At 40.2% G+C, this 71,140-nt stretch overlaps 4 protein-coding genes and 1 long non-coding RNA gene across 15 annotated transcripts; 2 read left to right on the top strand and 3 right to left on the bottom strand.

The window, feature by feature from the left end:
* Positions 1–279: 279 nt before the first annotated feature.
* Positions 280–8,701, bottom strand: LOC112190301 (GPI ethanolamine phosphate transferase 2). Of its 6 annotated transcripts, XR_005807170.1 has the most exons (19): positions 8,354–8,701; positions 8,125–8,218; positions 7,921–7,965; positions 7,630–7,797; positions 7,460–7,544; positions 7,261–7,367; positions 6,935–7,015; positions 6,609–6,661; positions 6,411–6,513; positions 5,701–5,844; positions 5,414–5,510; positions 4,559–4,784; positions 4,370–4,463; positions 3,180–4,175; positions 2,532–2,624; positions 2,135–2,418; positions 1,449–1,629; positions 1,129–1,329; positions 280–1,007 (listed from the first exon to the last, which is right to left on the bottom strand). XR_005807170.1 is itself a non-coding variant. In XM_024329735.2 (18 exons), the coding sequence occupies exons 1-17, from the start codon at positions 8,476–8,478 to the stop codon at positions 1,497–1,499; spliced, it is 2,928 nt and encodes a 975-aa protein (XP_024185503.1). In that variant the 5' UTR covers positions 8,479–8,701; the 3' UTR covers positions 280–1,329; positions 1,449–1,496. The 6 variants fall into 6 exon arrangements, 5 of the variants coding, with proteins under 5 accessions (XP_024185503.1, XP_024185502.1, XP_024185504.1 ...); XM_024329735.2 differs by having other exon boundaries at positions 280–1,329; XM_024329734.2 differs by lacking the exons at positions 280–1,007; positions 1,129–1,329 and having other exon boundaries at positions 1,384–1,629; positions 8,354–8,700.
* Positions 8,702–21,358: 12,657 nt separating this feature from the next.
* On the top strand, positions 21,359–25,539 carry LOC112185120 (FACT complex subunit SPT16). 4 transcript variants are annotated; one of them, XM_024323333.2, is made up of 3 exons: positions 21,359–21,680; positions 21,773–21,849; positions 21,999–25,539. In XM_024323333.2, exon 3 carries the CDS (start codon positions 22,042–22,044, stop codon positions 25,282–25,284), a length of 3,243 nt encoding a protein of 1,080 aa, XP_024179101.1. In that variant the 5' UTR covers positions 21,359–21,680; positions 21,773–21,849; positions 21,999–22,041; the 3' UTR covers positions 25,285–25,539. The 4 variants fall into 4 exon arrangements, with proteins under 4 accessions (XP_024179101.1, XP_024179099.1, XP_024179102.1 ...); XM_024323331.2 differs by having other exon boundaries at positions 21,986–25,539; XM_024323334.2 differs by having other exon boundaries at positions 21,759–21,849.
* A 647-nt stretch (positions 25,540–26,186) lies between these two features.
* Positions 26,187–27,716, bottom strand: LOC112191021. The gene is made up of 3 exons (XR_002932748.2): positions 27,623–27,716; positions 26,622–26,676; positions 26,187–26,432 (listed from the first exon to the last, which is right to left on the bottom strand). It is a non-coding gene; the product is annotated as an uncharacterized LOC112191021 (long non-coding RNA).
* Positions 27,717–28,708: 992 nt separating this feature from the next.
* Positions 28,709–41,651, bottom strand: LOC112186635 (kinesin-like protein KIN-14B). Its single transcript, XM_024325110.2, has 23 exons — positions 41,223–41,651; positions 40,900–41,023; positions 40,709–40,795; positions 40,342–40,512; positions 40,091–40,197; positions 39,562–39,693; positions 39,272–39,450; positions 38,994–39,155; positions 38,705–38,796; positions 38,235–38,386; positions 37,780–37,953; positions 37,166–37,312; positions 34,899–35,087; positions 33,424–33,495; positions 32,751–32,806; positions 32,418–32,628; positions 31,907–32,098; positions 31,601–31,792; positions 30,896–31,246; positions 30,637–30,735; positions 30,349–30,489; positions 30,100–30,258; positions 28,709–29,436 (listed from the first exon to the last, which is right to left on the bottom strand). Exons 1-23 carry the CDS (start codon positions 41,457–41,459, stop codon positions 28,981–28,983), a joined length of 3,882 nt encoding a protein of 1,293 aa, XP_024180878.1. The 5' UTR covers positions 41,460–41,651; the 3' UTR covers positions 28,709–28,980.
* A 2,615-nt stretch (positions 41,652–44,266) lies between these two features.
* Positions 44,267–55,699, top strand: LOC112186348. Of its 3 annotated transcripts, XM_040513147.1 has the most exons (4): positions 44,267–44,750; positions 54,662–54,778; positions 55,223–55,322; positions 55,407–55,699. In XM_040513147.1, exons 1-4 carry the CDS (start codon positions 44,466–44,468, stop codon positions 55,550–55,552), a joined length of 648 nt encoding a protein of 215 aa, XP_040369081.1. In that variant the 5' UTR covers positions 44,267–44,465; the 3' UTR covers positions 55,553–55,699. The 3 variants fall into 3 exon arrangements, with proteins under 3 accessions (XP_040369081.1, XP_040369083.1, XP_040369082.1); XM_040513149.1 differs by lacking the exon at positions 55,223–55,322 and having other exon boundaries at positions 55,416–55,699; XM_040513148.1 differs by lacking the exon at positions 55,223–55,322.
* Positions 55,700–71,140: the final 15,441 nt, after the last annotated feature.

Raw genomic sequence — 71,140 nt, 5'->3', positions numbered from 1 at the left:
AAAAACAATACGCTGAAATGTTTAATTCGTATATGGCACACTGCCATGAGTGTGTGTGGGTGCATGCGTATTGTGCACATGTGTGACAGATTTGTAGTTCTAAATTTAAATGTAAACAAATTATAATGCCATAATGCATTGATATATAACAACTAACTCCATGCAGTAGTAGGCTAGCTCCATTCTGTTACATAAAATTAATAAAAACAACATATGACAAATAGATTTTATAAAAAATTACTCACAAGTGCTACTTTAACCCTAGATTTTATCCAAGATTACTTAACAAACAAAGATTATAATTTAAAATACAATCTTGTTTTGGTAAGTAGTCTTACCAAACATTAACAAATTTGACAAAGCTTGCTACTGAATTTCCTGGTCTGATCGAATGGCTTTAGCCTATAAATGGCTCGTGCCGACTTGGCTGTTGGTCCCAACTCACACCACGGAGGTTCAGAAGTCAATACATGTTGCCAGAGGAAGAACAGTAGTAACCGGATTCATTGCCTCAGATAACAAAAGTTTATCTTAAAACTTTTAAGATTATGGTGTTTCCTCGAGGTTTACTTCACTTCGTAGTAAATGGACGTGACACTGCAGCCCTTGTGTTTGCTACCCTCAATAGTGAAAACCCAGGTGTGCAGGGTCAAGAGAATGCACGCACTGCTTCAAAACGATTTACCTACGGAATTGATAGCGCAGAGTGCCGCAGACTACTTTCCTTGACACTGATCAGGTTAAGAAACTTCATCATCTTATAGATGGTACTGATCTTGATACACTTGAAAGCATTATAACTACACAATGTCAATTCTGCATTGTTCTGTAGTTTTATTGTGCTCTTTCCGCACGCTTCATGTTCAAAGATACTGAAAGGCAGATGCCACATTCAGTTGCATCTTATGATGAATAAATGTGCCATAGAGGCAGCTTTAGAACAAAATCAACTGATTACTCCGCTCGATCAACTAATAATCTGATAAAACTTCCATCTTTTTGTTTAGCTGGAAAATGAAGTGTTTAGCATCATGTAATGTTCAAGTAAAAGCAGCTCGGGCGCTGCGGGAAACTAGTAACAATAGTATCTTCAAAAATTGTAAGTTGGATTCTAAGTTTAGACATTACCATCAGAAGAGTCACAAGGCATTGTTTGACAAAGATAGGGTCAAACAGGATGATGCCTGTAATACACATTACACCAATTATATCCCTCCCCACTTCATTTTTCTAAGGTGTTAGGTATTGAGTCTCAGCAACGATTCAGTGCTCCATCCCGAAGAAAGAGAAGGAATAAGTTGCGGAAAGAAAGTTCGCAAGTTTTGAGCCCTGTGGTGTAGACATACATTACAAAAATGAAAACTGCAAAATCTTTTGTATATATAAAAATTAAAAATTAAAAATTAAATTAAAAAAAAAAAAAAAAAAACAGAAAAGGATCTGTGTACATTGGTTAACAAAAAAGAAATTAGCAGTATTTGGCAGCTGATCTTATATCATTGCTGGTGCCTAAGCTTATATTGCTTCTTTCTCCTTAACCCCAGCACCAAATATGCATATGTTACAGTTGCAGCTATGACAGAGACTCCAACATACACACATATGGTTGTAGTACAAACATAGATGTACCTGCACAAAAGATGTAAACAATAAATTCCAGACTCAGTAATTAGGAGCAGCGGACTGTCTGTAGCTATATGAAATGCATCAATTATCAGTAATTTTCATTCATTACATTTAAACTTTAGGGATTAACCATTGTTTCACCTATTATAACTTGGTAGGAATATTGTAGTTGAGTATGTATGTTTCTGTATTATATTATTCTGGACTGCAGATATATATTGGTGCTTCATATTTGTAGAATATTGATTGATTAACTCTTTTTGTACTCCATATTTTTTTAATATCTCACCCTTTTCTATGTAAATCTGTATCATAAAAATCCTTGTCCTACATAAACAGGTATCATAAAATTTTTTGTCCTGCATCTTTCCAATGGATGATTGCAGTATTTTTTTTTTTTTTAATTTGAAAAAGAAAAGGAGGAAAAAGAAAAAAAACCAATTACTTGTCTCTAAAAAGAACAAAGGAACATCGCCTACTATAAGCCTAAAGCACAGCGAGCACTTACTTTGGAGAAAAGACGCTCCAGACAAAAAGATGGTTGCTCATAAACACCAATACGATGGTGTACGCTGTCAATAGAATGGAGTTCAAGCCCAGTGGAAGCAGACAAGGAAAGCCAATCATCATTTTGAGGAGTTGTCTTAAATCTGCATCAGACGGAGATACAAAATAGCTTGTGTCCTTCAAAGAGATATACATCACCATGCTAAGTATGAATAGCATTGGGGAAGCATAGGTTATAATGAACATTAAAATTCCAGAAAGTACTGTTGAGTGACTTGAGATGCCCTAGTAACAAAAACTATGTTAGAAAGTCAATTTTCAAATCTCAACTGCAGAGCAATGTGTACACAATATAATTCTTTTTAATCTGAACCATGCAAAGGGTACAGAGGACGTACAATAAAGGCTCCGGCAACATCAATAGTAGCTAGAGAATTGCTGTTTCCTAGAGCAAAATGGCCTGCCATTCCCAAAAAGTAAAATGCAGAAACCTAAAAGAACAACGCAAGATGCATTCTTAGTAGGAAATAAATTGGGGACTAAATAAAATAAGGTAGTGGTCGATTGCCAGATATCTGAATGTTATGTTGACAAACTAGTAAGTATTCAATCCACAGTACACATTAAAATGTCCGGCAACATAACCTACTGGGCTACTGGGCTGTCTGGCAAGAGACCATCTTTGGAACAAAATAAATATTTTTCATGTAGCACACAACGCACACCTATTTTAAAATGATACTATACAGGTACATTTCAAGATCTAGACTGAAGATCATCTAATATGATAACATAGGGTCAGAGTAGAAGAGCTTCAACATCAACTATGTGCTTGTCAAAATAATGAGGATAATTATGCCACACAGTTTTTGACTATTTAATGGTTGTTTGAAACTGCTTACTTCTCACATTACGAACTGCATGGCATAATGGCAACTATTGACAATACTAGTCTCCCAAAACCCAGCTCCAATAGTTAACTTGAGTTCAACACACTCAATTTTGAAATCAATATATACTCAAAACAAGATGATATTGAAACTGACCTCAACCCACTGGTTGTGGTGCAACCCACTATAAGAAAAATACAGCATGCTGGCCAAAGTTTGCACATGTAGCAGGAGTATAGGCATTGAGTTAATTGTTTGTTGGAGCAAAAGCTGCAGAAGACACCAGCAGGATATGTATGCCCACCCAATTAGAAATAAAGATTCTCTTAACTTCATCAGCAGTGACTTATTCTGAACTTCACTAGAAGCAGATGACATGTACACATCATGACTCAAGCCAGTCTCAGATATTGAAAAAGGTACAAGCCATGGCAAGGCAATAACTGTCCCACTTGTGGAAACACCAAGAATTGCATAAGTTATCTGTACCAATGTATTTGCACTGTAACTGGATGAGGCAAACATGCCATCCTGATGTTTAAGGATATTTTGCACAACCAACAACCCAGACACAAGAAAGCTAAATCCAATGACCAGAACTATATTCCTGTTTGATCCAAATAAAACAAGAGCATATAAGCTTAACGCAATCACAAGAAGGCATGCAACTAGCTGAACTGATTTTACATTGTCATTCCCAGCCTTCTCAAGCCACTTAGATATGTCAGGAAGATTGGTCCAATTCACGCCTCCTTGGTGCCAACCTCTCAATATCCTCCCAGAAATTAGAAGCACACAGATGGAACTCATTTGAAGACCACTTGTTTTGTTTTGTCCCCTGGAAAAACTGTGTACACAACTTTGTATTGCTTTACGCAATAGTAATAAATGCAATGTGGAAGCCATAAAATGCCAAATATACTGCTCTTCCTCTACCAAAGAACTTGATGTCATACTTATAATGAGAATCAATGTAACACCCAAAATAAATGTCTCTTCTAGACACCAGGTCTGCATGATGCTCTTTAAGTCAAAAGGGCATTGCATCTCTCTAGTGTAGACTTCTTTGTAGATGTGAAACAGAAGGCTTAACAGTATCAGACAAGATAGGAACATTGCAGCTATTCCAAGAGTAAGCAGGCTTACAGGTTTCTAGAAAATAAAAAAGAATTGTTAGAGAAAAGAAGTAGGCTTACAGGTTTCTAGAAGATAAAAAAGAATTGTTAGAGAAAAAAAGTAATGATAAAGAAACTAAAATTTATATAATTGAAACAATTGAAGAACTCTCCGTGAGAAACCAGCACCATCTATGTTCTTCTTTAGAAGGGAGAAAAGAATCTACATACATCAGTTGCTCTGCGTGATAGCCACTCACTTGCAGTTCTCAGAAACTCATAGTATGCTGCAACAGTGCTGGTATAGTCTTTCCTACTATTAGACCTATTTACAGAATTACAAAGCAAGACTGGCATTAAAGGGGATCCTTATGGAATCTTGTAACATGATAAAAGTGACAGATAGTGTCATGTGTCCACCTGGAAACTTCCTTAGACATCCAGGACTTTTTGAGAAGTGCAGCATTCGTATATAAGCAACAGCACATCCTTTCTATACTCCCATAACACTTAGTTACTCTGGACTCTTGATCACCACCTGAGCCATCACAGGGATGATTTCGACATGATAAACCAGGTATTTGTGCTTGCAATAATCTAACTAATTGCCAGGAATTCAACTCCAGTGCCTTCAGCTGCTTGTCTTCTTTACTCGCAAAGACAAGATAGCATCATTAGATTTTACAGAAAGTCACAAACTGAGTAGTACATGAGAATTGAGGCAGTCAAACTTGTAAAAATTTAAGGCTAGGAAATAATCGAAATATATATACTACATTTCAATTTGGATGTTATGGATTTATATTTACAAGCTATACTGTAGAAACTGAAACTATACATTCTAAAGTGTCACAAATTAAAACTTTCAACGTAAATCCGATCTGAAAAAGAAACAAAAAAAAAATACCGCATGCCTGAAGAAATCCACAAAGACCTATTTTTAAGAAGAAAAATAGGTGAATGCATACCTCAAGGGAAAATGGTATGCTGTTACGCTATTATTGTTATTGATGCTCAAATTTGTAAATAACTATCTAAAGTTTCTCAATGTATGCACACTAGAATGCACGCATTATATAGGACACAAATATACACACACATCATTCTTTTACTGTCTTAAACAACCAACCAGGTAGACATGCACCATTCTAAAATGCATACTTTACATAATACATGCAGACATTCACATATATCTCAATCTTTTAAAACCTTGAATAACCAACCCAGGTATAACAGAATGCATAGAGAGAGAGAGAGAGAGAGAGAGAGAGGTACCACTCAAATATCCAAAGATTTCTGGAATTAGAACACCAACATTGTTCTTTGGAATTGGCACACCTAATAGAAGAGCTAAAGTTGGTGCAATGTCAACCTGGACAAACACAAAATGCAGGTGAGAGAGGAAGAATACGGCATAATATAATTTGAAATCACCATTCTGAAGACAAAACAACAAATTATTTTTGAGTGACAAAAATGCATTACTCTTATACTTGAGGTGTTTTTCTCTAGTCCAGCAAGATAAATTCTGCTCACTTCAATACAATCTAGGAAGCAATTACCTGGTCAACATTGTTATGCGTAGACGACAAATAATCAGAGACGTCATTTTTCAGGCCAATAAATAGTGCTAAGGAGTCCGTTTCTTCATATGAGGACCCTCCATGATTACCACTTTCAGTCATACCGTGGTCACTTACTACGACCTAGATAAGATAATCATAACAGATACAGGTTAATGATTAGTAATAGTTCGTGGATGACTACGGATAGAACAGTGAGAAAGAAAGAAGAAGAAAAAAAGGGAGAAAAGACAAAAGAAAAAGGCTATTAAACTCCTTATAAACCTCAGAATGTTAAAAGTGACTAATAATACAGACACACATAATATAAGGAGAGAATTAGAGAAAACTGGCATGTAAAACTGCATATTGAAAGTCTCAATTAGGGAGACAGTGAGTGTATCATGTATAATTGTCTAACAGTTTTACACATTAACATCTTCTTTACATGATACTGCCAATGCCACAAAATACCATCTGAAAGACAAAATCACTGTTCGTTGCTTAAATGCCTATTTAGAAGATAATGCTTCCTTTGAACTTATGCATTAACTTATGAATCCATAAAGCTTTAGGCCTTCAAATTATAGTCAATTCTTCTGTAATTCTTTGTGTTCCTTTTCTTTTTCACATTGGTTCTGGGCATTTACTCAAAGAGATGTAAATTCATAATCAAGAGTCCACAGGCTATAAGAACAGAAATCACGAACCAAGAGTGTTTGTCCTTGATCGTTCTTTTGATTCAGTATATTAGTCATATGAATCATCTTCACCACCTCATCCATCTCTGTAAGTTTTGGGGCCATCAAGGCACTGAAATAATCAAATAAATGCCCAAGGAATCCTCAAAAAATTAAGATCAATGGAGCAGCCAAACAAGATTTACTGCAAATAGAATAAAGGATCACCTGTTGCGCCCACCAGTATGTCCAACATGATCTAAGCCGAGATAATGAAGAATCTGAAACATGAAGCAGAAACCAAATCCATTATTCAAGGTCTGAAACTTTTACGTCATCCAGATCCATTATATGGACACTTTCATCAAAATACCAAAACTACTCTTAAAATAATTAAGCACACTTGGAACTACCCAGTAGAGGCAGTTTTTAAAAGTAAGACTATTAAAATGCTGGGTATTTAACAAATCGGCAGAGTAAGAATACAAATATACTTCACATCAATTATCTACGAGTTTAGAACTACATATTTTAATCTACTAGTTGAGGCTAACCAGAAAATTCCAGTCATCTCTGCTAAGCTCATGGCCCAGATGTCTAGAAACATTTTGATCCACTTGTACAGTATCTTTGACCTGTAGCAAAAATTATATACACAGAGTACAAGTCAGAATATAATAAACCTTCTTAACACCCTCAGACACAAAATGACCAATATGACTTCAAGCATAAGATCAATCTAAAAGGTGAATAATTGCATGAGAACTGACCAACCAAAAATGGCAGTGTCCTAAAGACATTTACTCCACAAGCTTTCAAAGGCTTCTAAATATAAGACCTACATATGCAAGCTTTTGATGCTGGCAGTCAAAAGACTTACGAAGAAACTGCTGACTCCATCATGCCTCATAAACAATCCGGGAAACAACTTGAGCCATGTTTCATCACCGAGCATCACCATTTTCCAACCAATCTTGAAAAACTGGCCTGTGAGGCAAAGAAGTGGACAAGTAAAATTACAATTCTGGACCATCTCAAAACCATTTAACAGTTGATGAATTGTGCTAGTATCAACTTGCCCAGAAGATTGTCATCCACCATAGCCTGTGTGTTGAAATTCAAAGCCACATCAAGGAATCCCCCAATTGCTCCAGAAACCATAGCCTGCAACCCAAACCAAGGGGTGATGAGAAAGCAGACTTCTACAACAATGTTTGTCTGCACATCAAAATATTGCGAGAAACACGACCTTCAAACGAGGCATTGTAACAGTTGGAGGTGCGGCTTTTGCATGGTACCCGATTGCCATTCCATTTCCAAGCAATGACTGAGTATACGGCATAGCCTCCATTAAATCCTTCCTTGGAGGCTCACCATCCTTGCCTAGAACAAACTCAGCTGGAAGACCATCAATAACCTAAACTGCCATGATCATACACAAAAATACCACATCTTATCTATCGACCAACACATATATCACCGAAAAGATGCAGAAATCTCGACGAAAACAGTTCACAAAAGAAAATGAAATGAAGCGTACCATTAGTATTAGCCTGTCAAATGCAGGTGGGATTCCAGATAGATCCTACATTGCCAATACAACAAGCTATCACACATCCATTGTATTCCTCACAAGTTCAAATCTTGGTTGCCACATCAAATCAAATTAGTAGCAAGACTGTAACTTTTCGAAACCCCACAATTTCTAAGTGAAAATGCAGAGTGAAAAAAACTAAAAATTTACCTTATAGAGTGACGTGAGATGATGAGGAGGCAGATCATTCAGGCTCTCATTTCGAATCGAATTGCAAGTGGGTGCTCGAAAACTCTCCGCACCACTATCAATAACCACACAATCACAAACCAAAATAACTAAATAGATAAAAAGAGACTCACTTTCTTTGTTTCTGATTCGGTTTCTAAATTTTTTTCTAGGTTTTTTTTTTTTTTTTTTATGAGAGAGAGCATGGTACCTGTGGCCGGGAAGGGTTGGCTTGACGGGGAAGAAGCCGAAGACGAAGAGAGAGAGGCCGACGAGTTGAATCGCAACTCCGGCGACGGTGAATAGGGTCAGCTTCGTGCAAGATAACCCAGACATTGTTAATCTCTCTCTCTGTGTTGAAAAAAGGTTGGAGCTTTTTTGAGAAGAAGAAGAAGATTGATGAAGAGTTCCCTACTATTTTGGATCCAACTGAAAATGGAGAGCAGCAAGAGAGTGGGTTAACCATGTAAGAGCCCCTCAAGAACATTGGTACCTCAGTTTAAAATCTTAAAATGAGAAATTAATCACTAACTCAAAGAAAATAGCGTTATACATGAAGCCATCGAGTGAGGGTTGTTAATAACGAGAGTGGGTTAACCATGTAAGAGCCCCTCTAATATGTTGTGCAAATAGTACGTGCCATTGAATAGCGGTTGAGCATTTTGGTTGAGCGTTATATACCTATATTCGACTCACTAAGCTGTCACATGCGCTTAGAGATTAATCTTTAAATCTAGAGCGCGTTTTAAATATCCTCATACATACTAACAACAACAAAAATCCAAAACTCACTTGAGTAAATTATTGGTAGAGCAGCCCCTTAGCTCACTCAATAAGGTCCATTACAGTTAAACTTATCAATTCCCTTCTATAATCCCCTTTTGTAAAACTTACCAGTTACCCTGTACATACATGTCCATTTGCAAGCATAATTAGCTATAATGAGCCACGCTCATGGTACCACCAGGGGTACCAACGCCCACCATATGAGTGACTGGCGTAAAGACAGTTAGCCGGGTTACCGCCTGAGCCCCGGATCAACCCCAAAGCACCGCCGACGCGCCGCCACGCGCCGTGTCAAGATGGCATCAGAAGCTACTGAAACTGGGAACTGAAGCACATCAGTCCCACATCGAAAACAAAGAGAAGATCATCCTCTTCCTCACCTATAAAAGGTTCTCTCCTCTCTCCTCATTAAGGACGCATTCAATACTTACCTACTGTTACTTTGTCAACATAAATACATTGACTAACTTAGGCATCGGAGAGTTGAAGACCGCCCGGCGCGGTCTCCCTCTGACGCCCATTGTATTTTATTTGACAGGTAACGGGAACCACTCACAACAAAGGTATCGATCCGCCCGCCGGATCAGCGTTAACTAAGGTCCAGCTACCGCTAGACTTTTAGACATTAACATTGGCGCCGTCTGTGGGAATCCTTGAACAGAAGGTCATCCCATCACAATTACCATGACTAACGGTAGCGGGGGAAATATCGGGGAGCAGGCAGACCAGTCCGCCGTTCCCCAACCCGCCCGCCCAGCGGTAAGCATCAACCGCGCACTATTCAACACCCCGGTCAACCCAGGCGGTGAAACAAATCCAAGCAGCAGCCGTCCCCCAGGTCAGGACCTCACCGCCTTGTATGAGCTGGCGCTGGCGGACCTCCACAAAGCAAACAGAGAGCGCGAGCAGGAACGCAAGGAGAAGGCGGAGGCCCAAAACCAAGTGGCCACGCTGATGACACGTTTCGACGAGCTAAGGCGAACGCTGGACGCAAACGCCAACCCTGCACGAAGTGAGCAGTCACACAGCACCAGACACAGCCGGCCTACCGCTGGTATAGGACCCATCGTGCAAATGCAGGTACCGCTAAGCCCACCTGAGCTGGCAGGAATGGGACCACCCCCTATCCCACAACTGCCGGAGCAGGAGGCGGAGTCATCGCTGCGCACCCACCACTCGAGGACTAGAACAAGGACTGAGGGTAATCTACCCATTCCCGGGCGGGGGTTCGCTCCGCGGAACGCCCGAGCGGGCCCCGCTGGCGACGCAACCACCCAAATTTTGGAGAGGATGCAGCAGTTAGAACGGAGATTAATCCTGGCGGAGGCAGGCACCCCGGCGCCAGCCCCAAACCCACTCTTCGCGTCCAGGCCAGGCCCATTCACCGCTACAATTTTGCAAGCTGTCAGACCAGCGTTTGCAAAGACCCCAAAAATGTCACATTATAGCGGTAAGACCGATCCCTTCGTCCACATGGACACGTTCAAGAAGGTCACCAACAACAAGGGATTTGATGACGCCACCCTGTGCCACTTGTTCAGCGAAACGCTGGATAGTGAGGCAATGAGTTGGTTTTTCGAGTGTCCGCCAGGGTCCATCGACTCATTCCACGCATTATCTCATGCTTTCCTCTCTCGATTCATCTTGTTGTCCGCCGGTCATCACAACACGAGCCAGTTGTTTGGCGTCAGGCAGGGAGGGGACGAATCATTGAAGGCATTCGTCACAAGATGGCGAGCGGCAGCATCTCAGTGCCGCGATCTCGACAAAACAATGGCTTCGGCGGCTTTCAAGCAGGGACTCCTCAAGGGACCATTCCTCTATCACCTCAACTACAATCATCCAAATGCGGCGTATGATCACCTTATGAGTGAGGCGGTCATTCATGCCCAGGCAGAGTTTATCACATATGGAGAAACCCCACCGCCACCAGCAACACCAATAAAGTCATCTCAACCCTCCTCCAGCCATCAAGAGACCGCCAGCAAAGCCCCCACTGCACCGCCAGCTGACAAGAAGAGGGAGTGGCAGCAGGGCGGGTACCAAAGCAAGAGGCAGAAAGACAACCACTACAAGGGCAACCGCCAATCCCATGGGGACAATCGCAACAAGCAGACGGAATCCTCTCAGCGGTATGCAGTGTTCACCGTCCTCACAGCCTCGTACGAGGAGATTTACAATCAGTGCAAGGATCAGATACCACCGCCACCCTCACCGAGATTCCCCAAAAAGGGTAAGCCAAGAAACACCGGCATGTGGTGCAAGTACCACGAGGACAGCGGTCACAATACCAACAGTTGCAACGCTCTCAAAACAACCATTGAGACCCTATACCGTGACGGCAAGATGGATCAGTTCAAGGTGCGCCAACCGCCACCTGTGATTGCCAACATTGAGCCACTGGGCCGCATCAACACCATCGACGGCGGGGCTCCAATCACCAACATGTCTCACAGGGCAAGAAAGCGTTACGCACGCGCCAATCACCCAAAGGAAGTCTGTAACATCCGCTACGAGAGATCCACCAAACTCCCAAAGTCTGGTTGGGAGCCCATCACCTTCTCAGAGGAGGAGGAGCGCGGAGTACATCTACCCCATGACGACCCATTCCTGATCGATGCCATTCTCGACAGATGGTCAGTAGGAAGAATCTTGGTGGATAGCGGATCTGCTGTCAATGTCATATTCAGCGGTTGTTACAACAACCTTAAGCGGAACAAGAAACTACTACAAGACCATGAGCCATTGCTTAGCTTCTCCGGCGATATCACTCAGCCGCTGGGTTCTGACTACATGCGGTTAACCATCGGCTCCAGTCCATGTATGGCGGAGGTACATACCGAATTTATAATTGTGGACTGTTTCAGTTCGTATAACGCCATCATAGGACGGCCGGCACTCAACAAGCTCAAATGCATCATCGCCGGATACATGCTTCTCATGAAGTTCCCCACACCCAACGGCACGGGCTGTGTCAGGGGAAGTCAGCAACTGGCACGAGAATGCTACTCTACCACCATTGCGCGGTCAACCCGCCGCCACGAAATCCTAACGGTAGGAAATCAGGCACCGCCACCAGATATCTTCGAGGATCCTAGGGATGAGGAGGAGAAATACGTGAGGAAGGAACCGGTCAATCCTGAAACATCGTTGAAGGTCATCAGCATCTCTGACGAGCACCCAGAGCGGACAGTCCGCATAGGAGCTCAGCTAGACCCAGAAGTGGCCGCAGAACTCACTCAATTCCTGCGGGACAACGCCGCCGTTTTCGCATGGTCATATGCGGACATGCCAGGTATCTCTCCCGAAATCATCACACACAAACTAACCATTAAGCCATCCTTCCATCCCATCAAGCAGAGGCGAAGGGCCTTCGACGAGGAGAAATACCGCGCCATAGGAGAAGAGGTCGCCAAACTCCAGGGCATTGGATTCATCCGCCAGGTAATCTATCCCCAATGGATCTCCAACCTGGTCATGGTCAAGAAGCCTAGCGGCAAGTGGCGGATGTGTGTCGACTTCAAAAATCTCAACAAGGCGTGCCCAAAGGACAGATTCCCTCTCCCACGCATTGATCAGCTGGTTGACGCAACCGCCGGGCATGAACTCCTCAGCATGATGGACGCTTTCTCCGGCTACAATCAGATCAAGATGCATCCCAGCGATCAGGAGTGTACCACCTTCACCACCGACAAGGGCCTCTACTGCTACAATGTTATGCCTTTCGGTCTGAAGAACGCCGGTGCAACTTATCAGCGGCTGATGAATGCTATGTTCGCTGAACATTTGGGCAAGATAATCGAGGTCTACGTGGACGACATGTTGGTCAAGAGTATAAAGGCCAGCGGACACGTGGCAAACCTCAAGATCATAGTTACCATCCTCCTGGCCTATGGCATGCGCCTCAACCCAGAAAAATGCTTCTTTGGCGTCACCGCCAGCAAATTTCTGGGTTATATCGTCAGTGAACGAGGCATCGAGGCTAACCCGGACAAGGTGCAGGCCATACTCGACCTGGCAGACCCTGAGTATAAGGTACACGTCCAATGCCTCCAAGGCAAGTTAACCGCCCTTTCTCGATTCATCTCCAGGCTCACTGACAGGTGTGCCCCATTTTTCAAACTCCTCAAAACAACTCACAAGAAAGTCATCAACTGGAACCCAGAATGTCAGGCGGCGTTTCAGGGCTTGAAGGATTATCTGGCGGCAGTCCCACTACTCTCTATCCCTGTGCAAGGAGAGACACTGTTCATATACCTAGCGGTATCGGTATCAGCGGTGAGTTGCGCCATTGTCCGGCGGGAGGGACAGGATGAGCTCCCAGTTTTCTACGCCGACAGGGGCATGAACGGGGCAGAAACAAGGTATCCACCCTTAGAGCAGCTAGCTCTTGCACTCATCGTTGCCGCCAGGCGCCTCCGCCAGTATTTTCAAGCGCACACAATCCACGTGCTGACCAATCAACCACTGAGACAGGTGATGCAGAACCCTGAACATTCAGGGCGCCTCAGCAAGTGGGCCATCGAGCTCAGTGAATTTGACATAGACTACAAGCCAAGAACCGCCATGAAGGGTCAGGCGGTAGCGGACTTCATCGCCGAGCTCACTGAGCGTCAGCCCAGTCCCAGCACGGAGAATGAGCCCGGGACGGAAATGGTCACCGCTAAGGAGCCAGCTCCCCTACAATCAGATTGGAACCTGCATGTGGACGGCTCCGCCAGCGCCAAGGCCAGCGGCGCCGGAGTCATCCTCACAGGCCCTGGGGGCTGAATGTGGAATACGCACTAAAATTCAACTTCAAAGCCTCCAACAATATGGCGGAATACGAAGCACTCATTGCCGGCCTACTCCTCGCCATCGATTCAGGGGCTGACAGCGTCAACATCTTCAGTGATTCCCAGTTGGTCGTTAACCAGGTCAATGACAGCTTCCAGGCCAAGGACCAACAGTTAGCGGCATACTTGGGGTACGTTAAGACACTCCTCAAGAAATTCAAATTTCATAACATCACACAAATCCCCAGGGAAAAGAACGCCAAGGCTGATTCACTGGCAAGGCTGGCAACCGCCCAGCCACATCAGAGTCCAGCGGACACAAGAGTGGAATGTCTTGACAAGCCAAGTATCACAAAAACCCTGGCGGAGATCTTCAACATTGAGGTCAATACCAGCTGGATGGACGAAGTCATTGAGTACAAGCGCAACGGCACATTGCCGGACGACAAGGTTAAGGCGCGACAACTCCAGCGGAGGGCAACCCGCTACAACATCCAGAACGGCAAGCTGTACCGCCAGGGATTCACCCATCCCAACCTCCGCTGCCTAACCCCAGAGGAGGGAAAGGTCGTTCTGGCAGCAATTCATAGCGGAGAATGCGGAAACCATTCAGGCGCCAGATCCTTAGCCAATCGCACAATGCGACAAGGCTATTTTTGGCCTACTCTCGGCGACGATGCCCGCCAGGTATCCAGATCATGCCACAAGTGCCAGCAATTTGCTGACATCCCGCATGCACCGGCGGAACCACTATCGGTCATCGTCGCTCCATGGATCCACTCAACTTGGGGCCTGGATCTGATGGGAAAATTTCAAACCGCCAAGGGCCAGTTCAAGTACATCATAGTGGCTATCGACTACGACAGCAAGTGGATAGAGGCGGAACCACTAACAGCAATAACTACCGCCAAGGTAATTCACTTCCTCTGGAAGAACATCTACTGCCGTTACGGTGTCCCACACACGATAATCACCGACAATGGCACACAATTCAACAACAAGGAGCTCATCTCTTTCACTGCCAACTTGGGTACTAAGATGAGTTTTGCATCTGTCGCCCACCCCCAGACCAACGGTCAGGTCGAAGCAGCAAACAAGATAATCAAAAAGCTGCTGAAGAAAAAACTCGACAAGGCAAAGGGTCTATGGGCGGCGAAACTCCCGGAAGTTCTATGGGCCATTAGAACAACCCCAACTTCCGCAACTGGTGAAACTCCTTTTTGCATGATGTTCGGAACGGAGGCTGTCCTGCCTATTGAGGTCTCCCAACCTACCGCCAGAGTCGAGGGCTACCGCCCAGAGACCAACACTGACGGCATCAACCTGGACAAGGACCTCCTGGAGGAAAAGCGACACAAGGCCCACCTATGCAACCTGCAAAACAAGCAGCGGGTATCGCGTTTCTACAACGCCAGAGTCAAGGCCCGGAACCTCCAACTGGGGGACTGGGTAATGAAGGAAGTCATTCCACCACCAACAAAGCTTCGCCCAACTTGGGAAGGTCCATACAAAATTGTGGAAGTCGTTAGCCCAGGCACCTTCTACTTAATGGACAAGGATGGCGTCACAACGACCCACCCTTGGAATACCGAACACCTTCGGTATTATTACAAATAGTCATGCCGCTACCCAAGAGCATCTTGACTTAGCTAAATTTTTGTTCAATATTTAGCTAAGGGAAGCTACCCAACGGGTACTACCCCTCTTTTGTAAACGCTGATCAGTCAGCTATCAATGAAACGAGGAATTATTCAAACCATTGTTACCAAGTCTAGCACTGAGGGCAACTGGCAACGCCAGGAATCGTCAGCGGACCACGTCCGCTACGTGGTGCACTTGGACCAATTTTAATTCCTTTAATGTTTCATTGCTTGGCAAAAGAAATATCTCTACGTCAAAACTCTAGCGGTACAAACACATCATGACAAACGTCAAACTCTGAAATTTCATTTCAGGGCTGGGACTCCCCACCCAAAATAGTTCATTATTACAGTGCCAAAAAAAAAAAAAAAACCTATGGAAGTCTCAGCTAGCTTCAGCGGTTGTCTCCGGCTTCTCCGGCTTCAACTGGCGGCGGCACGACCGATCGGCTCGCCTGAACGGACCCTCGAGCTGTCGGACTGGGAGTCTCCATTGTACCATCCGCCCGGGTGTGTGCCTCCAGAAATCCGGCACGTGACACCTCCGACGGGGTCTGTTGGGGAGTCTGCTGGGACCTTTCCGGCGGATGGGAGCCACTTTCCCCGCTGCCCGAATGAGTACCCGCCGCAGGGGGAGGCACGACTTCTGTCTCCGGCGGGACACCCTCGACCACCGGCACGTCGGGCTGTGACGCCTTTACAAAGTCAATGGCGCCCTTCCGCGTCAACATGTCTATATTGGCCCGGGCCCCAGACTTCGCCGCTTCGGTCAATGTCTTTTTATACTCCGCCGACATCTTGAACGCTTCAACGGCGGCGGCCGCAGAAGAACTCTGTTCATTTTTCAGGCGGTTGACCTCCCCGTCCAGCCGCTGCATCTCACCCAGTCTGGCGGCAGACTCCCGCTGCACAATAATGAGCTTCTTATCTTTAGCGGCTATCCGCTCCTGCAGCAATGCGATCTCCTGCTCCAACTGAGAGACGCGTTCATTCCTCTCCAGGTCCCGCCTTATGGCCGCATTAAGCTTGCCGCGGGCGTCCGCATAGTCACACTCCGCCTTGACCAGCCCCCGCTCGGCCTCCGCCAATCTCTCCTTGGCCTCCGCCAACTCCCTCTGGAGACCTCCGATCTCTCCCCTGAGCTCTTCCTCAATCCGGGGCTGCTTAGACGCCGCCTCGAACATATCATGTAACCCCGCAGATATTTGACCAAACGCCGAGCTGAAGGGCGATTGGTCAATTGCCGTCGGGCGCGATATGCCCGCCAGACCCCCGAACCCCAGCCGCTCGCACAGATGGAAAAGGAATGCCCGCTCCCCTTCTGTCATGAATGGCGCATACTCGGCAAAGGAGTCCAGATCACTGACGGCTGCTGCCTCTCCCTCCGCCACTGCAACCTTCGACGCAGCTTGTCGAGCCTTCTTTTGTTGGCGGACTCCGATCACCACCTCTTCTTCCTCTTCCTCGACGGGGGAGTCAGGCTGCCGGCGTTTTTTCTCCAGCGCCCGTTGTGTCCCAGCAGCGGTCCTCGTCACCCGCACCGGCGGCTCACCCCGGGACTCGGTGGCAGTCTCCGTCGGCTGCACCGTCTTCTTTTGAGGACCGCGCCGGGTGGTAGGCATCCGCTCCCGCGGCCTTGTACCAACAATCCCCCTCTCCCCGCCGCCCGCTTGGGTATCCACCTGCACTACCGGCAGGCCATCCTCACCCAGATGGGAGTGGTGCGGCATCGGCAGCTCCACTGCAACCTCGGACTGGCTCAGCACCAGCGTCTCCGGGTTCACCACCGTCTGCTGGGCCGCCAGCCCCTCGGCATACATAGCCTCCAGAAAATTTTCTATCTCGGCACGATCCATTGCTTTTTCGAAAGCGTCGCGACTAGATTTGTTACCGGGCGGGGTTTCTGAAAAGAAAAACACAAACACCCGTCAGTCCGGATCACTTACAAAAAAAAAAAAAAAAAGAGGTGTGGCGGAATTGCTCTCACCAATAGAGCGAGTTAGCCCCAGGTCGACCAGCAATTCCCAACCGGTCAGAAGACGGAAGTCAAGCAAATTGCGGTTCCGCCAGCAGCCGCGGATCCTCGCCACGCGACACTCCTCTTCGCGCGTCAAAATGTACCTTAGTCCCGCTGCACAAACACAATAATCATTAGCAAAAACCGCAGGTTTGCAAAAGTTTGAACCCGCCAGCTAGTTTTAGCGGAAACCAGTTGCCAACCTCGGATGGGCTGGAATTCCGACTTAGTCTTAAACGTCGGCCCCTCCACATTCGACCTGGTGTGGTACTCCCAGCCATCTGTGGCGACGCAGAAGGTCCCCCGCCAGTAGGACATTGAGTCCCTTAGATTCTCAATCAACTTGGGCGCTCCCTGGCGGCGGCTCAGGTTCACGCACCCTCTGCAACCTCGGCGCTTCACATACACTAGCTCGTAGAAGTGAAGCACTTCCGCCACGGTAGGCCCCTCGCACCCCGACAAGCGCCACAAGGAGTTCATCGCCAACATCAACCGCCACATGTTGGGACAGATCTGCCCAAAGGCAAGGCCAAACTCGCACACAAGAATTTGGAGATTGGGCACTAGCGGGAATGTCACTCCTTGGCGGAATATGGCCTCGTGCACGGCAGCACATCCCGCTGGGAGCATCGAGGCCTTCTCATCCGCTGTCGGGGGGCGCAGCTTCACCGAGCCCGGCAACCGGAACGTCCGCTTCATCCGGTTAACAGCGGCGGCATCCATCCGCCCACCTGCCTCGTCGACGGCGGTGCCATCTGAGAGGTACCACGCCGACTCGACATTTTGGCCCGGCGCTTCCCCTTCGCCAGCGGAGCCGCTAGCAGCACTATTGCTCGCCAAGCGCTCGTCGCGCCTAGCAACCTCACCCGCCCTAGAGCTCTCTGGACGCGAACCACGATCCATAGCTATTTCCCAGGGGATGGTCCGAAGTGGCTCAACTTCAAGCGGTTCTGGCAGTGAGGTTCCTGCATGGGCAGACGGACGCAACAAGTCAATAAAGGTCATATCCGCCACGCTGAACGACACGTCAGACCCGGAATCCTCACTGCTCGAAATATCTATGACGTTGGCCATCCCAAACCCTAAAACCCACATCAGTTAGCACAAATACAGATCTAACCTACTCTCACATCAGATATAGCCAAAGATGCCAAGAACAACTACCCACAAAAATACCAAAACAAAAACAACCGCACGCTCAACCCAGATTAGACCGTCTAGCAAAACCCAAAACCCCAACTTTCTGTCAAACACCATAACCTCCCTCAAATCTCTCCCTACACCCTCCGAGAACAACACAGAAGCAATATCATACCATTAACAGAAATACCAAAACCCAGAAACCACCATTGCAGATTCAATGAAACAGGAAGAGGATCCGAAATACCAACCTCACGTCGAAGACTTTGGAGTGCAGCTCGTCTTCACTGACAGATTTCGTCCTCTCCAGTCCGACTACTCCACGCAAACCCGGGGATCTCCTTCGCAATTCGCAGGCGAACAAGGCTCGAAGCAGGCAACTCAGATTTGAAGATTTTCCAGAAATGTCGAAACTCGCTCAGTTCCCCCTTTTTATGTCAACATCAAGTAATCCTGAGCCGTCCGCTACAAAACTACATCACGTACCAACCGTACACGTGTCCCATGTCTTCATTAACTCCCTGGATTAGCCGAGGCGTCGCCTCGGTTACGAAATCCATCATTACTCGCATTAATGACGAGAAGACGGCTAGGCTTAGGAGACAAGCCTCCAGACGCTAACCCTCTCAGAGTTAGCCACGTGTCAACCGTCATCATTCTTTAGCTTCCAAGGGAAGTCACCACCTGACAAGTAAACCCCAACCATGGCAAGTCTCCGCTGAGCGAAAACCCCGCTCAGCGGATCCATCCTCACTTGCATCTCCCAAGTGACGGAGTCTCCGCTGAGCGAAACCCCGCCAGCGGATCCTCACTTGCATCTCCCAAGTGACGGAGTCTCCGCTGAGCGAAACCCCGCCAGCGGATCCTCACTTGTCATCTCCCAAGTGACGGAGTCTCCGCTGAGCGAAACCCCGCCAGCGGATCCTCACTTGTCATCTTCCAAGTGACGGAGTCTCCGCTGAGCGAAACCCCGCCAGCGGATCCTCACTTGTCATCTTCCAAGTGACGGAGTCTCCGCTGAGCGAAACCCCGCCAGCGGATCCTCACTTGCATCTCCCAAGTGACGGAGTCTCCGCTGAGCGAAACCCCGCCAGCGGATCCTCACTTGCATCTCCCAAGTGACGGAGTCTCCGCTGAGCGAAACCCCGCCAGCGGATCCTCACTTGTCATCTCCCAAGTGACGGAGTCTCCGCTGAGCGAAACCCCGCCAGCGGATCCTCACTTGTCATCTCCCAAGTGACGGAGTCTCCGCTGAGCGAAACCCCGCCAGCGGATCCTCACTTGCATCTCCCAAGTGACGGAGTCTCCGCTGAGCGAAACCCCGCCAGCGGATCCTCACTTGCATCTCCCAAGTGACGGAGTCTCCGCTGAGCGAAACCCCGCCAGCGGATCCTCACTTGTCATCTCCCAAGTGACGGAGTCTCCGCTGAGCGAAACCCCGCCAGCGGAGCTTCTCTCCTCATTTGGTAAACGGGGCGTCCTCCGCTACACAGCGCACCGCTGGCTGACCCCATTTCTCATCTGACAAGCTGCGTACTTTATTCAGCGCCACACCGCTCAATAAAATACCACCAAGCACGTCTACTTAACGCTGCTTCCTGCTACATCTAGCGGGGGGACTTCCGCCAGCGGCGGATCCCGAGGCCACGCCTCTCTGACAACGCCGCCACGCGGGGTTACGGTCAGAATGTCCCTACGGGACACGGGGACTAGTCAACAGTCTACGACAGCCCTGATCAGGTACGTTGACCCCCGTCACCTGGGTGCTAAGATTGGGCTCGCAACCCAACACCCTCTGCTCCGTGCAGCGCTGCTCAGTGCAGCGCTGCTCCGTGCAGCTCCCCCTCAACAAACAATAACAACGACCATCCGGAGGTCCATCTTAGCCGGGGAGTGGGGGACTCCCTGGGGGGCCTAGCAGGGGCCCACCCGAAAGGGCACAAAGCGTTTGCTCAGTAAATCCATGGTTGACAACGCACTGACGCTAATTATGCTTCTGCAAAGTCTAGCGGGAGAAACGCTTCAAACCACCGATCAACTCCCCAACCAAGATTGCCCTCCTTGACTGGGGATTTGGGGGACTTGTACATACATGTCCATTTGCAAGCATAATTAGCTATAATGAGCCACGCTCATGGTACCACCAGGGGTACCAACGCCCACCATATGAGTGACTGGCGTAAAGACAGTTAGCCGGGTTACCGCCTGAGCCCCGGATCAACCCCAAAGCACCGCCGACGCGCCGCCACGCGCCGTGTCAAGATGGCATCAGAAGCTACTGAAACTGGGAACTGAAGCACATCAGTCCCACATCGAAAACAAAGAGAAGATCATCCTCTTCCTCACCTATAAAAGGTTCTCTCCTCTCTCCTCATTAAGGACGCATTCAATACTTACCTACTGTTACTTTGTCAACATAAATACATTGACTAACTTAGGCATCGGAGAGTTGAAGACCGCCCGGCGCGGTCTCCCTCTGACGCCCATTGTATTTTATTTGACAGGTAACGGGAACCACTCACAACAAAGGTATCGATCCGCCCGCCGGATCAGCGTTAACTAAGGTCCAGCTACCGCTAGACTTTTAGACATTAACATACCCCAATTGAAAAAATAATTTAATAAGGTCCAGTGGTCCATTGAGTAAAGTTCCCTCTAGTTTACCTTCAGTTTAACTTTCATGGTCCATTGAGTAAAGTTTAGGGAATTATTGAGTAAACTTACCACAGTTAACATAGAAGGGAATTACTAATCTAGAAAATTACTGATGAGGTAATTCCAAGTTAAATAGTTAATAAAGCACTGATTTAGGGTGGATAAAAAGATATAGCACTTTACTAAAAGAAAGCGACTAAAGATAGCCCACCTGGTACACCACCATGTTGCAAGTTTGGCTTTAGCGTAGACCCGCTGCACCATACCGCAGCTTCCATTTTCCCCTTCCTCTATCTGAATCGGAGGCTCAGAGAAGAAGAAGACGACCTCATTAGGGTTCATTCTCATCGGCAACCCAAATCCAGATTCACACCTTCTCCTCTGAAAATGAGAGAACAACTCTGACTGGGTTAAATTGCCAGTATGCTCTTTCTGCAGATAGCTCAATCATATCCTAATCCCTTTTCAGATAGCTCAATCCGACGTCGTTTCGATCATCTGGTCTCTGTTGCAATCTCGAATTGGGTAAGTGAATTTCTGTTCGTCTGTCTCTCTGCACTTGGATTTGGATTGGGTTTTATGGATTAAAGTTGAGATTTTTAGGGATTTAATTGCAGGCATGGAATTGGGTTTGACTTGCTTCAACTTCAAATTACAGCTGATTTGATTTTGGATCACATAACCACAGCATTTGGTAATTCCAAGCATTTCTGTGTTTCAAAGTTCCTTACTTTATTATCAGAATCAATTTGTGATGAATTTTTGTTACTCATTTCAATTATTGTTTTTGAGTTGGTTTTTTTTTTTTTTTTTTAAATATATTTGATCAGCATACTTAACTAGGTGAACTTGGAAAAACCCGGAATCTGTATTTGAGCTGTTACCAATGGCTGATAATCGGAAAGGTAATGTGAAACCGGCGAATGGGAAGGCGTCAGGAACCACTGCAGGGAGCTCCAGTACTTATGTGATTGATGTCAATAACTTCAGCAAGCGGGTAAAGCTGTTGTATTCGCATTGGAATGAACACCACAGTGGTCTATGGGGTCACTCTGATGCACTTGCTATTGCTACTCCTCCAACTTCAGATGATCTGCGGTACCTGAAATCGTCGGCGCTGAATATCTGGCTGGTCGGGTTTGAGTTCCCGGATACTATTATGGTTTTCACAAAGAAGCAGATCCATGTTTTGTGTAGCCAGAAGAAAGCATCTCTGTTGGAAATTGTGAAGAAGCCTGCAAAAGAGGCTGTTGGTGTTGAAGTTGTGATGCATGTGAAGCTCAAGAGTCAGGATGGGACGGGGCTGATGGATACCATTTTTCAAGCTGTGAAGGCCCAATCGAGCTCCAGTAGTAGTTCTAATCCTGTTGTTGGACACATAGCAAGAGAGGCTCCGGAAGGGAAGCTTTTGGAGACTTGGATGGACAAGTTGAATAGTGCTAATTTCGAGTTGACTGATGTAACAAATGGGTTCTCAGACTTATTTGCTGTCAAAGACTCCGCGGAGCTTACGAATGTGAAGAAAGCTGCATTCTTGACTTCGTCGGTGATGAGGAGTTTTGTGGTACCTAAGCTTGAAAAGGTCATTGATGAGGAAAAGAAAATTTCTCATTCTTCACTGATGGATGAAACGGAAAAGACCATAGTGGAACCTGCAAGAATTAAGGTCAAGCTGAAGGCAGACAATGTTGATATCTGTTATCCTCCAATTTTTCAGAGTGGCGGAGGATTTGACCTGAAACCAAGTGCTTCAAGCAACGATGAGAACCTTTGTTACGACTCTACCAGTGTAATTATATGTGCTGTTGGATCGCGGTACAACAGCTATTGCTCAAATGTTGCTCGGACCTTTCTGATTGACGCAAATTCTACACAGAGCAAAGCTTATGAGGTTCTGCTTAAAGCTCAAGAAGCTGCAATTAGTAAATTAAAAGCTGGCAACAAGTTAAGTGCTGCATACCAAGCTGCGATCTCAGTAGTTGAAAAGGAGGGTCCAGAGTTGGCTGCAAACTTGACTAAAACGGCAGGAACTGGAATTGGCCTTGAGTTTCGTGAGTCCGGTCTTAATCTGAATGCCAAGAATGATCGGATTTTCAAACCAGGCATGGTTTTCAATGTGTCTCTTGGTTTTCAGAACTTGCAGGCACAAACAAAAAACCCAAAGACCCAGATATTTTCACTGTTATTAGCGGATACAGTTATTGTTGGTAAAGAGAGCCCTGAAATTTTGACTAATGTAAGCTCTAAAGCTGTGAAGGATGTGGCTTACTCATTCAATGATGATGACGATGATGAAGATGAGAGTACAAATTTCAAAGCCAGCAGTAAAGGTGCTGGGAGTACCAAGAGTAAGGCCACACTCAGGTCAGACAACCATGAAATGTCAAAGGAAGAACTACGGAGGCAGCATCAAGCGGAACTTGCCCGCCAAAAGAATGAGGAAACTGCTAGGAGGCTTGCCGGTGGGGATTCTGCAGCAACAAACAATCGTGGTGCTGGGAAGACAATTGGTGATCTGATTGCATATAAGAATGTCAATGATATCTCTCCTCCAAGAGAGCTAATGATTCAGGTTGATCAGAAAAATGAAGCCATCCTCTTGCCAATTTATGGAAACATGGTCCCTTTCCATGTAGCCACCGTGAAGAGTGTTTCCAGCCATCAGGACACTACCCAGGACAGTAACCGTAATTGCTACATCCGTATAATCTTTAATGTACCTGGCACCCCATTTAGTCCTCATGATGCAAACTCCCTCAAGTTTCAAGGATCAATTTATTTGAAGGAAGTTTCATTCCGCTCTAAAGACCAAAGGCATATAAGTGAAGCAGTACAGCTTATAAAAACCCTTCGCCGCCAGGTTGCCTCAAGGGAGTCTGAAAGAGCTGAGAGGGCAACTTTAGTTACGCAGGAGAAGCTGCAACTTGCAGGAGCCAAATTCAAGCCAAAAAGATTGCCTGATCTAGAGATTCGTCCCAGTTTTGGTGGTCGTGCAAGAAAGCTCACAGGATCACTGGAAGCCCACGCAAATGGGTTAAGGTATTCTACTTCTAGGGCTGATCAACGTGTGGACGTTATGTTTAGCAATATCAAACATGCATTTTTCCAGCCAGCAGAGAGGGAAATGATTACCTTGTTGCACTTTCATCTGCACAATCACATTATGGTGGGTAACAAAAAGACCAAGGATGTACAATTTTATACGGAAGTGATGGATGTAGTCCAGACACTGGGTGGTGGAAAGAGGTCTGCCTATGATCCGGATGAGATTGAGGAAGAGCATCGTGAGAGACAACGAAAGAACAAAATTAACATGGAGTTCCAGAACTTCGTGAACCGAGTGAATGATATGTGGGGGCAACCTGAATTCAAATCTCTTGACCTCGAGTTTGATCAGCCTCTTAGAGAGCTTGGCTTCAATGGAGTACCTCATAAATCCTCGGCTTTCATTGTCCCTACTTCAAGCTGTCTGGTGGAGCTGATAGAGACACCGTTTGTGGTAATTACTCTAAGTGAGATTGAAATCGTGAACCTTGAGAGAGTTGGTCTTGGGCAAAAGAACTTTGATTTGACTATTGTATTCAAGGACTTCAAGCGGGATGTATTTAGAATTGATTCCATCCCGTCCACATCACTAGATGGCATCAAGGAGTGGTTAGACACAACTGATCTCAAGTATTATGAGAGCAGGTTGAATCTCAATTGGCGACCTATACTGAAAACCATTACTGATGACCCTGAAAAGTTCATAGAAGACGGTGGATGGGAATTTTTGAACCTGGAGGTCAGTGATTCTGATTCAGACAATTCTCAGGAGTCAGACCAAGGGTATGTGCCTTCGGATATACAGTCAGAATCAGGTTCAGAAGATGAGGATGATGAGAGCGAGTCGTTGGTGGAGTCCGAGGATGATGAGGAAGAGGAGTCTGGAGAAGACTCAGAAGAGGAAGAAGGAAAGACATGGGAAGAGTTAGAGAGGGAAGCGAGCCATGCAGACAGGGAAAAAGGAAATGACTCCGACAGTGAAGAGGAGAGGGCAAGAAGGAAGGTGAAGTCTTTTGGAAAAGCTCGGGCACCAGACAAGAGAAATCATGGTGGCAGCCTTCCTAAGAGGCCCAAATTTAGGTGAGTGATGACAAAGTATGCAGCAGTTTGAGCCACAGCATGAGCAGGCGAAGTTCTATTTGCTGATGTTAAGAAAGAGTAATAAACCATCAAAAAAAATCAACAGGGGTTTTTGTTTTACATTTGTTCTTCGACTTCTTTCTGTATGTTAGAACTTTCTTTTTGTATGATAGCAGGGAAAGAAATAATCAAATGATTTTTACAAATATCTGTTAATTGTACATTAGTTTGATTCATAAGAGTGACATCATTAGTAAGATATTGGTCTTTTATCCTTAAGTCCCCAGATTACCACAGTATTTTCTTTTTTTTTTCCTTTTGATGGAAAACCCAAAACTACTATAAGCTTGCTGTATGTGTATCAAGTCAAAGCATTTTGTACCATTTGTAGCATTTTGCATTAGTCTCGCAAATCATATACATATGGTTGTTTGAGAAAATTTTACATTCCATCTCGTGTATTGATGCTTAACAAGTGAGCATTATATGGCCTTGTGTTTTTAATTACTGTTGATTCTAAAGCTGTTATTTTTTTTTTAAAATAAATAAAATAAATATACCGTTGCCCAAAATACACTAGATAGGCAGCCCGCGCTTTGCTACGGGTATTTTTATTATCGATATGTGTTTTTAGTTTATTAGAATGCATCAAACATTGTCAGAAACAACTCTACTTAATCAACAATATTGTAGGCAATTTATCATCAACGGAGCCTACTCTGATCAATTTACTTATAACATTCTAATACCTGGATTACACTTAAAACATTGATTGGGACATTGGGTTTTGCAGCCATAGCAGTATTCCTCTTAATAAGACAAACCAGATGTCAATATCGCAACAACCTTGTTTCAGATTTGTGGTTGAAAATGTGAACTACATATTTTCCTATCAAGACTGCTAATTAGAATAAAACACGGTCATCAATAATGCAAGTACTATTAACTTCGTTGTCTGCCCAAGCTACTGTTACAGTCCAAGTGAAATGTGAAAAGTTTGGATGAGAGCTTGACATAAGCAAATTTTGTCTTCGATTAACTGTATTCGACTCATGGCAACCAAGACGACGTCATAGAGTAACGTCTCAGCTTGAAAGGAGAAACTGAATTGAAGCCTTCATTCTAAAAGCATAAGTACCCTTTCTTAGTATCCTGGAAAATCCAGATGCAGGGTGAAATCAAGAAGACAAAAATGAAATTTAAGAAAGCTGAATCACCAGGAAAAACTTAGATGAATGTTATCAAAACCTTGCAGAATTAACATAGTATAGCAGGACATAGTATGATCATCCATTTCAATAACCAAGCATAAATTAATCCACATTCTTTTAAGATCTATACCTGAATCTGAACTCTGAAGCAATTAGAAAATCTGACAGGGCACTGTTCCCAAAATCTACAGAATAATTAAAAAAATAATAATAACAAAAAGCGATAAAAAATTATGACATAACTATAGCTCTGTAAAATGCAACCGTAGGATATTTCATTTTCGAACCTACAGTTTCTAAACAACCAAAAGAAATAAAATTAAGTTCTGGAATCCATAACAAAAAGAGGCCAAACAATGAAACCAACTGAAACACTATAGAAAAGAAAATAATGACAGCAAACAGAAGGAGTGACTAATCAAAAACTCCATCATTTATAAACATAGCACATAAAAGATAAAACAATCAATCCACAAACAGAAAATAAAAGGATAGAAATCTAATCGGTCACAACAACAGGAATAATAACACTCATTTAGAATAATTCAAAAAATTTATTCACAACAATCACAAATCATAAACTGATTCAGTGATACCAATACAATAAATTAACCCTAATGTTCTATCTGCAAGTCTATGATAATATTTATAATATTAATTCAAATTTCTGACATTGTAAAAACCTTTCTAACTAAAATTAAAAACAAAAGTGACTATGATTTACAGCAAAGAATGCCAATATCGCAACAACACAATTCAATTCAGTCCAGCAACGAAGAAAACTCATCCGTGTCCAATTCATTGTAAGAACAACTATTTCACATGAGTTCAAGCAATAGTTTTTCATTGATAACCCCTAAGTAATAGATGCACACTCGCATTTGATCATTTTATATAAGCCTAAAACCCTATCTCTTTCTGTCTATATGTATGAATGTCTAGAAAAAAAAAAAAAAAAAAAAAAAAAAAAAAAAACGATATCGACGACAACCCCTAAATAATTAAGTTCCAGAAATACAACCCCACATAAAAAAAAAAATTAGCGTGCTTGTGATCTTCACTCATATCCAAAAAGCACAAACAGATAAGCTCTATATGAAAGTAAACCACAGAATAATAAAGAATGCATACCTGAATAAAAATAAGGGAATAAGATAGTGCAACAGAACAGAGAAAGGAACAGCGCCAAAACAATCAGGTGCACACTTTTTCGCATCAAATCTGCTCTTTTATATATTTATAATATCTAATTTAGTCCATATCAACAAGGTTGACTAATTGCATTGCTACAATGACCAAAGTTGTAGATTACCACTTAACTTGGTGCAAAACGCAAGGTAGTTTTTCTTTTCTTTTTTCCTATCATGTCTAGTCGAATTTATAAGAAAATATTTTAGTCGTCTCCAACATCTTAAGAGCACGTTCTTTCACACTAAAATAGTCACATACAAAACCAAATAAATCAGATTGAAAATATATGTTATTTTTACTTATAATGACTTGCGCATATATATACACAACCAACGGTCACAAAAACTTGGTTACAATTACATACAATTCATATGGCATGTATTGGTATACATCCAAAATTTACATGCTTACAATTTTCATGTACTTTTTATGTTTGTTTCATCAATTCAATTCGTGAATCGTATATTCATATATTAGATCCAATACAAATATCAATAAATTAATATTTGACACATTCATTGCTACATAGATCATTGACCGTAACATAATTGTTTTAGAAGATTGGTTGGAGATGCTCTAATACAATCATATTTCCTACCGGGACAAGGACTAAATTAAAGCAGAGACAAAAAAAATTGAAAATTTGATATATCTTACGAACCTCAGTTATAGAGGCTGTGACGAAAATTGTTTTCCAATCAATTTGGCTTACTAAGACTCGCTGAGTTCTTGTTCTCCTCTGAATCTTGCATCAGTATAATCTGGGTTTTTCCTCGGTTTTTAGTTTGTTAAGGCTGCAGCTACGATGAACACAATTACAGGTTCGAACTTGCCTATACCACTAGCCTAGATTGCTCAACTCTTGACATTTTGGTTGAACCCGCAAATCGTCTCAAAACAATTCGTAATCAAACTCGGTAAGAAAAGCACCTTCTCAACCCCATTATGATCTCCAATTCATTCAACTGAAGTTCAACTATGAAAAGGCAGGCTCAGACTCATTGAAGGATACTCCAAAGACGATGCTGACCATGGATCACTTACGGCTTCAAAATGCATAGAAAATTGCTATAAATTTCACTGGCAATTATCCCGACCATGAAGAACTTACATGAGATGGCTTAAAATGCCAGTGATGCAGGCATGCATTAACGTGTAGATGCCGTGCAGCAACACAGTTTACAACAGATTGCACACTACAGATTTTACAAATTACAACAATTGTTTCCATATGCCGAGATGAAATAACTACATGATACACAAGGCACACCGCAACCATGGAGTCCAAAAGTCTTCTTTTATGACTTGACATCTTTTAGGACTCCCCCCTTTTCAAGCTCACCAACTAAATCCCTCAGTGAGGGAACTTTCATGGCCAAAGTCCGGTACAACCGAGAATACCGAGCTCGTGTTCCATCTGCAGTCCTTGCCAAGGCAAGCAAGCTTAGAGCCTCAGGGAGTTGGGAGAATACATGTTTCATCTCCTCAAGGCCCATATTTTCTAGAACCGAAGGTCTTGGGACAACCCTCACAATCTCACCACCTTTAGGCTCTTGAATCTTGGAATCTGCTTTGATAACTAATTCTGAATTTGAGTTTGCTCCACACTTGATGATGAATGGGGTTGTTGAGCCTGTATTGAACTGCAGGACATTCCATTGGGCCACATCAGTTTCAGTACCATATCCCAAATCTGTAGATGGTTTGCGAGCATGAGACTGTTCATGAAGGTTATCATCTTCTTCAGGAATGGACTGCAAGCAATAAAGAAGTTAAGGGGGGGGGGGTGAAGCAAACAAATCAAATACATTACAATGTCAGACAAAAGTATTAATGCACCCAAAGAAACAGAAGAATTTGTATCAGTTAAAAAGAAGTTTTTTTAACTTCAATACTAACGAAGAAAGTTGCGAATGAAAATAGATCCATGATTCTACATGCATTTGCTTGAACCCGTTCTTTTCTTCAAGCTACTAGATGGGTTTATATTTTCCCCAGCCATATATAAACAAGGTGTCCATTCAGCTCATTTTCAGTTCAATTCTATTGTTCTAGTAATTACAGTTACTCAAAAACACCTTTCTTATATTGAATAAACAGGGCAAGTCCAAAAAGAGCATAAAAGATTCCAGATAGGAAAACCGCAATAGACAACCAATGAAAAACAAGGATGAGAAAGAAGTGACTGAAAAAAGCAAAAAAAAAAAGTTGACATGGCAATGTGCATATCCGATTTCTCTCTTTTTCTATAATGAGCTAATTGTTTCTACTATCTAGAATTTTCCCTGTGACGGATAATGTAGCTTCCCTTCTAGTCAAGCTTATCCATAGAGCATTTTGTAATACACAATTGCAAAAGTTTAAGAAGAAGCATATGCTAAATATGTATATATAAGGGTCTAACATTTCATAGATACCTGAATCACATGACGAGCATCGGCAATTTGCCTTTGTGCACATGGATGATCAATCTCAAGAAGGGAAGGCATCCGTTCGGCAAGTTCATCTAGAGAAGCAAGCAATAGTTGTTTTTTACTCTTGCTCAAGGTACTTACAGAGGATTGTCGCATTATATCCTGTAATGTAGATATATCATGATTTCTCCTTTCTTGATTTACAATGCCCCAAATCAATAAGGAAAACACTAAAACTACAAAGAGGCAAACCTTCACTTGCTTCACTATGCCATCAAGGGAAATGAGAGATGCTAATCGTGCATCTTCGGCAGCAGTAGAAGGATTCTGAATAGGCGGACCTCCATCTTCCAATGTCAATAAGGCTGCATCACTTCTTATTTGTTGCAAAATCTGATAAAACCATAAATTAGCATAATATCTGATAACTGGTTTGTCAAGAGACTAGAATAGAATTACAGAGGTACAGTAATAGAACTACATCCTTTTTCCTGTAAGGATGTTATTTTCTTTTCAATATGCGGAGATAAAAATGATTACCTTTCTCCTTTTGTGATCAACAGACTCAAGAGCTGATCGCAATTTTGCAACTTGTGCTGCATCTTCTGCCCCTTCTGATGCCAATGTACCAGCAATGTCCTGGAATATAAAAAGAAAAATTGAAAACAGAACCAATAATTCATTGATAGAGATTTCACAGGTGCATATTATCAAAGAAGCAATTTGGCCCTCACGCATTTTGTTGGACCAAAAGAAAAAAGTAAACTATATAACCAGACAACCCATGAATGCTACCTACCTTCAGGTGCTGCAACTGAGAACTATAAACCCGCTTCGAATACTCAGATAGAAGTTGACCAAGAGCATCTGTATTTGGAGGAATTGCAGCACCAAGTCCGGCCATCCAACCATCCATTATTGCAGTTGAAAGAAGCTCCAACTGACCGGTTGCGCCTCCTGATGCATCATCTCCCGTAACTGAGAGAAAGTCAAAATGCTCTCCAAGCCAGGATCTGAGTTGGCGCTGCAGCTCACCGGCTGGTGTATGAACAAAGAGAGCAGCAAGAGCTTTATTTCCAACTGCAAAAATTTTTGCTTCCTCATTTATTTCCCTAAGCTTTCCTGCAGTTATCTGCTGCCGTGGAGAGTCCTGTACATTTAAGCGCTTAGAGCCATATCCACATAAAGTTACAAACCATTTCTAACAAAAGAGAACTGTGAAAGCAAAGTGCAAAACAATTAAAGGAGCGCATGTAATACGGGTAATGAAAAACAGGAGAATTTAAAGACTAGAGTGTACAACAATCTTCTCCTCTAAAATAGAAAAGAAAGAGAGAAAATGTCTAGTTTTTTTTTTTTCCTTCATTCTGTGGTCTGGCTTCTGCCTGTGTTGGAAGAATTCTCTTTTGTATCTCCTGCTTTATTATCATGATTATATCCAATTCCAAAGCCAGGAGGGAGAGAGAGAGAGAGAGAGAGAGAGACCACAGTTTATAGGAGCTACCTGATCAAGTCCGCGTATCTTTGATACAACAGATGAGAACTTGGACTTCTTTTCTGGCTTTAGATTCACTTTGAAACCTTGGACCTGCACATCAACATAGCTCACAGGAGTTCTTCCAGGGCTGCTACCCCGACTGGAGCTTCTACTACGTCCAGTATTAGCCTTCTCTAGAAAATTCTCAACGGGAGAAACCTGTAAATAAAAAGATGGAAAAAGGGTAAAACACTAAATCATATACAGGGAGAAAGGGAAAAACAATAAAGCATAGCAACAAACTGGAAGTTCACGTCCGTCATATTTCATTACCTTGATGGACTGCAGCTCTGGTGATCTAGCAAGCAAAGATCTAATATACAAAATTCTAACACGGGATACAAGCATGGTGTCCATTACCCTCTGCGGTTCCATTTTACGAATAAAAGAGAAAACAGCATCTCTTATTTCAGCAAGTATTTCATGCTCCCTAGAAGCCCCAGCTTTAATTACTGCAGCCAGAACCTGTAAGAAAGATTATGTGTGCACATCAAACTTGAAAGAATAATAATGAATTACCAATATGAGAACTGGATGCACTGTGTCTGCAGAAATAATTAAAAAATAAAAAACAAAAAAGAAGAATGAGCCAACTCAACTTGGCGGTAATGTTTTTTTGGTTAATGAATCATATGTTTTTTCTTTCTTTTTGGTAAATGCAGGGTATATATGATGAAAGTGAACCATTAATAACTCATTTAAAAACAAATTCATTATGACACCACATCCATTATCATTGCACATTATCATCAATGAAACACATAAAGCCAATGACCAACCCTACCAGCATCAAAAGTTTGTTTGCACCATCTGAAATGGCAGCAAGACTGTCATGTTGTTCAGGGTCAAAATCATTCAAGGCAGAAGTAAGATATTCTCCTGCAGGGGTAGTTTTAACTTTCTCAGGACCTGATTTCACCAAAGCAACTGTACCATCAGTTTTATCTGCAGTCACAGCTAGTGATGAAGGAACATCCAGCCCTCTACTATCATTCCTGTTTTAAAGTAATGAAAAAGAACGTTTAGTACGAAACTTCTTTCTAGGAGATACAAACTGTTGAAAAGTAGAATATAAGACAAAAATGACATGAATCATAAACTGTGACTAAAGTATTACCTCACAAGGTCCTGAGACTGAACATTTAGCGGCCCCTTGGATAGTGGACTTGACAACTGAAAAAGAAAAATACATAAACATCAGAATTCTAGAACAAACTCCAAAGCAAAGCACAGAAGTTGAATTACCTAAATCTCACATCCAAAGGGAAAATAAAGTGAATATAGTTTATCTGATGAACATGGCATCAGAGATCAGGGAAAAAAACGAATGTGAACATAGTTTCTATACAACCTCACATCAGAGATAATGAAAATTATCCTAGTAGTTCATACCATCACATGATATCACACTTGTGCTATTCAAAACTTTTCATAGTTGGAATTCACCCAAACCTTTCAGTTATCCAAATGGCATAAAGAAACACATTAATACATGATATAGCTATCATGGAGTCAGAGACTCTAGTTCCCATGAATCAATGAATCAAGAAACTCTATGAATGCAACAATAAGGACATCAGATGTGATTTGACAAACAAATGGAAAAGAGGGAGGGGGGGTAGAGGGGAGAAGAGCAACAACAACAGAATGATGTAACACAGTAGCAGATACCAGTAAAAGCAGAAAAAAGTATGAGCTGCACAAAGATACATAGGTTTTTGTGTGTGTGATTTGCATCTGTATAACAAGATGCCCTCCAACAAATCTAATGAAAATGGAATAGAAGAAACCTGTGGTGGTGCAGCCAAAGATGCTTTCTCTGTTAATCTATCGAACAACTTTTCATTTTCTTCATGCAACCTCTGAAGAGAGAGCAAAGTCATCATTTCAGAACCAAACAGAACAGTAATAGCATTCTAAATGAGATTAGAAAAATAGATTAAGAGATCACATTTTGATGCACAGATGCAAAACCATGAATGAAATAGGAGACTGACCCATAGTGGAAGAGACTACATAACACAACTATCGGTTCCTAATGCTGTAGTTACTTATGAGTCAATCCAATTCAAAACAAATACTAAAAAAACAAAACCAGAGGTAAGTTCAAAGGAAACCAGAACAGAATCATGCCTTGTGTGTACTTTACAGTAGTTTTTTGCATTGTAAATAAAAGAGACAAGTTCTGTATTGGTCCTTTCATGCTACTGTAGCATGACTATCAAAGGCGTAGCTACATAGGCATCAGGAGGGTCACTCGACCCTACTCACCATCTTGACAAAGTCCCTTATGTCTTAAGTTTTTACTTTTATATATGAGAACTATGAGCTACTTGGCTCATTTTGCCCCTTCTAAAGCAATAAAATAGTTACTTTCAACTAATTTATGACACCTGATTCTAAAAAATAAATGTGTTTCTTTTGTATCTATTCCTCTCCTCCTCTTCCTCTCCTTAATTTGTTTATCTCTTCCTTATTTACAGGTTTGTTTTTTCTTTTTCCATGTTTATCATAGGAAGAAACTTCGGGGCTAATAAATTTTCTTTCTATGTCATTAGGTAATTATTTGTAGATTAGTATAGTGTTTTAAAACCACCCAGTCTTCTTCTCTCTTGACTTAATTTACTAGCTATGTAAGTTTGACCCCTCTTAACAAAAAATTTGGCTACAACACTGATGACACTAGCTTAGATCTATAGAATGTTTATTAACCGGATAGTATATGACTCCATTGAAGGGTCTATATATAATCTTATCAACTTTTAATTTGGATGGATATATTCATGTTATTGCTTCAACTCATATTACAAAAAGTACATCCCTCTATAATAACTCCAGATAACTTAAATACATGCCTTGTATTGATTCAGAGTATTTCGGACACAGATAGGATGGATAATGCATACTCTAGCCCATTTACAATTTCTTCTTCTTCTTTTTTCGATACCTAGAAGTCCCCAAAACCCGCTTCGCAGACCAGGGATCAAAAGTGGGACCTTGTTTCAAACCCTACAATCCTTAGGAGATACGAAACTCCAGCGAAATAGATAGGTAGGTACAGTGAGGGTGTTCGAAATGCAGATAACATGGGAGCAAACCATGGGCTTAACGGTTCCTACTAACCCCTCATTGTGTAGCCCATTTACAATAAAAGATGCTCACAAATATATAAGAGGCCATGTCGATGTCATGATGATCCATGATCATTGAGTAATTAGCATTATTCTACAGAGATAATATGTCAAATTATGGTAGAAGAGCATACCTCTATTAATGCATCCCGTTTTTTAAGCTCCTCTTCCAGTTTCTTAGTTACGGGCGGAGATGCTATGTCATCCCCAATTGCCTTGGAATTTGACAGAGTTGCAGACCCTAGTTCTGAGCCTAATGTTGACGGACCATCACTGGAATGAAGAGCTTCATTGAGTTTGGATTCGATACTTTTAATTTTGTCCTGAATCAAGCAGTTAAACTTAGAGAACACCATATAGTGCAATCTTGCAATATAAAAATGCTTGATTAAGAAAATATAAATTTGAAACTTTCATATAACCATAGTTCCATCGTAATTCAACTCCAGAACTCCTTTTAATAATGCAATGAAATTGAACCTCGAAACATGTTCATTCCACTTGACAATGAAAAGTGCCACCATTACTTTAATGTAAAAACCACATTCAGCAACATACATCTGTAATTATTTAAACCATAATTGGGCTGAGTTATATCTCAAACAAAGTCAAACAATAGCTATGCAAACAAAGCCTAACTGCTGACCCCTACAATTGACAGCTCCCTGACAATCAACTGTAAATACGTGGCAAAATTTAGACAAACTAAATTAAGTTGAATGAACTAATAGGAGTACAGAGGGAAATGATTGGATTCTTTTTTAATTATGTGTCCATAACTCTCAAAAGTCTAATGTTAACAAAGATCTAAATAAATCACATGCTTATAAAGTTCATATAAGGAAGAAAAGAAAAGAAAAAAGAAAAAAAAAAAAATATATATATATATAATAAAATTAAATAAATAAAAATAAATATAAAAACAGGGCTTATAAAGCAATGAAGCGGATATAAAACCAAACTCTGGAGATTTGAAGCAGACTCGACAATATCCTCAGTTGCTCATATGAAGAGCGGCGCTACAAACAGGAGCTTTTTAAACATAAACCCTGCTTAGTTCTTTTGGGCTTCTTGTTTTTTAACTGTCTTAAAGGGAAGAGATATTCGCACAACATTTTTGTTCTTGCTGCACTCCATCCCCATTATTATTCTTATAATTTCTCAACAAACATTAGTAGCTTTGTAACTCCCCAGAACTTTCACGCTTAGTTTTTCTACCTCCGTGACCAACTCTGGACCTCCACCACTGTATCACGTCTAGCCAAAACCTCCACCACCATAGCACTTCATCCCTTAAAATAGTGTCATGAACCCGAGTAAGTTCTGCTACTAGGTCGATGAAAGCTCCTAATAAAACCACTGGACAGCAAGTTTTGTTAATTGATGAGAGTGGAATTTGATTGAAGAGGAGGTGTGAGTGGCCTTTGAAGGAGTGAAATAGATGAACAATGTGGCATAGTGATACAGCTATGCAGTTGATACACAAAAGAGAGATGTAGTTCTATATAGGGAAGCTACCATACAGCCGATACCTATGTACAGCATAACGAATCACAGAACTCAATCCCCTCTTCAGCAAAAGTGACTTCCAAGTTTTCTGGATCTGAGCAACAGCGTAGGTCAAACCAACCATAGCATCTGGCATTCTGGCATTCTGGCCATTGTGTCTTTGTTATCTGTCACTGTTTAAACCGGAAACATTTGCAATTGTGAAGCTTCTAATAGCCTATGCCTGTGAAATGATACTTCCATTGACAGGTTTTGCATCTCTCATGTGTGAGATTTTTTGCAAGAGATTCACACGTGAAACAGGTTGATTGGGTGACTGAGAAGAGCTGGGCTTCACTTTGAGGGAGTTAAAAGCTACTGAGGGCCTATTATAATTAAAACAATAAAGAATGGAGTGAAGATACAAAAAGGGGATGTGAATATTGCCTCCCAAAAAAAACATCATGACCTCTTCTTTCCTTACTTTTATGTGAGAGAAAAAAAATGATTTTCTCTTCACTCCATACATATCAATAGTTTGAACTAAATTTGAATTGTACACAAAGTTCAACTTTTTTTCTGTGAGTCATCCAGATAACTCATACTCTTGCAAGCATAATAGAGATCTTTAGAAAGTCTTTTTTACATGGACTCTTTGTTACAGCCTTCTATAAGCATACTGACATGACATGAACAGGTACATTTGTTAAAAATCATCAAAACGCATCTAAACTTAATACTTGAATACTCACTCACATCAGACCACTCCAAGCCAATGAAGTATACGTTACCAAAAAATAAATCAGGTAAATATAACACAGCATTATCATTGAACAGCTGTTCTACAGTAGTTGAAGAGAAAATATTATACCTTAACAAAAGTAAATGAGAATAATAAGCAGACATGACCAACCTGAAAAACCTGAATTGTAGAATCTCGTTGTTCAATCTGTATCTTTTGGTCTTGCTCTACCTGTAACAGTTGAGCAACTTGGTTTCTAAGCTGTGCGTTTTGTTCCCTTTCTATCTTTTGCTTATCTGCAAGCATAATATTCTCTGACTGCATCAAATGAGAATATTAAACCAGTTTAGCAACTACATGATCAATACCGAATCACATATGTAGATAGGACAACACCAACAACACAACAATCAACTAGACTGCTTAAATCAACTGTAAAGAAATTCATCAATTGGAGTTGCTAAACCAAGAAGCCAGAAAACATTAAGATTGGCTATTAATCTAAAACATCTTCAAAATTTCAAGCAACCGATTCAGGAAGAAATTATTCTGACTTCAAGTAACTTGTAAGACAATTTTTTTTTTTAATTATTATTATTATTTTTTTTATTTTTTTTTAAAGGACCAAGTCGTATAGATCACAATGAATGATACAATAATAGTGGACGTGAGGTTCACTGTTAAGAGAAACAAACAGCATAAACCAGAAAGCTAGACCAAATGCAATTACCAGCAACAACCAGTAACATCTAAGTCAATTGGAAAGCCTCAGAAAGTTACAGAACCTTTAAATCTGACTGCAATGTATAAGAAACTTTCCACGCCTTCTGGACTTCATTGAAGAGTAAGACACACTGATCATTGGCATCCTTCAGTGCATGTTTAAGTCCCAAAACCTCTTGTTTCAGATCTTGACTTTCTTTTTCCTTTTCATACAACTCCTTACGTGCATCATTTGCCTACAAGAGGCATCACAAATTCAATATCAAAAATTGATTCATTATATTTGCTCATATCGGTGTGTTAACCAGTACAAACTCAAAAAGTAGATTGTCTTGAAGGAATCGTGAACTCAGCAAGCTTATACAGGGACTCCAGGTTTAAATTGATGAACTGTTTATTTCTGTACCAAGTGTAAATTAATATTTTTATCTCATTTTAAGCATTCAATGAACTCCTAACAGCAATAATTCAACTCCGAGGAGAGAAAAGTATGATACATAAAGAGAGAGGAACTTACTGTATCTCTCCATTTCTTAATTGTATCTCGATTACCAAGGCTTAGAACAGCATTTCGAGCTCTAGAAGCAAAATTGAGAGATGATAATGTCTCCGACAAATTCAAGGCATTTGGACAGACATTAACAATCATCAGAGTTTTTGAACTTCCACCTGCAGAAGGTTTATTTAAACATGAAACCAAAGAGTTTTGCCAATTAAACTGATGAAAGAAAAACAAATATAGAACTATATATATTCCCAGACGATAAATCGATCGGTCACATAGAGGACCGTAAGGGGTGACAAACAGCATGGTCAATCTGACACAATAACCACCAAACCAGGCAGCCAGAATAGTAAATAAAGCAATTTTCGTTATCATTGTTCCTTCATCTTAGAATGAAATGACCAAGATCAGTTCTAACGTAAATGTCAAAACAGCTGTGAAGTAAGGTGGTTTAATAATAAAGAAAAAGGAGATAGAATTACCTAGTGAGTCTGCAAGTACTTTAGTGAGCATTGAATTTTCATAAGGGATAGCATCCTTTTTCGAAGTCAAAGAAGACAAAACATCTCCCAATCTGCATGCACAACATCAAATGCAATTGAGTACAGGATGACAGGAGTAAATTTAGAAACACAAACATTCGCACATAATAAAAAGACGACAACACATCAACAGATGCAGTGTTCATGCAAAACCTCAGTATGGGCTGAAAAAAAAATATCTGACTTTGGTTGCAATAAACTAAAAACTCTTATTATCATCGAAACATACGCTGAAAGTGATTTCATGACATGCAGCAAGTCCGTCACACGTTCACTGCTATCATCTTCGGCAATTGATCCTTCACTACCAGCTAAGTCAACCAGAGAGAGCTTGCTGTATGTATTTTCCCCAGTGATCAAATTATTATAGTATATATGTATCGTGATGATCCTGAGAATAGAGAAACAAGAATTCCACCTCAGATATTTTATCCAAAGTATAACCATAAACTAATAAATGCTATAATCAATATATGAAGTTTTGAAGATACAAACTTAGGTACATACAAATGAGAAACATTGAACTTTGAGGGATCATTTCCTCGTCTCTGAAATGCAGCTTTCAATACTTTAGAGAAGTCCAGTGGGTTATCAACTTTTTCCTGGACAAGTTCTACAAAGAAGTCTGGAGATCCCATGCGAATCTTTGGCAAAGCATCTCCTGATTCCGAGAGTAAATCCCTTATCTAAAAGAACATGGAAGGGATTCACATCAAGTCTACCATGATAATACCATGGTCGAAAACCATTTAGAAAACAAAACCAGAAATCAGGATATATTTGTTAAAAATACACACCTGTTCATTGTAGAGCTCAAAAACTGTAACAGAGAACTTAAATCTAGAAGTAGAAGTTGAATCAGAATTGGCTAAATCAAATAGCTCCTCAAACGAACGAGCATATAAACCACGGTCATGGCTAGATCCTTCCTGGAAAATGTAAAAGACAGCCAAATATCATGAAATGGTGCTTGAGGTGAATGTGATAGAATTGAAACTACTCTGATTAAAAATGAAATGGGGAAAAAAATATATCCATAACAATAACAATAAAGTAATTTCCAGCTTTTTCGGAAAAAGATAAATAAGAGAGACTTCACCAGGCTTTAAGGTTCATTCAGTGGTTGAAAATCACTTCTAATCCATTTTTAAAATCTGTTACATGATTTAAAATTTTCAATCGTTTAATATAAGAATTATAATAAAACATTTGAAGTTATAAGGCCTTGATAGCAATAGCAGTCCATCGTGGATCACATGCTGACATAGACACACAGAATAAAAACAAAACACAGAAAGAGAGAGAGAGAGAGGAAAAGAGAGTAACCATAGTGTGTGTCTTTCCTGAGTTGGTTTGCCCATAAGCATATATTGAAACATTATATCCATCCAATGCTGATTGCACCAATGGCTGAACATCACGGAAAAGTTCGGCTGACAAACAAAATAATGACAGAGATACTTTAGAAACACACGTACTATAAAGTAGGAGTATATGATATATGCGTGTGTTTGTGTGATGCAGGACAACCACAATGTGAAAGGAGAAAATAATGAAAGAATAAAAGGTTTTCTCACCTTGTCCAACATGAGGTCCATAAACTCTGTCAAGTTCAAATTCCTTCTTGGGATTGGACAAGGCAGCATCACCAGTAGTGACACGGATATTGCAATCATCAGGATACTCAACAACTGAAGAACCTTCATCCTCGAATAATGGTCGTGTACGACAATATACTTTTATGTTTCCTGGAATTAAAAGGCTAATTAAAAAGGACTGCCACGTTTGAATTTAGTAACTTTGGCTACAATTAAATAACTTTGCAACATAACTTAAATGTAACTAAGTGTGAAAACAATGCATGCACATGTGTTTGTTTGAGTATGTGTGTGTGTAAACAAGAGAAAGAGTTCCAAAAGAAGAAAACTCACAGAAGATGAGTACCTTTGGCTGTCAATAAGTCATTGAACAACCTTCTCTTCTCATTAATCAGCGGAGAAATTCTAGCCTCAGTTTCAAGGGCAAATTGATCTGAAATTTTTCAAAACAAACTTTCAAAATCCATTAAAACAACCCAACGGCATTAAAAACCTTACAAAAAAAGTCCCACAGAGAGCAACAACCTTCATCCTTACCTAGCTTTCGGGTTTTTGCAGCAAGAACACCAAGATACCTAGTAACTCGTTCAAGTTTCACATTCGAATACTCACTCAATTCACTCGCTTCTTGCCTCAACTCCAAGTAATCTTCTTTAGCAAGCTGTCCAAAATCAAAAAGCAAAAATCAACACAAACCTCCATAATCTCCACATAAACAATACTACCACAACTTCAACAAGCTCAGAGACTAAACCATTTCACCACAATTTCAAAATGCACTTCCACTAAACCACTGAGACTCTCAGTCTCTCACCACTAATCACCTCAAAAAAGCCCTGATTACCTAGAAACCGCCATACCTTAACTTTCTCCTGGAGCTTCTGGAGCTTCGACGTCACGGACTGGTTCGAAAGCTCGGACTGAGCCAACGCCGACGCCGCCGAGATCGAGTACCTCCGCCCCGGCCTGTAACCGCCGCCGTCGCTGTTGTCCAAGCTCGCCGTCGCCGTCGACGCGGTCGGCGACGAACTGGTCCACTTGCGCGGCTCGAAGCCACTGACCTCCCAGTTCCACTTGTTGCTCCTCTGCTCCGCCATTGTCGCAAAACCTAGATTCAAATTTTCCAAATTTGAAAAACCGAAAATGAAAATGCTTTTCTCTCTGGTGGACCTAGAGACTTGGGATCATCTAAATTTAGGCTTTCTTTTTGGTACTGGCTTTTTTTTTCTTTCTTTCTTTTTTTCTTTTTTTCCCTCTTTGTTTTGGGACATAAAAATGGAGTGGAGGGAGGGGTGTATATGTGTCTGTATTACAGACTGTGCCATCTGATTGAGTAAGGGAGGCGCAACGGCGTCGTTTTGGGAACTAGGGGGACACTTTTCGGGGTTTTGGGTCGCAGAAGTTTTGTGCTTGCTATTAGTTCACGCCTCGCTCTCAATTTGGGAAGGGGAGCTTTGATTGTAGTAGATAAGGCAGTGCACGTGACAGTGCGTGTGGAATGTACGTCATATAGAACTGATGGAACTGGGGACTGACAACCCAAGAGGAAAAAAAAAAAGGGTTAATTACATATAGTGCATCTTTGAATGTTTTTTTAGTCATAAGGCCACCAACAAGTTTTTTCACTCATAAGGCCACTAGATTAAAAAATGTGTTATATTTTGGATATTAAAAACTAACATATTTATATAAATGTCACTAGAGTAAAAAGTCAACAATCATTCTCTCTCTCCTCTCCGGCAAGGTCTCCGGCCGACCTCCGGCGACCCCAAAAGCTACTGTCACCGACACCAAAAGCTACTGTAGCTAGCAACAAAATCTACTCCGAAGAAATTTCCGGCAATCTCCAGCGAGGTCACAAAAGCTACTATCACTAGTAACAAAAGTTACTGTCACTAGCAACAAAAACTATTCTAGTAAGATTTCCGGCGACCTCCGATGGGATAACAAAAGCTACTATTAACAATAATATAAGCTACTGCTTACCAAATAACCTATACTCCCCAAAACGAAAAGCTACTATCCTCACCAACAAAAGCTACTGTCACCAATACCAAAAATTACTCTCACCAGCAACAAATGCTACTCTCACCAACACTAGAAAACTACTCTCACAAACAGCAAAAGCTGCTTTCACCAATAACAAAAACTACTCTCACCAACAACAAAAGTTACTATTACTAACACTAACGAGCTACTCTCACTAACATTAGAGAGTTATTCTTGTATCAAAAACTACTATCACCATCAACAAAAGTTACTCTCACCACCGCAAAAAACTACTACCACCACCGCAAAAAACTACTTTCACCACCGATAAAAACTACTCTCACCAACATTAAAAACTACTACCACCACCACAAAAAGCTACAATCATCACCACCAAAAATTACTCTCACCAACAACAAAATATATTCTCATCAACATCAAAAATTCTTCTCACCAACAACAAAACGCTACTTTCACCAAAACCAATAGCTACTCTCACAAACTCCGAAAGCTACTATCACCAACATTGAAAACCGCTTCACTTGCTCTCTTTTGCCAGAATTCAACCACAAAAACAAAAGTACAAACCAAAATAAAACACCATCAGAAACAATGAGACATAAAATTAAGATCCAATTTCATTACCATAACTCAAAACAATACAAAAGCTACTCAGAAATCAAAACAATTGTAAAATTCATAGTAATTACCCAAATCAAAACCAAAACTATCAAACTGAATCAAAAAAACAATACAGGAGTTTCTGCCATTTCCAAAAACAGTAGCAATTCATGATTCAAACCACAAATCTATAAGAAAATCAAAAATTTAGCACAACGAAAACATAGACCGATCAATTCCAAATGCAGCCGAAGTTACCCGGGTCGAGATTGTATTGTACGAGTCGGAGTGAGCCGGGAACAAAGTCTCCACAACCACAGCAGCCATGCCCTCCCTAATGTGCTCGTCGGCGACCTCTTCTCCATAGGCGGCAGCCGCCGTCAAAGCCTGCTGAAAATCCAGGACTCCGACTAAACCCAGCCGCGCCAATTCGTTCACGTACGTCCTCACGCACGCAGGATCTTCTCAGAGGACTCAGAAATCGCCTGGAGGACCTTGCCCGGTGGCCGGACCCAATTTCCAAGAAGAAGAAGAGCAGGCGATTAGTCGGACACCGATCTGGAATCCTCTCAGGCTGAATTAGAGGACACCAACGACCTCGTATCTCAATGAGGAGAGCAAGGTCGCCGGAGTTGAACGACGCGGCGATATCGAAGACACCGATCAGATCAGATCAGATAATCTTCATCTTGAAAGGATGGCCGGAGCCTTAATCGACGATGGGGTGGCTGGGCTTTGGTCGGGTTTGTGTTGTGGTTCAATTGATGGTGACGGTGATGAGAGATGGTGGCTTTCCGGTGATTGCATAGGGAGGAGAAGAAGAAGAGAGATCGGGGAAGAGAGAGAGAGAGAGGGTTTCTTTTTGTTTTGGCCAGACATATCTTTTTCTTACACGAAGGGTAAAATTGTCAGGGTATAAATAATTTAAACATACAAGTGGCCTTATGTGTACAATAAAACTTTGGTGGCCTTATAATTAATTTAAGTTTCAAACTGACACTTGTGTGTAATTTTCAAAAAAAAAAAAAAAAACACCAAAACTATCCTAGTAAACAACCCGTAATCAATGAGCCGAAGGTGAGGGCTTACGAAACAAGCTCAATTGATTGGCTGACCAAATAAAATCTAGCGTTCCTGATCAAATACCTAAATTTGATGCAACCGGAACCCACTTACTCCGATAAAAGATTTATGTGCCTATTTACTCCATTTAAGTGCGAAATTACAATCTTACAATATACCAATTAATAAATTACAACTCTGCCACTCTGACTCTTAAACCACCTCTCTCTATTCCTCGATCCAAATCACAGACTCTCTCTCTTCTCTTTCTCCTCTCTCTCTCTCTCTCTCTCTCTCTCTCTTCTCCCCTCTCCGATTTCTCCTCCCGGCGGAGTCAAATGCTCCGACCCGAAATTCAAATCGCTTCGAGTCCTTGCCGGACTCTGACCGGAAGTAGCCAAATTTGACTTCGCGGTAACTCGAGTTGAATTATGGTCAATCAAGCTCCAACAAGCTCAGATATGGAGGAGAAGCCGTCGTCGAAGAGAGTCAAGTCAGAGGACGACCACGTGGCGAAGGAGGTGAAGACGGAGGAGGACCATTACGGTAGCAAAAGCTTGGATACTGCGAAAGCCGATAAGCTGGTGTGGCTGATGAAGCTACCGCAGACGGTGGCCAAGTCTTGGAACTCGCACCCTTCCTCCGATCCTCACCCCTTCGCCAAAGTAGCCCTCTCCCTTGATCCGCTCGAAACCGATAAGACCTCCTCTGTGCAGGTATTCGCTACTTCTCTCAATTCGATCATGTTCTTCTCTCAATCTTTTAGTTCTTCACAGATTTTATTGAATTAGAGCGAGTATTAGAAAGATTGCAGTTTTGTTGGCTCTGTGTTCTTCAGCAAAACACTAATTTGCATTGCAATTTGATCTGTCGAAGTTCTCTACTGTTTAGATGATTAGGATGAAAGCTGCATTGAAATAAGAATGGAGAATTACACAGCCTAGATTTTAGTTTCCTAGGGATTTTGTTTGTGACTGAATTTGTTTTTGAAGTACATACTTGTTCTCAATTTCTATTCTCTGGTGCTTACGAGTTACGACGGCTAAGGATTAAAATATATGTATCTACATATCTATCGGAACTTTGAAAAAGGGAGATATCTGAAATATTAGGGATATAAAAGAAAATATCTCGTTTTTTACAAAGTCAATTTATTGGAATTACATATAAATACATGTGAATGCCAACTTCATCTACATCCAAAAAGAGACTCTAGGTGGTTAAAAAGCCGCTCACTGGTGTACAGAAAATGCAATAATCAGACCAAGACATATGACCCATATAGTACGAATTGTAGTGATGAACATAATAGTTATAGATTTCTTTAGAGTTGCCGACTGTTTCCCTGACAAGGTAATAATAAGGATAAATCTAACTAGATGACTGATCATGTACTTCTCCATATTGATTATATCCATAAACGTCATAGCCAAATTGATTGTTGTCTTCATGAGATTCATTTGAGCTCATAGCCAAATATATACTTCTCACCCAAATTCTCTTTGAGGAGATTTGAGGAGATTTCCCCTCACCCATATTCATTTTGAGCCTTCGAGGAGATCTCTCCTCACACAAATTTGTATGTAGAGAATTACTTCTCACACATAATCACCTTGAGGGTATTTCTCCACACCTGAATTCTCCTCACCCAAATTTCTCTTAAGGAGATCTCTCTTTAGACATATTTGCATTTAGAGAATTACTGAGTTTTTTCTATTTTTTATTCATTTTTTTCATTATATTTTACAGATATTTCTTCACTTTATCAGGGATATATCCTAAATATCTAATATATCGGGGATATTTGATGATGTCAGAGAAATTTCGGGGGAAGCGGTAGAAGATAAGATATTAACCCCCTAAGATATATCGGTCCGTCGAAAAATGGAGTTATCGGGAAATATATCAGAAATATCACAGATATTTCAATCCTTACTTACGACTTTGAAATTTGCAATCAATTCAAAATGGAGGTTGCTGCGACTGAGGCTAGGATGAAGCCGAAGAGTTATTCTATGAACAAGTCGAAAGACTTTATTCGCATGTGCGTTTTTTTTTTTAGGCAAATCAAGGCAAGATTGCCGTGGAAGGGAAAGTAGATCACAGTTTGAGGAGTATGGGAAGGTGTGTCGTTCATTTATCCTTGCTTTCTTTGTGAGCTTGGGTGGCACCCAAATATTATTTTCATTCTTGCTTAGTTACAGGGTCTGTACAAAGTTATATGAAGCAGGGTTTAGTATATGATAGTTTGTGAGTTTACTATGTAGTGGAACTATTGTTAATTATCACAGTCAAAATATATTTGAAATTAAGCATGGTGCAGAATAGCACCAAGGAGGATACCATAGGCTTTGGGAATTTACCTATTTCTATATGTGGCTTGAAACTTTAAATTTTGTACAATTCTTTCCTTGTTATCCTTTGATTCTTATGTGCAACTGTAGTTTTTACTGGGAACTCAATATTTTTTTTATTGGCTTTTATTGAGGGGCAATAAACTTAGTTTATTACCCCCCAATAAACTTTTTATTGGGGACAATAAACATTTTATTAGGAGGCAATAAAAAGTTTATTGGGTATTGTTGGGGGGTAATAAAACGTGACTCCAGTGACCGAAATTTGGCGGTCGGTCACCAGAATCTGATCACCAGAAACAGGACTCTGGCGGCCGATCATCGGATTCCGGTAACCAACAGTGGGACTCCTGTCTCCTGTCACCGAAATCCGGTGAAGTCTCCAATGACTTCTCTCTCTCTCTCTCTCTATGTGACAAAGAGGAAGAGGGCAAAATTGTCCTAAAAATAAACAAAAAACAATAAAAATATACTTAATTGGATATTATGGCAAAAGATATGTAATTTATTGGGTAAGTGAGCAATCTCATAAGATGTTTGGGTAAGTGGGGTTAGTGTAGCTTAAATTTAGGTAAATTGACATTTTCCCCAAAATGTAACCTCCAACACTAGGTTATTTAGTGACATTATTGTTTACTTTGTAAATGAAAAGTTTTAAATTTAACTCATAGACTAATTGTTGTACATTCTCAATTGTTTATTAACATTTCTATTAAAAAAATGTTAATCTATAAACATATTGTTGGTCCTTGAAAAATGAAAACCATAAAGTTGTAGAGGTTTTTCCATCTTCTTTCTTATAAAAAAAATGTCTTTTGTTCAAGTATCAGTGTAGTAGGCCTTTTGGTTTGCTGAAGCCATAAAACGATCCGACTAGGGTGAGACAATAATAATGACTTAGCATACCGTAGCTTTACTTCAATAGCAAAACCATTATCTAGCCGGCGTCCAACCTAATCACAACAGACCAAAAGAAAACTAAAACAAACAAAAGAAATAAGACATCAACACCACCAAGCCCGCAAAACACCAACAACACCCCAACACTGATAAAGATAATCAAGGAAGTAGTGGCGTGGTCAAGAACAAAACTAGATTCCTCCTGAGATAATTGATAACACATTTACAGCAACCAAACTCACTCATGTAAAATTTGTATTTAAAAAGAGACTTCATCATACCTAATGATAGCTAAATTTAAAGCTATTGATTTTCCTTATTCTCCTGCAAATATGTCGATTGTAATATATGAGAATAAGGGTCTCCCGCAGGGGATTAAGTTAAACTAAAAGCTTCAACAAAAGTCACAAAATGTGACTGCAGTTCCTACTGAACAGCAGTCGAAAAATAAACTAATAAACTAACCAAAACAACCCATAAAAATACGAAAAATTATAGAGACGTACTAGACACACAAGGCGTCGAGCACACAAAATTTGGTGAATTTTGGAGTTGAATTGCTATATTAAATAAATATGGGAAAACAGAGAACAGAACGTAAAATAAAGAAAAGCTTATTTGAGAATGGTTGAGATCAAGATAATGAAACTAGCTAGGAAGGAAGTATCCACCCCCAACAATCACACACAACACACTTTGTCCAATTTACTACCAATTAACTTAGTTGAAGACACTCAGATTGGCTCGGTACGCTTGAGCACAACCTATTACTCTTTCTTACTTGTACGCTAGGCAGGAAGCGCTCTACACCTAGACTATTCCCAAACAATGCAACCTAAAGGTACGTTTATTAGATTAAACATGCAGAGATCATTAAGTTTGAAAAGAGTTTGAGCAATCACTAGGCATCGCAAATAACTTAGAGCCTTGCTAAACCTAGGGTTTTGTTTATTTGCTAGTGAAAACTACCAATTACTTCTCCAGACAATTTGAGGAATCCAACTATTGATCCGGGCATCAAACAATCAAAGTATTAGAACCCTAGCATGCATACTAAGTAGGCCTCCAAAGCATACAAACATTGAATTCATCAATGAGAAATTGGTAAACAAAACCTCAACTTTATTAATTGGAAAACAAATTGAATGTCAAAGCATGTTGTGGATCATGTCTAGGGGCTTCAACTGCCCCCTAACTACTGGGAATTTAGTTACACATAATGGGAATCAAAAACACAAAGGAGTTCATGGAGAAAGAAGACAACAAAATTCAGAAAATTGGAAAATACGGATCAACGATCGATCTCGGGAATTCCAACAATCAATCGTTTCTGGTGTGGTTTTGCAGTCTTGCTTCCTCTCAAGCTCTTGTGCGTCTATGCTTCTTTGTATGTGAGATGGTAGGTTTCTTCCGTGTCCAAGGAGAGATTTTATTCAGTTTGTAACCCTTTTCTTCTTTCCTTTTGGGACTCTAACTCCTTGGCTTCAACGGTAAGCTCCTTGATTAATGTTCTGATTGATTTAGGATTCATTGACATCATTCTATCCAATCGGAGCAGCCAAGAGAATTAATTGCTGAATATCTTTTTCTTCATGTTGCCTTAAGCTTCCTTGATTCATCAAGAGTCCACAATTCTCCATTATTTGCACATATCTCCTTCCTTTTGCTCTTATTTCTTTCCTTGCGTTGGAAAACCTAATAAACATAAAAACAACTAAATTAACCAGAAAATAAGATAAACTAACAAAGTAAATATGGGAATTAACAACATTATCATAGCATAATTATGCTCCTATCACCTAACAACCATACCATATTGATAAAATAATTTGGACTTCACAATTAAAATTAATTTACAATTCCATATAAACTTATTGGCAATGTCCTCAATTTCCCACAGTGGGATTCTCAACACACACAGCGCACTTGTGGAGAATTTTCAATTCATGCACGTGGACAACTTATATTAGGTGATACAAATACCTGTTGTTACAGGACATGCACACGTGGGATAACCCGCTCTGATACTAGATAAAGTAATCTAGGTTTCACAACCAGAATTAATTGGTAAGAGATGGAGTTAACCCAAATCTTTATAAACTCATAGGTAAGGTCATCATTTTCCCACATGTGAAATTCATATTCTCAACACACTCAGCACAACTAATCCAAAGTAATCTTACACTTTGATAATTTGATATGTATTTAGACACATGTGATGATTTCAATGAAAGTACATAACAAATTATCAAAGTGTAAGATAGATTCTAACACTATGCCAAAAAGTCCTTCAGACGACAGAAGTATTGTTTTTTGTCGTCTGAGTTTTTCAGACGACATAATTTTTTTTTTTGTCTGAATATAGACTAAAACCATACTCGTTCAATTTGAAAAAATGGTCAACATTCAGACAACACATTTATGTTGTTGTAAAAGATGATGATTTCCTATCTCAAATGTGGAGGGATATCCAAAATTTGATCAGGTATTTTTCCCTCTCAAATAGCCGAACTCTAGTTGACCAGAAAATGTTATGACATTTAGACAACATTTAAATGTCGTCTGAGTGTGGAGCTTGTTTGAAAATTTTCCAAGTTATTTTGACTTGTACATGCTTTTTTACATAGATCCCTCGCAATTAAGTTATTTTCTGTCCTTCTCACTCGATCAGCTATCTCAGCTAGACCTAGAACTCGCGAAACTGAAAACCTCAAAAACTAGCCTCTCTCTTTCTCACTCAGCTCTCTCAGATCTCGATTCTCACTCTCTCCTTCGTCTTCTCGCTCTCTCGATTCTTCTTCTTAGTGTCTCCCTCTTCTTAGTTTTGATTTTAGGATTTGATTTCGATTAGGTTTTCCTTCTATTTAGGGTTGGGGTGATTAGATTTTACTTTTCCTCTTATCCTCATCAAAATGACGAACATTGTTCGGTGTTCCAATTACTGAAAACCCAGACCTCTCTCTCTCTAACTCTCAACCTCCTTCACTGTCGACGGCAGCGAAACGGCGGCATTCAGTGACTCTTGTCTTGGTCTCTCCATGAATCTGAAGTGAATCACTTAGGCTGTGTTTGGATAAGGGACTATATGGAGGGAGATGACTTTTCGCGGGGATTCTAATATCCCTCTGGCAAAAAACTTCAGAGGTACATGAATGACCTGGGATTTTAAGAGAAGGATATTAGGAGGGATCTTTATTAACGAGAATCCCTTGTATGAGTTCCACCTCCTTAGGCGTAACTTTGAAGTTCCTAAAACCACAGCAACGTGATCGGACCACCTTGATTTCTCGTGAATTCCTATCCTTGAATCGCTGATTCTCAAGTTTGTTCTACACTCTGTGCTTGTGTTTCTCTTTGGAATCTAGGGTTGTATGGTTGAGTTTTGCGTTTCTCGCTCTCTAATTTGGGCGATCTATGGTTATGTGTTTATTATACTTGATAGTTTTTCAATTTCTTCCTATGCTTTTGTTTATCAAATTTGATGTGATTGGGCTGCTAGCTTGTATTTGTTTCTGGGATATGAGACTTGTTCTGAGTTTTCTGGGTTGTGTTTTTGGGTATTGGGGATTGTGTTTGAGGTATCTGTAATGTGTTTGAGAAGCTAAGCGCCTTCTTCTTCTTCACAGAGAACGAGAAAGAGAAGAAGAAGCTCTCAACTCTATTTCAGTCTTTCTATTCAATTGGAATCGATTTTCTTTCAGTAATTGCGAATAGAAACCGTCATTGGTTCAGTCACTGATATTATCTCTACAACCTCTTTACTCAATGTGGTTTGGTTTGTAGGTCTGTGTTTGTAACCTGTGTATGCCTATATAAATAAAGTTTTACATTCATGTTCATGACCCATTACTGAGCATTACTTTTCTTTGGCTATCATAATATGTATATGTCAGTACTTTGATCGAATTTTTATAATGTTTCAGGATAGGAGAGAGAATTTTAGAATATGTATATGTAACTGAATGTTTAAAGCTTAGAGGCAATCTTAGACCATAAATTAAGCACTGTACCTTAGTGGCCGATGTTTGAATACATTGTTGCATTAGATACTTTGTGCCACTTCTCAGAACCTCAGTTAATATTGGTGCCACATATTTGTTCTTTCACTTGGCACAAGTAATTTTGTGACGCCATAGCTACGCTAGCTAGGTAGGCAGCTACATAGGCAAAGTGCCTTTCACTCTAGCTGTACATTACAAGCGTCAAAGAGAGACGTACTTACATATACCTTGTTAGGAATTTGCAGTTACCAGAGTAGCATCCATCAACAATTTTAATGAACATATAAAAGAAGGGATTTCAGTGTTCCTTCTCTTGATTGATCTGTTTTTGCAAGCCATGTTATTATGTAGTTGTGTTAATCAAGAATCTTGGTAGCAAGCAACAAGTTAAGGTTCAGTTTAACTACAAGGGTCAATGTCCAACATCTTTGTTCTTGGGTGCTGTGTGCCATGTTGTAACATAACCTGCAGTAAGATTAAGGTTTTTCTCAATGTCTCTTTGCTTTAGAACTTTTGTTATATTTCTACTTGTTCTTTGTGTTTGTATGATCTTTGTTGCGGACGTTTTCCTTTTGTTACTTTTGTTCTCTGTGCTTTGCTCTGTGATTATTTCTTTGGGTTGCCTATGAGGTAGTTCTTGTATGTGCTTTTCAATCTTTTGATGTTTCGGTATTATTGCACAAATGGGTCTTAGTTTTCTATGGTTGCTATTTATGCAAGTTTTCATTGTTTGATTTTAGTTTCCGCATGGGCATGTTTATTTGTATCAAATTCGAATCATAGTATTGGCCCGCCCGACCATATTTTCCTGGATTTTAAAGCAGTTGTACTCGCTTATACATCTAGGAGTTGTGGACTTAGATCCATCCATAACAATGTTCATCATTCTGCCTTTTAGCTACTGCGAAGGCTACAACTTTAGGAACTAACTATAGAGATCCATTGCTACTACATTTCCTATGGTTAATTTTCTAAAGCTTGTTTTCTCTTCCCGTTTCATTTTGTTTTGGCAAAGCTTTAAGCATTTAATTTAGCATTTTCTGAGGTTATAGAGAGGGTGAGAAACACCAAAGTCCACAAAGCCATACCAATAGTGTTCCGTATGTAGTGGTTTGTTTTGTTCTCTTTTGTGTGGTTTTTGGTTTTATAACTTAAATATGAATGACCTTTTCTTCTTCTCTTCTACCTTTTGAGGTCCCCTGGCATGACATAACAAAAAAGTTGTGAAGTAACCTGGCATGATACATTAGGTTGTTGATTATTGGTTGGCCTTGTTTGTTTTTACTAAAAATGGGTATCTGGAAAATAACATGCGTTTTCTTGGCCTTGGTCTCTCTACTTCTATTTACATTCTACTTCTTGTACCATTGAACTTCATGGTCCTTTCTTGGATCAAAGCAAGAGTAGTACTTCAAAGGAAACATGTCACTGGTTGTTGAAACTCATGTATTTATGGTATAATACATATAGAAAATGTTGTTGTTCCTTCTAAAAAAAAGTTATCGCCTCATGAAGAAGGAGCTAGTTTAGACTTGTCTACATGGCATACTTGGTCTTCTCTTGCACAAATTATTTCCTTCGTCTTCTACTATATAGTTTTCTTCTTTGGCATACTATCTTCTAGTATATATATTTTCTAGTATGCATATTTAAATTAAGGGTTAAATACTATTTACTCCTTGAACTTTCAAGGAAAAAACAGTTCAGTCCCTGCCTTTTCAATTTCACACGTTTACTCCCTCGTCTCTCAATTTTAAACCAATAGGTCCATTCCGTCAAAAAACTCTATTAAAATGTCTATTATACCCTCAGTTCATCTTTTTTCTTTTTCTTAATTTTTTTTTATCTTTTTTTTTCCTTTTCTGTTTATCTCTTCTTCTTTTACCTCTCTTCTCCTTCAACATCAAAATTTCTAAAGCGACCAAATCAATCCGAAACACAAAACCTCTCTTCATCTGCTCAATCAAAAAAAGGAAAAAAAAACAAAACAAAAGAGAAAAAAATCTTTTCAAAAAAAATTAATTAATTAATTAAAAAATTTGAGGGTAGAATAGACATTTTTGGTCGGAGAATAACAAATTGGACCTATTGGTCCAAAGTTGAGAGATGAGGGAGTAAACGTGTGAAATTGAAAAGGCAGTGACTGAACTGTTTTTTCCCTGAAAGTTCAGGGAGTAAACAGTATTTAACCCTTAAATTAACCATGCTCACAAATGAGATTGTGAAAATTCTAGTATGCGTACCTTTTGAGGTCTACTGTTTGTATAAAGCAAGTCCCTAACCATAGTCATTGCCAGGTAGTTTACGAAATTATGATTTGTACTCTTGCATGAGATGATGGTGATGGTGATAGTAAAATTAATGATGGACACATCTTATGCGTAACATAGAATAACGGAATAGATCTAACATATATATAATCTTACTGGTTGGCCATGAATCATAAGAGAGCAAGAATGTTTTCCTGTGATGGTAATCAGTGCACTTGATGAATTCACACACTGGATTTTGGGTTACTTTGTGTCTGTATACGGTTTTTCTAACTGAGGAATTGTTATGTGATATGTATTTACAGATTTTGTGTTAAAGATGATATAATCATTTATGGTTCCTTCGTTTTGACTATGCTTATTTTTAAAAAATCTATGCAACAAAACTGCTCGGGGAGATATATTTCAGGCCAGAGAGTGATCTTGCTTGAGCACCTTTGTAAGCTTCTGTCATCAATTACATATGAAATTATCTGTATGCCACAGCCTAAATGGCATCATTTAGTCGTCCTTCCCTCAGCTCTGTGCTTCCATACATCTTCAATCTTCAAGTAATATCTTTATAATAGTTGCCATGAATTATATATTCCTAGTTGTTCTTTTCATAAAAAGCTTTCTATGTTGGGGAATTAAATTATTTATTGCCTTTATGATTAAAGTTTGCCTTTGTTTGGCACTTATTCCTTCTATGTTTTACTTGGACAGCTTTCAAACCTTTGCGCGGGTGACCATAACATTTTAAAGACATGGTACTTCTTTTCTGTTTGAATTTTATATCCATATTTTCGTCCCTGATTAACATTTAGTTACCGACTCTTCATTGACTTTACTGAATTGGTGTGATTAACAGACCTTAGAATAGGTTAAAAAAATTTCACCAAAAAATAAATAAATAAATAAAGAGGTTAGAAAAGGAAAGAAAAAGAAACTTGTTGATGTTCTTCTATAGTGGAGTGCTTGATGATGGTTAGTTAATGTAAATGGTGGAATTGTAATGTGTTGGAAACTTTCTAGCCTTTTTTGGCTCTAGTCTTTCAAATCTAGTATTTGCAAGTCCATATACTTTTTTTTTTTTGCTCATTTGTGTACACAACCTTTTCAGGATGGAAATACAAATGGGGTAAATGGAAATAATGTTGACTGGGATACTGAAGATGAGCTTGACGAGATTGAAAATTTCACTTTATCTTCTTCTTCAGCTAATCTGGGCCCTGGGGAGGTAATTGTTTTCTTATGTGATTTTTGTTAAATTTAAGTAAGCTTATTAAATAGTGCGACGAATTCTATGTGGCTTTAAGACTTGAAAATGTTTTGAGATCAATGAAATGAATCTATAGTGTGGTAGGTTTCATTTGAGCCTAGATGAAATGCTTTCCTAGCAAACTGAAGGACTCTGTTTCCTGGAATTCATATGACCACTCTTTTTCTTCTTTACTTTTACCATGCCTTCTTGCTGTATTGACTAATTTGGTTTCCCATGTGCACACTATAATCCTCTTTTGTCTTATTAATTTTTATGGCTTTGATGAACTTCCAAACATATAAATGATACAAGATAAATATGCACAAAAGTATACATTCAGAAGCACGCATGATATTTAGACAGAGATATAGTATACATTTGATTCTGAACATGCAATTCCTTTGTTTTTTCCTCCAATAGAGGAGCTCATCTCTAGGACCTTCCAATACAAAAGTTTTTGGTCATTTTGTTAGCATGGGATTTTCTCAAAAAATGGTTGCCAGAGCTATTCAAGAACATGGTTAGAGGACTGTACCATATCATTTTGTGTGGTTTATATTCGGATTGCTTCAGTTTTACCATATTTAACACACTACTTTGATAGCATATCCAGGTGAGGAAGACGCCGATTCAATTCTGGAAAGCCTCCTCTTACATGACCACTTCTATGATTCGGGTGATTCCATTCGATCAGATTGTGAAACTGGTACAACAGTACAGCTAGCTAGTTCTTTATTAACTTGTGTCTAGTAGAAATTCTTCCTTCATTAAGCATTTGGACTTGTTTGCAGATCTAGATTATTAGTAGATATGGGTCATTTTGAACTGATGTTCATGATTAGGTTTGTGTACATAAGACAATGGTGGATTAATGAAAATTGCAATGAATGATTTTGGATGTGGATTTTATGGTTTCATACTTTCATGAATGGACAATTTTAATTTCTAGAATACATGCATACCAATTGTAACAGGGGACTACTAATGTGTGTTATATCAAATTGCAAGCTACAACAAAACCACACCAAAATGTATGGTTGGAGCTGTACAAAAACAACGCAAAAACCAATTAGAAGTCTAGTGTCATTTTGGCGTTGGTACAACAGAAAATTGTAGTCTAAATGGAAAAACAACAATAGAAGTTAGAAGAAAATGTTGGCTAAAGCATATAACAACAACAAATAAGTGTGGTTAGACTTAACCAAAGACAATATAAAAGACCTACAATTTGTGGTCTCTTTTATATTCAGACCACAAATATTTGTTGTGTTAATAACCTCAAACGACATAAATCTGTCTTGCAAATATGCTTCACACAACATAATTTACAAAAGACTGTGGTTGTTTTGTTTCTCATACAACACAAAACTGTTGTGTTACTGCTTTTAAAGATACAGATCACAATTGTCCCAAAATGCAAAACTCATCAGACGACACAAGATAATATCAGACGACAGACTGATACCCCCAAGACACTACACGGTACTAGATGACATATTTTGGTTAGTTCAGACAACATAACAGTTCTGTCGTCTGAAGGCCTTTTTGGCATAGTGTAAGTTGAATTACCAAAGTAATATTTTTCAAAAGTATATAGGTGAGTTACATGTCGAATGAGTTACAATTGAGTGACGATAAGATATTTTTTGCTTAAAGAATAAATAGCTATAGTTTTTAGCTTATAAAAGCAGCATCTTCCCAAACACAGTTTGCTGATTAGCTTATTCGTCAATTGTCAAGCATATTTGTATATACATTAAGTCACCCCAAACTGGGCTTATGTTTTATGATGCTTGTGATTATCTCAAAACGAGCTGAAATAACATGATTATACTATGTAAGTGATAATGCCAAAAAAAAGAAGAGGAAATCATAAGTAGCTGCTCTCTGTGAGTTAACCCTAAGAAAATCCTCAGTAGTCGTTCTCTGCATCTATCTCTGTTATGATGAGCTCTATTGATGATGTTGCAATGAGCTTTGCTACCTCGTTGGCAGTAGTTGACGGTGACGGTCTGATTAATGTCGGATGTTTGGTAGAAGGCGGGATTAATCATTCAACTCAAGTGTACTGCTAGGTAACTTATGCATAAGGTGGTGGATATCAGAGATCTGCACAACCATCTACGCCGTATCTGAGTTCTTAATAAAAAATTCTGAGTACAGGGGAAAGCTCAAGACATCTTGCTTCTTTCTTTTGAAGATCATGGAGACAAGTGTAAGGTTCTCCGCGAAGGTCCCTATAATAATGCTAGATCCCTAACGGTTGATTATGATAGTGCAACACCGATCAATAAGATTTCTTTCAATTCTCTATGTTATTGGGTTTGGATTCAAAATATGCAATCACTCTTTGAGGAAAAAGAAACCATTGCTCATAATCTCCATCGCAGGGTACCTACCTAGAATTAGATGAGAAATTGTTTAACAACAAAAGGGATGTTAGGCTTAGGGTTTGACATGACATTTCTAAACTTGTCATTCTTAAGAAAGTTTTGAACCTAGCACCTGATGAGAAATTGATTAACAACAAGATGGATGTTAGGCTTAGGGTTTGTCATGACATTTCTAAACCTGTCATTCTTAAGAAAGTTTTGAACCTGGCACCTGGTGCAGATAAATAAATCTCATTCTTTTATAAAAATTGGTGGGGAGATGTCATACCAGTGGATTGGACTTCCATACTTCTAGGGAATGTAAGCAACATTCCGAGGAAGCCACTCAAGCAGTTGTTTCGACTTTTTTGAAAGTAAGGTTTAAGTTCAAGAAAATATTGTTTCAAATGGGTGAGACCTGTTTTAAGTTCTCTTCTCAGGTACCTAGCTTTGTAGTTAACCCTATTTTTGCTAACCTGTAGCAAGTGTCACGCCCCTGATTTTTAACACAAATAAAAATCGATATATAATCTCATAATTATACATGCGAAATCGTTCAGTCATCAATACAAAATACCTGGAAACTTTTTCCCTTTTAAACCAATTACATATTGATGCCCTGAACTCAATGTGTCAATATTGACCCGCTCCACAAAGTCATATATTACATAAGCTTACGAATTAAATTGTCAACAACAAAATAAAACGTAAATGCTCCTAAGAGCTCACTACAAGCGGAAGTCTTAATAACGGTAAAGTCACAAAAATGGCTTCCTACCATAAAGCTGCTAGCACGCTACCTCAGATTCAGCCACGATTTCCCTGACCTGCAGGATTAACCCCTACATAGTTTAAATGGTGCACCGAGTTGTCACACAACAAACCTGGTAAGCTTTTGCAAGCCCGTATGAGTAACTCAAAACAAAACACCACACAACGCAAGCCAAAACGAGGAAAACCTTTCAACTCGAGAATAAAGAAACATACCATGCTTCCCAAAACAATACTCTTTTCCCAAAAAAAAACAACGAAAGTCACACCGTGACAAAATCATATAAATCGTTAACCTAACAATTCAAATATGATAAATCGATCCAACCTGGATAAAACAATAAATCGGTCCAACCTGGATAAAATAATGAATCGGTCCAACCTGGACAAAATAATGAATCGGTCCAACCTGGACAAGATAATGAATCAGTCCAACCTGGACAAAATATGCACCCAGGAGTCTTAAGTAACCTACTTAGATCCATGAGGTACGATGGCAGACAGACTAGAGTTCTAACTGAATAGTAACCTGTCACCCGACCAAGATTCAACCTTACGATATAACGTTGCCATGAGGATGCAACCTGCAACCCCGGATCCTGAGGCCACCCTGACCCTTAGATCAAAACATTAAACGAGTCGCACTGGACCCAAAATGTTAAATCAAATCAAACGGATAAATCACAATTTGTGATTCTCAAATCCTCAGACCACAGGTCGTCAGATTGAAACATTTAAAATGGTCATACCAGACTTGAAAATATTACCCAACCCAAAAGGAGAAATCACAACCTGCAATCCTCAAATCCTCAAACACTTTTCAAAACAATAGAAATACAATTTCCCACCATAATTGTTTTCCGAAAAGTCACATCACAAAACGAGAATGAACTCACCCACACATATATATTTCACGTAAATATATATATATATATATATATATACGTGGTCATTCACTCAGGAATGCCATTAATACCAACTATAGTTTGCAGTTAAATCAATAACTCTCAAAACGATAAATGTAATTTCGTTCGTAAATGAACATTGTGAGATTACTCACCTCAGAATCCCGCTGTGTCTTTTATACAGAACCGAACTAACACTCACACCAACAACTCGTCCAATTCACCTTTAGAAGCACCTATTCACCAATGATCTCAAATCAGTAACGATTCACAAATTATTTAAGTCTGAAACCCCTGTTTTGAACTAAAATCCCCAAAGTGACTCGAAAATCGAGGCAAAACCTCATTCGAGACCACCCAAAGTCTCCGAAATGCTTTTACGATCGATGTGACAAAACTACAAGTCGATCGGATAGTCGGATCCTCACGGATCGAAACATCAAACGGTCCGAAACTGTAAAAACCCTAACATGCTCATACGATCTCCAAAAATTACATATTCTATATCGAAATGCTCGTATCGATGAGTAGATGAAATTCAGGAACAGAAACTATCCATGAGGTGGCCAGAAACTGCCGGAAACACCAACACAGTGGCGGCTACGCCGCCAATCCAAAGTCGAAATTTGGCAAAACTTCCGACACCAAAGTTCTTCATCTCAACTCCAATTACAACTTTCATAACTACACTAAAGTCCAATTATAAACCAATAGATCGAATTTTACCTTAGAACAAATCGGGCTTATTGAAACACTAGAATTTCAATTCCAAAATTCAACCTCCACGAGTTGAATCGATGCAAGCCACCTTGTGGAAAGCATCTACGTCATCTGAGCTCCAAAATCCCTCAAGAATCACAGGCAAAGGTGGCCGGAATCTCCAGTTCCGACGAAGGTGATTTCGTCCTCGTCGCGACTTCTTCTCAACCTTGCAGCGTCCACTACAGCTCGAATCGTGAAGAATCACTTCCACAGACGTGTAGAGGAGGTTGAGGCGAAGAAAGCCCACTTGGAATCACGTCCGATGGTGGTCGGAAGAGGAAGAACGAAGTCGGCAAAGTGGAGAGGGCGAAACCGAGGTCGGGACCGAAGAGATAGAAAAATTTCCCTTTTTGGAAACTTTCCAATTTTCTGATATTTTTCCGGAAAAATCCCATATATACCAAAATGGAAACTTTTTCCAATGACCATAACTTCTGCATATGAACTCCGATTTCCGCGTTCCACATGTCTACGAACTCGTATCGACGCGCTCTACAACTTTCATGAAGGAAGTTTTCAGAGAAACCCAACGTATAAAAAGTCAACCTTTGCAACCCCCCCCCCCCCCCCCTAAAACCATATTCTTCGACTAATAATTCATCCGAAACACTTCCACTCCGTCCACGAGCCGCGAAATCGTCCAATAATCACAAATTAGATTCCGAAAAATCTTCAGAAAATAAATACGAATTTCCGGGACATCACAGCAAGTTAGGGCAACTCCAACCATAAGGGTTCTATCCCATATTTAACACCCATATACCACATTGGCTATCCAACAATCCATTTTAGGGGGAGTTGGTCTCAAACCAAGTCTCAAATATGTGACTTTTCCATAACCAGGACCACGAACGATAACACGAGGTCACACAATTAGGCTGGGTCAGCCCAACATAGAATGACACACTACCACTTACGCTATCCAACAATCCATTTTAAGGGAAGTTGGTCTTAAAATTATAGGACTTGGTCTCAAACCAAGTCTCAAATATGTGATTTTTTCATAACAGGACCATAAACAGTAATGCAGGCTCACAGAATTAGGTTGGGTTAGCCCAACACGGAATGAAACGCACTAGAGGAGAGAATGCACGAGACAGAGTTGAGTACATTGCGCACGCGCTTAGGGCGCTAGAGAGAAAAAGGGAGCTGACTTCGTGGGCCCCGACTAACACGTGTCCCCTGATGACCTTTGTGGCATTGTAATGGTCATGGATTAGACGGCTGTGACGCTTCCAGTTTGAAAATCGACATTGCTGATATCCTGTTTTTTTTTTTTCAACGGTTATATTTTGAATCTTACGGGCTAGATTTGAGCAAAAAAAAAAAACCAGAAAATTGTCATTGGGACAAGCTATTTTGCAAAGAGGTAGGGCCTCCTTGGCTCCATGATTTAATTGATGTTATGTAGTTTGCTAGCTCTGTGGGTGTTCTCGGTTGGAGAACAATTTGTACGTCTACATATTGATGTATTCACTTGAGTTAACTAAATTTCTCTCCAATAAAAAAAAATAACACCATAAAATTGAAGAAAATAAATGGGTTAAATACTGTTTACTCCCTGAACTTTCAAGGAAAAAACAGTTCAGTCCCTGCCTTTTCAATTTCACACGTTTACTCCCTCATCTCTCAATTTGGACCAATAGGTCCAATTTGTTATTCTCCGACCAAAAATGTCTATTCTACCCTCAAATTTTTTAATTAAGTAATTTTTTTTTTTTGAAAAGATTTTTTCTCTTTTTTTTTTTTTTTTTTTTTTTTTTGATTGAGCAGATGAAGAGAGGTTTTGTGTTTCGGATTGATTTGGTCGCTTTAGAAATTTTGATGTTGAAGGAGAAGAGAGGTGGAAGAAGAAGAGATAAATAGAAAAGGAAAAAAAAAAGATAAAAAAATAAATTAAGAAAAAGAAAAAAGATGAATTGAGGGTGTAATAGACATTTTAATAGAGGTTTTTGACGGAATGGACCTATTGGTTCAAAATTGAGAGATGAGGGAGTAAACGTGTGAAATTGAAATGGCAGGGACTGAACTGTTTTTTCCCTGAAAGTTTAGGGAGTAAATAGTATTTAACCCAAAATAAATCTACCCGTTGGAACAGTAAATTTTAGAAAATTCTATAAATATCAACCCATTCTTTCCTAATTTTTCACACCAAACATCCTCCATCTCTTTCAAAAAATTTCATTTATTCACCCATCCTCTTGTTCTTCAAATTGTTTCTCTTGGAAAAAATGAGTCCAAGAAAGGATTATTGAGACATAATAAAGATCTTTGCCAAGCTTGGATCACCGTTGGTGGTGATGATTGCGTTGGAAAAGATCAACCGTTGGATTTGTTGTGGATGCGTGTTTTGGAGGAGTATAATGCGTACAAACCGATGGGTTGCGTAACTAGAACATCTTCAAGTTGTATTGCTCTTTGGAATTAAAAATAAGTCTAGCATGAATGAAGTGGCACCAAACTCTTACCAAAGTCAAACTTTTTCAACGAAGAAGCGGCGAAAATAAGGAGGACAATATAATTATATTGGAATATGTTAAGTAAATTGACTTGATGCACATTTACTCTCGCAAGCGTACGAATCGTTGTCAAGTAAGGGAAGTATTAAAACCTTGATTATCGTACCTCGGGGATTAGGTGTTGGACCTAACCGAGGTAATTGGCGCTAGAGTGACTCAAAAGCATACAATGAAAAATAAAAATAAAATAAAGTAAAATAATATTCACAAGGCACCAAGCCTCGACAATGCTCGGCTTAGCTCACACTAAGCCTAATCAAAGCCACTAACTTGTAGCCCAAATGAGTTATGCACAATGGATGGTAGAATTTTGTTTGGGAGTTTTTGAATTGGGAATTAACTAAATTAAATGCAAACTAAAATAAAAGCAAACAACTAATTATCAAGCAAGAAATTAAAATTCGGATTTTCAAATTAATGGGAACATGGGAGTGTCGGGTGATTCACACTAACTCTCTTGCAAATATCGGTGCCAATTTCATAAATGCATGCATTTCCTATATGTGTTAAGTCCCGTATTTAGTACCGGTCAAGGCTACTAAACCAATTATCCTTTCGGTGTATCGATTATGCCGGTTAGGGCCACAATCAACTCTCTAACTTAGGCATTACGCCAGTTAAGGCCGCAATATCTAAAATTAGAGGCCTAGAGTGCAAGATAATAGAGACCCAAGCAAGCTTAGCTACAATTAAGCTAGCTAATGGTTACCACACTTAAATCCTAGATGCCACAAGATTAACAAAGTGTCAATTTATCAATCTATTCATCACAATTGCCCACAACATAATTTCAAAGGGTGACAAAGCCTAGAAACATGCTTCTAAGGATCAATACATTCGGATTTAAAGCATACACAATGAAAATTGCATTTATTAAAATTAAAGCATCAATATTTATACAAGATGAGTTAGGGCTTCACAACCCTAACTCCCAAAATTAAACTACTCACAACCCATACAAGAATTCATCAATAAAAGTATATAAAAATTATGAAATAGATAATAAGGAAGAGAGGGGAGAGTTAGCTTGTTCACTTCTAGCTATGAGCTAGTATGAATCAAGCAATTTCTTCACCCAACTACCCAAATTAAGGTGTGATACTCTTGATGATGATTCCCTTGAAGCCTTGAGTGAGTCTCAAAAAGATGAAAATTAGAGAGAAGAAGAGAGTGAGTGGCGATGGGTGAAAGAAAATGAGAAGGGATAATAAAATGGAGGTGGGTGTGTTTCGGCACTGTTGGAGAGAGAGAGAGGATTTTGGGGTCTGGGGTGTGCGGCCTCTGTTGCAGTCTAGGGTTCTGTGAATATCTCTATATATATATACGTGCCGTCTGCGACTCGAGCTGGGAAGAGAGGATAGTGAACTAATTATCAAATGGATGGCTAAGATTCAAGGGAGGAAGAAAATGGGAGTGGAGGAGCCGTTTCGGTGGTCTTCCAAGAGTAGAAAAAGCAACAAGACTGCCACGTGGCAAAATTTGGTTGGCTAGAGATATAAAAGAAAAGGCTGATGGCATGCACGTGCACTTTGGAAATCAATGTGAAGATTGCTAGCTTTTGTCTGCTCTTTGCATGATTAATTAAGTAATTAATTAATTTGATTAATTAACTTAATTAATTATGCACCATTTCTTTTCCTTGCTTTTCTTGTTCTTGGTCTTCTTTTGTATTTTTTCTTTCTTTCTTTCTCGCGACACTCTAGCATATAACTCCATGAGTTGGACTCCACTTTCTCACTCGAGTTTACCATGGTTTATCAATGTTGACTTTTCGTCATTTTCTCAGAACCTTCATTTTGCTCCAATTTCACACAACTTCTTCCGAATTCTACAACTCCGTTTATTTACTACAATATAAAGAAAAATAGATTAATTATATAATAATTACTTTAGGGATTAGCTTAATTCTAGTGCTTAGAACGTAATTACGTGTATAAAAATGTGTGTAATCATAAATACTGTTTCAAGTATTGCCAACAATGCTCAAAGTAGAAGTCGACGTCAACCATGTCCTAGTAAGCCGACTTAACATTCATGGGCTACATATAATATTAAGTAAATTAAATAATAAGAAAAAAGACAGTTTAGTATAAATAATTTAATAAACAAGATCACAACATTTTACTTTTTGCATCTATATGGCAAAAAAAAAAATTAAAAAAAAAAATAATGTTTACTCCATATACTTATAGGGTGTCGACGTTTCAGTCCCTCACTTTTCAATTTCACCTAAAAACTCTCTAAACTCTCTAATTCCACATAATTGGTCATTGCCATTAATTCTCCGTCAAAATCTCTGTTAAATTGTTGACGTGGCGTTCATTCCACGCTAAAATGTCTATTATACCCACAATGACTTTTTTTTTTTCCCTCTCTCTCTTTTTTCTGTTCTTTTTCTTTTCACATCTTCTTCTTCCAACTCTCTCTCCTCTTTCTATTTATCTCCATCTAATTTTTCTTTTATGTCTCACCAAGCAAACATACCAGAAGCCCCCACCGTCCTTTAACCTATCTCTGATCACAATCAACCACATAGAGTTACTTCCAAAGATGAAGCAGCAGCAGCCCAAGAGGCCGAGTTGTAGGCCCAGTTTGGTATTGCTTTTGGAACCTGCTTTTGGTCCAAAAGTGCTTCTGGTGCTCAGTGAGGCTGTTTGGTAAACTCCAAAATTCTGGCTTTTGGGCAGAAGCGCTGCCGCCCACAGCAGGAAATCAAAAGCTAGTTTTAGTAGCTTTTGAAAATGACTTCTGCCGAACCGAGCTGAAAAACACGGAGGTATTAATGAAGTTGACTGAACTACCTTATTTGTCCTCGTCCTTTTCTAAAATTTACATTAAACATTGATTGCCAATCTCTTCTCCTCTTCGACAACTCGAACAGAGATGACCCAGAATTTTCTGACTCTTCACCAACCTTCACAAACACTGAAAATTAACCATAGATAAATATCAATAACGATGCATTAAGGTCAGAACCGGACCAAAGCAAACCAAGCTGCGACCCTGCAGTGGCCTTGGCGGTGGCCGAATTGTACCCAAAACGTTAATCATCCTAAATTCAACTATAATCGAAACCAAGTATATCAATACGTAGAGCGTGAAGAGGAGATCGACTTTCGTACCTCATGCATTGCAGATGATCGACGGAGTTGCCCGAAAAAGTCGAAATTCTGCCGAAAAGGCTGGAGCTTCTTCATTTCAAATCGCCTTCATCAGAGCTCGTCGGTGAAAACCCAAGCCATAGGCTTGGTCGTGACAGTGATGCGGTCCGAACGCCGGTATCTGACACCTAGAGATGGCTGGAATCGGAAGTGAGGATCGGTGATTGTCGAGGATACCGGAGAGCAGAGAGGCGTCTGAAGTTCTAAAATTTTCTGGAGGTTTCTGGGTTGTTGATCCGATCTCGGCCCTTATATAATTGAAAGCAACGGATCAGATTAAATGGTGATTGAAATCTAAGGTCCATATCGCACCGTCTATATTCTTTTTATTTAAAATGAATTTCCTTATTTCCAAACTTCCGAAATATGAAATAAATAGCTCCGACGTCCGAAAAATTTCACCATGGACTCATCGTGCCGCGTACTTTACTATCGGATTCTCAAATTGAAGATTTAACTTACTAATTTTTTTTTAAGTTATTCCTGAACACTGTTAATAATTATAGAGAGCGCTATATATATATATATATAACAAAAAAACCTAAAATTTTCACCGATATTACAAAAACTCTCAAATTTCTTACATAATTTTGATTTTGATAAAAGTGGAAATTACTCAAGTGAAGAGATGGAGGATAATGAAAGTAAATCTTTTATTCAATCTAATCAAGGGTATAAGGATAATATATGAGAAATTTATTTTATTTGGTAAGATTACATAATCAAAAAACAAAATTATGTATTTTAGCAGCATATCTTAGCATGTATGACCATTTTGGTAATTATACCCAGCTAAAGCACTTTTGCCTTACAACTTACCAAACACCTAGAAATTGCTTTTCTCTCTCACAGCACTTTTAAAAACAGTTTACCAAACACCTCAGCTGCTTCTTCTCACAGCAAGTTCCGAAGTGCTTCCTCTCACAGTAGGTTCGGAAATGCTTCCTCTCATAGCACAGCAATCCCAAACTAAGCCATAATCTAATCACCACACACAGCTTATCAATTACACTACAAGTAAAACAAAACAATAACTAATTAACTGAAAATATCCCAATCAATTACTCTACCTCTTTCTGGCTAGCTGCAGTGGTGATTATGTCCACGGTCAAAAGGTCAGGCTTCACTTCATACTTATTGATAATATGAACTTTAGAGAACTGCACCAGAGGAATCAAAGCTGCAAAGAAGATTGTAACAATATCACCAATTCATCTAATCACAGCAAAATCACATAACCAAACACATTATTCAAACATCCAGAAACCTATGAAAACCCTAAATTCCCACCAATGATTTCAAGCTCAGCATAATCAAAACTCAAAAAGATATAAAATTGATAACCAAGACATGATTTTGGGATGATATAAAGAACTCGGTCAATCAAATTCAAAGATGGGTATTGGAAATTTGAGCTCACATGGTGAAATTAGATGGGTGACTTACCTAGGTGAGCTGGGTTGATCTCAGCCGAGACCAGGTAGCAGAGAACAAGCGCGAGAGAGTGCGAACCAGTACTACCAGCCTGCTAGAGCAGTACCCGAACCAGTACTACCACCCAATGATCCGAACCATCCGACTAAACATCCCCAATGAGCTCATATAATCACCTGAATGACAAAAGCCAGATGACACCAAATCCCTCTCAGACATTTTCTCAAACATCTAGACCGCATCCTCAACCTTCCCACATTTACAATAAACCCTCAAAATCGAATTGGCATCGTAAACATCGCCCAAAACCCCTAATTTCAACACATGCCCATGAATCTCCCTAGCCTTTCCCACATCACAAAGCCCCCCAAAGGCCTTAATCAAAATTGGAAAGAATTGAAATTCCTCAGCTACAGACAAACCAAGTTCAAGCAACTTAACATAAATACTATCGCATCCTCGTAATTCCCATCCTCAACGTACCTCTTGATCAGCTCACCGGCCTAAACAACATCAATCCAGGAACAATTCCTCGAAAGCCCACCTCTTAAATTCGATTTCCAAGATGGGTTTTGCAGGAACTGTGATTTATAACATAAAGATTAAAACTTTGAAGCGAACATTGTTGTAGCACCTCTAAACTTGTAGTATTGTAATGGCTCCGATGGTCTTAGAGTATCTCCAACAGTAAAAGCTATTTTTTTAGCTAAATCATCTAAAAGTTAAATTTAGGTAGTAAATTTCTAGCTTTTCCTCCAGCAGTGTTAGCTAAACTAAAAAAATTGAACGTGGAGTGTTTAGCTTTTTGTTATTTTCTCTCTCCTCCCTAGCTAAATTTAGCTAGAGATTTTAGCAAAAACCAAATTTGACTTTCATATAGCTATTCTACTGGAGTGCTAAACTATCTCAAATTAGCCAAATTTATAATTTTTTGTTGAAATAGCTAGTCTGTTGGGGATGCCCTTAGTGAACACGAGCTTTGTGGTCTCATAGCAGCCATTTCCCTGCCAACCCAAAATCTTTTTTTTTTTTTTCGAAAGAAGAAATAAAACTACAAACTAGAACCCCTAACTCCCTAAGGCAACCTACAGCTAAAGAAGAAAAAAGAAAAGCATGTGCCAACCCAAAATGTTCAAGTGAGAGTAAGAAAAAAATAAAATAATAAAAAGAAAAAAAAAGAGAGAGAAAAGAAAAAAAAAATTTATAAAAAAAAAAGTCAGTGAGGGTAAAATAGACATTTTGACGTGAAAGGGATGCCACGTCAGCAAGATAACGGAGCTTTTGATGGACAGTTGACGGCAACAACCTATTATGTGAAATTAGAGAGCTTAAGGATTATCTGGGTAAAATTGAAAAGTGAAGGACTGAAACGTCGAGACTTTATAAGTATAGGAAGTAAACAGTATTTAATCCTTTTTTTTGTCATATAATTGTAAAAGTAAAATGTTGTGATCTAGTTTATTAAATGATTTATACTAACTGTCTTTTTCGTAATATTTAATGGACTTAATATTGTATGTAGCTCATAATATTGGAAACTTGAAAATATTATAAAATTCTATAGGAAAGAGAAAACAACGTCACACCAAATAAATTGGGATGACAATACATTATAAAAAAATAAAAAAAAGACTTCATTAAGAAAAAGTAACAACTTGTCAATTCTCAAAAATTTGCAAATTTTACCAATTTTGAAACCATTTAAAACATAGTCTTTGAATTATACATGCAATTTTGGATGCACTAGATCTTCAACTATAAAAAGTTAAACTTGAATTGATTAAGGAAATAACTGAATCAATATTAACATGTTAGAGCAAATTTTGTTAAATAGCTTGATTCCACCAACAACGAAAATCGAAGCTTTCACCTAGAACCCTATATTGGCATGAGTTTCTCTTCTATCGATATTGATTTTGGTTTTAAAGGAGATTTTGTGGATAAGTAGATAGTAATTAGAAGATTAATTATCATACCCAAAGTTTAATTTAATTTGAAATAATTAGCAATGACTCAGCTTTTTCTAGACACTACGTACTATTTTAGGTTTGCATTTATACTCAGGATTCCCTTAATAGCCGTGACCCATTCTTAACTCTCACCTAAACTAATTTTTTTTTTTTTTGAAATAGCAGTTGAATTCATTAGATCAAATGAATTCAACAACTAAAGACTAGAGTCTACCATAACTTACATAAGCCGAACTCGACAGAAAAAACCGAACTAACTATCTAAGCTAAAGTAGATCATTCGAATATCTAGGACGCTCACTTTTAAGCAAGCCTATCTAAGAATGTAAGAACCTCGCCTTCTACGGAAATGAAATCATTCAACTAGTCCTCCTTTGCCAATCACGCAATTGTGGTACAAGTAATAAATTGAAAACGTCATAGAAGACTCATAGAAGTCCATGCACTCTCACATAAGCTTCACCCCAATAACAAAAATTAAGCAATAACTATCTCCTTCCCTTTTGAGTTGGAGTGTTTACCCACAGACTGCTTCCTGTTGGGAGACTTGTGCTGCGCATCGCCCTCCTCGTGCTTAGAGGTCATAGTCTTGTTACCAGAAGATGACTTATTCTTACTACCTATAAGTCTTCCTCTCTTCTTCTTCATGCTACCAGAACTAGACTCTACCTGCAAGACCAGATCCAATCCATGGTTTTCAGAATCTAGAATGAGGTTTCTCTTGCCCACAGCCAAACTCAATCTCAGCTTCTTAGGGGATATGGTCAAGCCATCTTCACGTCCACGACGTTTGCCAGTGAGGCGCTTTGGAGTGCCGGCTGTTTCCTGGAGGTCACGCACCATCACCTGTCGCTTCTGCTTCGAAAACAAGGCACTCAACAAGGGCTCTCCGCCTGGACCAGGCATTGGAGTCTGAAACACCAAAGATGGGCACAGGGTAGAAACCCTAGCCCTCATACCAGTAAGAACCCAACCATTGCTTGCGGTGCCAGCAGATGATGCCCCTACACTCCCTTGCATTGGCATACCACCCCCATTTGGCTCCGAAGCGAAACTCTAGGATCTCAGCAAAATCTGCTCAACATCATCATCGTCCTCATCCAAAGCCGGCCCTGAGCACGGCAGTCCAACGTGCGTTACAAGGCCACAAGTGGAACATCGCCTAAACAACTTGTCAGACCTGAACTTGCTTCAAAATTCAACTTCATCCTCCACTAGATAGCATCGCTTGAATGGCAATGGTTTATTCAATGGGATCTCAACCCTAATCCGAAGCTTCCCGACCTTCTTGGCAGTCTTGTCAATCTCCTGAAAATCCCCCAAGGTGTATCCAATCATAGTCATAACTCTTTCCGACCGAAACGCCGGCGGGATCTCCTGGAGGGTGACCCAGTAGGACGCCGTGGTCAAGGGGACTTTGCAACCACCATAATGTCGTCATACCACGCCAACGCCACTGGAGCATGGTTACAGGTGCGCCAGACCTGAACACGATCTGCAGGGTCCGACAACGTGAAGATCACCCTCTGCTCCTCCGCTTCCTCCACTTGCAACACTCCATTAATCCTCCAGGCGTTGCGGAACATCCCCATGAATGACTTGATCTTGTAGTCTAGGGCTGTGAGAAGTTTGCGCACCAAGAACACGTTTGCTTGTCGCAAACCTTGGGCCTATGTTGGGCGCAAATCAGTCTGCCTCTTACCTTCAACAATAGCAAGAGAGGTGGCTAGTCTAGCAGCCGTGGCATCAACAGAGCTCATCTTGTTGACAAGGAGAAGCAAAGAAGCCGAAAACCCTAACCCTAGGTTGAGAGAGAGTTGGCGGCTTCTAACTAGGTTTTGTTGAGAGGGTTAAGTTTTAGGATGACAAAATTATTGCTACCATTTCCTCACCTAAACTAAATACTATCACCCTTTTCAAAAGAAAAGAAAAGAAAAAAAAACTAAATACTATCACGTATTTAAGGCAGATGTGTAACCTAGCTATATATATATATATATATATATATGATTTTTCTCAGGTGCTGACGTCCATACCTAAATTCTGATCACATATTTTGATCTTAACCGTTCAGTTTTTAGGTCCTAATGTATAGATCATCTCTAGAAAATTTCAGCCAATTTGGTGATAGTTAAGGCATCCAAAACTGCAATTTACACGAACTAACTGAATCAGTCGAACCGGAACCGTTCGTGTACATTGTTGTAATTTACAGTTTTATATGCCTTAACGATCACCAAATTTGCTAAAATAGAGGTGATCTATACATTATGACCTAAAAACTGAACAGTTAAGATGTGAAAATGTGATCAGAAAGTAAGGAAAAACGGGAAATCTGTACCGTCCGCACCGTAGCCGGACTGTGTATATATATTGTTACTACCTAAGTTGCTACTACTATCAGAACCTAGTAATTGGGGCAAAGCCCCACATTAAACTCCAAT

This window comes from Rosa chinensis, chromosome 2 (genome assembly GCF_002994745.2).
Source record: "Rosa chinensis cultivar Old Blush chromosome 2, RchiOBHm-V2, whole genome shotgun sequence".
NCBI classification, from domain to species: domain Eukaryota; kingdom Viridiplantae; phylum Streptophyta; class Magnoliopsida; order Rosales; family Rosaceae; genus Rosa; species Rosa chinensis.
Note: the sequence above shows the minus strand (reverse complement) of the source record. Positions and strands in the feature narration are given on the sequence as shown.

Excerpts from the sequence above, each read along its gene's own strand:
- LOC112190301 (XM_024329735.2), bottom strand. The coding sequence starts at position 8,478 with ATGTCTGGGTTATCTTGCACGAAGCTGACCCTATTCACCGTCGCCGGA. Across the intron at positions 8,219-8,353 it reads CCAACCCTTCCCGGCCACAG|TGGTGCGGAGAGTTTTCGAG; the intron begins GTACCATGCTCT and ends GGTTATTGATAG. Across the intron at positions 7,016-7,260 it reads ATGGAGTCAGCAGTTTCTTC|GTCAAAGATACTGTACAAGT; the intron begins GTAAGTCTTTTG and ends TTTTTGCTACAG.
- LOC112186635 (XM_024325110.2), bottom strand. The coding sequence starts at position 41,459 with ATGGCGGAGCAGAGGAGCAACAAGTGGAACTGGGAGGTCAGTGGCTTC. Across the intron at positions 40,513-40,708 it reads TGACTTATTGACAGCCAAAG|GAAACATAAAAGTATATTGT; the intron begins GTACTCATCTTC and ends TTTTAATTCCAG. Across the intron at positions 30,490-30,636 it reads TTGATCACAAAAGGAGAAAG|ATTTTGCAACAAATAAGAAG; the intron begins GTAATCATTTTT and ends TGGTTTTATCAG.
- LOC112185120 (XM_024323333.2), top strand. The coding sequence starts at position 22,042 with ATGGCTGATAATCGGAAAGGTAATGTGAAACCGGCGAATGGGAAGGCG.
- LOC112186348 (XM_040513147.1), top strand. The coding sequence starts at position 44,466 with ATGGTCAATCAAGCTCCAACAAGCTCAGATATGGAGGAGAAGCCGTCG. Across the intron at positions 54,779-55,222 it reads CTAATCTGGGCCCTGGGGAG|AGGAGCTCATCTCTAGGACC; the intron begins GTAATTGTTTTC and ends TTCCTCCAATAG. Across the intron at positions 55,323-55,406 it reads CAGAGCTATTCAAGAACATG|CATATCCAGGTGAGGAAGAC; the intron begins GTTAGAGGACTG and ends CTACTTTGATAG.